Source organism: Falco rusticolus, chromosome 5 (assembly GCF_015220075.1).
Source record: "Falco rusticolus isolate bFalRus1 chromosome 5, bFalRus1.pri, whole genome shotgun sequence".
In the NCBI taxonomy this organism is placed as follows: Eukaryota; Metazoa; Chordata; class Aves; order Falconiformes; family Falconidae; genus Falco; species Falco rusticolus.
Window position 1 is genome coordinate 82645878 of NC_051191.1, and position 65767 is coordinate 82711644.

The window sequence follows — 65767 nt, forward strand, 5'->3', positions numbered from 1 at the left end:
AAACTGGTAGCAAACTAGCACAGCTGCAACAACTGAACAGCTTCCTGCTCGGGTCAGACCCTGGCGCTGGCTCCCTGCCTGAGCTGGGGGCTCTGTCGCTGGTGCAAGCCAGGCGAGCTGGGTGACGCAAGGTAGGGACAGGACTGCCCTGTTAAGTGGCAGTAGTTGTTTGGTCAGGTCAAAGCATACCGCACCCTCAAGTACACTAGCTTAGTCTTTTCACGCTAGGGATAGTGATTTTTAATTGTTTTCCAGCTGTGGATTTCCCAGAGATGGACCTCATCCACAGACACAGATCAGTGCCTAGAGTGCATTAGCCTGTAGTCCCTCCTTGGAATTAGTCCACCAGCACCACAGGTGTCTGTATGTAGAGTGCAATGGCAAGGAGCATCATATACTTTCACATAAACAGTTGTCTTGCTTCTTTTGAAATTACTGCGAGCTCCAGCTGATCAATGAGAAGAAGGGGGAGAAAAAAAAAAACACCCCCAAAAAAACCCCACACACACAAAAAAAACCAAAACCAAACAAAAAAACCCCCACAACAAACCACAACCAAAGTTTAAAATATATTTACCTTACTGCTGGCAAAGAACAGGGAAAAGTCATGTTGGAAGTCCTGTGGTTTATCCTTGGCAACTCCGCTTTGCTAATGCACCAAACTGGAGAAGAAACCATCGTTGGCACCACAGCTTTGGCTCTTCAGCACGCAAAGCTCCTCCTTGGGCATCAAGCACAAAGTCTAAGCCCAGCCCATTCACATCTGCTATGTGAGAAGCAACCAGGCAGGCTTGGGAAGACAAATGGATTAAGCCAGGTAGAATTAGGTCATGGGGAAAACATTTTAGGTACATTAGATCTGTATCTAATCCGACTGTGCTGCACGGACATCTCAATTTACTAAATGCCAGCAAAAATTAGAGAAAGCCTCTCTCTATATAAAAAATTTATAAATGTGTTTTCCACAGTAACCTATGGCATTCATTGGGTTTTCAAAGTATAAAATATGTATCCCCAAAATGAGATGGAGACTTTTCATGGAAAAGTTCATGTACCTGCCGTTTGATTGAAGAGTCATTGGTGTAATCCTATGTGACGGGCAAACTTATGCTACAAAGTACTCATTTTGTATCGGTGCTTACTGAGTAGCCAAACAGTGTATCAGCCAAGATGTTTTTTCAGAAGTATCTGGTAAACAAAAAGTACAGAGCAACTGGCCAGGCTCCTTGGGTAGGGTAAAATCCCATTTTGCTGCTATTTACCAGTTAAACCTCAACCTGCAGGATAGTCCACCCACAGAAAGACAGAATGAAAACTCCGCATTTGGCTCTGAGTCGTTTCCCAGAGGCTGGGTCTTTGGCAGGGTGGCCATAGTGTTGTATTTATATGGGCACCAATTTAATCAAACGTAATCTTGCCTGATAAAAACCTAAATAAAATGAAGTAATGACTTCAAGATTTAACCCATGGTTTAAAGTGTTAACCAACCCTCCCTACACTTAGAATAAACACTCCTACTTTCTTCCAAGGTTTCAAGATGCCTTTGCACGCACACAACTTTGGAGAAAAAAGGAACTAAGGTTTGGCATTAGGAGAGAGCAGGTATGCAAGGACAGAAACACCTGTGCTGGAAAATGAAATCATTTAGAACTTGAGTTGAAGAGAATTAGGAATTTCCACCACTAGGAAAACATCACATTTATCTTCCCCCTGCCTCAGGAGCAATCCATCAAATGCAAGAGTAAAAATATTACATAGAAATTGCAAACCTCTTAATTTTGTCACTCTCTATTGAAACAATTTCAGCATCCCTTGACTGATATGTTTTGATTTGGTCTATTGAACTCATCCTACACATTCCATTTTGAGCTAGCTCAATATTCAGCAGCACTCTTCAGTGGTGCCAGGGTGCTGCCTCCTGGGAAGAAGCAGTGAAGGAGCTGATAACCTTCTGCATTGCTACAGGCCATCCCATCCATGTGCTCTTGCTGCCTGGGGTTCCTTGCTTAAAGGGAAGACTCCATGACATCATTGAGGGACATGGTCTGATCAGAGAGCCCAGCCACGAGACTGCAGCTCCCCTTCCCGGGAAGCAATGCACCACAGTTTAATGTGGTGCGTCTGCCAGTCAAAGCATCTGAGGCCATTTCAACACCAAACTCACCTGAAACAAAATACTGTTGGGAAGCCTGTTAGGAAGATTCGGCTAGTTTTGAAAATCTCAGCAAGATTTAATTTTGTCCTTGGAATAAAAGAATTATTTTGTGGTCACTGAACTGCTCTCAAGTATGCAATGCAAGTAGCTCCATTGGAGCATCAACACACTTGGAGAAAATGCTTAGTACAAAATGCCAGATGCATGATGACCTGGGTTTGTTTTCCATTGTTTTCTCTACCAGATGGTTTTATATCACACCCTTGACCACAATTTGCAAAGCGCTGAAAATTTAGCTTTAAAAAAAATTAAATTATTATTTTCAAACTCTCTTTTTACTGCCTTGGATTGTATTTTGTCCTTAAATTTTATTCTCTCCTTCCATACAGTCTTTTCTGTTCTTGCTACTTGCAGCACTGTACATATTACAGTTACAGTAGACCCTTTTGATTCAAACATTTCTATCTCCATTACTGGCTCACAAGACTGTCCTTCCCCCCCTTTGCAGTGGCTCCTTTCCTTAGAAGCCCTTTTAAATGAAGGATAGTTCAGAGACTGGTCACTCCAACATACCTTTTTCCAATCCTAGCTGTGACATCAAGGGCTTTTTCAAGGTATTTTTAGGTGTAAGACTTTAAATAACATACTGTCAGCCTATCCAACACTGATGGCTGGGTCATTTCAGACCGTAAGTGAGAGACCGAAACGTCCAAAGTGCTGAGCAATTTTATTTGCTTTCCTTTTGACTGATTAAAAGTTGATGCCTACTTTTTTGAAAGCGCCCTTTGGAACACAGACCAAGGATGACACTGTGTGAAAGTACTCCCAGTCACTGCTTATTTGGCAGGGAAATGTTTCATCTGGTGGCACATCCAGTAACACACCCTTCCCGGCGGCACTCCTTCCCAGGACTGACAGCCCAGTTACTGCAGGGTGGCCATGGGACTCCCTCATCCCGTAAGTCCAGCTTCTATCCAAAATACAGTATGGAAACAACTAGGGGAGGGAGGAGGGGGTGATACATCATTAGACAACTCCAGGGTAAGCAAATCGTGAGAAATAGGCCACAAGAGGTTGAGAAGACTGGTTTTTGCCAGATAAATTTGATTAATTTTTGGATGGGTTACACAATCAGTGAGTGAAGGGAATACAAGGGATAAAATGTTTTTGGATTTTAGTAAAATATTTGATCTCATGTCCCATGAAATTAGTGGAGAAATTAGTCCAAATTGGCTTGGAAAAAAGATATCTAACATGTGGCTGCAAACTGGAAGAAGACCAGAAACAAAGGGTAATGATAAACAGCAATGAATCAAATTGGAAGGACTTTGGTTTTTCTTTCCTGAGGTGTTAAAATGATCGGTGTTAGTACCAGTGTTACTGAACTGCATTCATCATGTGATCAAGGATGAATGAATGATCTGTGCATGAATGAAAGCTGCAGGTGATAATAACTCGGGAAGAAATATAAACACAAGGAAGGAATCAAAAAAAAAAATTATAAAAAAAAAGGCAGAGGTGTTAAGCAGTTTCTGATGTAGCCTGGAAAATGAAGGGGTGGGAGAAGAAGAATCAAGTAGGGATCTGGGCTAGGGCAGTGATACCGAGGAGGATAACAGTCTGGAAGTGGTGCGTTAAAAACAGACCTGATCCCAGGAGTCCCCAGTGCTCCGGCTGCAATCCAGCAAAATCCCTAGCAGGTGCTTAACTTCAGGCATGTAGGTAGTTACTGAGTCACTGAGAATGAACCTAAGCCTGCTAAAAGCTTTGCTGAACCGAGACCAAGCTGCTCAGCACCTTGCAGATTGAGCCTTTCGCCACTTTTCCCCCATGACGCATCTTTCATCTGCCCAATATGCATTTAGGCTATGGGCTCTGTGGGCTTGAGGTGGGGGGCAGAGGGGCTGTCTTTTAAGAAGCTGTACCCAGCAGCTGTGGATTCTGCTCACACAAAAGGATTTTGGAAGTCCAAATTCAACACAGCTTCAAGCAGAAAGAAGACTGAAAATTCCACGCTTCTCTGCGGACAAAAGTTTCATCAGCAATGATAAATTGCTTCAGAACAATCCAGAGGATTTGGGTTTGTGCTCAGATTTTCTTTGACAGTGAGATCATACAAACTCAGCATAAAGTTTTGAAAGAGTTGTTTCAAAATGAAAGAGGACACTAAGGTTAGACTGGATCTTTCCCCAAATTTTCCTTTACACAATTTCAGAGAAACTGAAACCAGTTTACAAAAGAACGCAACATTTTACAGAATTGGCATTTTCTAATGAAAACTGTCTGATCTGTCCTTCTCTGCTTGCGTTCACCTAGTGCTTTTTTATCTTTGTCATAAAAAATACTGAAATGCTATTATGGATTTTCTGCATGCTTTGTAAAAGAAATTCTGATTTTTTATTCTCACCAGCAATTCACACGCTACCCAGTTCACACTGTTGCCACTGCTTTCCAGTCCCCAGGACTAGCAAACAGCCTTTCCCTTCCCGCCTCATCAGAAACTTCACCTCCAGCTCTGCTTGGCCCTGAAAAGTCTATAGAGTTTGTCACTTTTTTCAGGACGCTTCTGCTGGGTCAACATTTGTTTTTTTAAGGGGAGACAGGGAAGGAACAGAAAAAAACCAAACCAAACCAAAACAAAAACCAACAAACCCAACCATAAAACAGCATAGAACTTCCTCCACACACTCACAGTATCTAGAATGTTTTATTAGGTCTTGTGGCTTTTTCTTATGACCCCAATTTCTAGAACTAGAGATTATGGAAGAATCTTTGCCATCACAGAAAAGAAAAAAAAAACAAACCACAAAAAAACCCAAAAGCTTGAAAGTGAGACTTCAGTGTCCAAACTTAAAAGTAATTAAATGTACTACTGTTTTTAAGCTCATGTGTTTCAGGGGATCCTTGCTGATGGTATGCTAAGGTTTACGCTGGCAACGTAGCAACCATCGCATCAGGATGCCATCCAACAACTTGCTACATTAGTATTTTACCTCCTTATCAGAAGGCTCCATCTTATCACCTGCCGTCTTGAAGATCCATATCAACCATAGCTCTGCCTCAAACTCCAGCTTAGACTGCACTAACCACTCAAAGAAACCTCCATCACTGGGAAGAGAAAATGCACAGGAAAGTCTCTGACAACTTCTCAGAAGTGCTTTTTCCTTCACACCCAGGTGGTTTTGACTTGATGGTGACTCCAGAGGATTTCTGGGAGGAAAGCTTATGCAAATGAAGCTCTATCACTGATCCCACCCCTTAATCAGCAACAGGTGGGAGCAGACAGCTCCCTCATCAAAGCAGTGCCTCCCAACCTCCCCCTAGCCCCTGCCCTCCTTGCAGAGAGGTCTCTTCCATCCTTCCTAATACTGGCAGGAGAAAAGAAGCTACTGTCAGGCTCACAACCTCACCCATACCCCACTTAAGGTTGTGATCTGTAACTGGGAAGTTACTACTGTGTCACAGGAGGAAAAAGCTTTATCAAAAATGTCACACAATTAAACACCTCAAAAGTGGTTGAAACAAAGCAGGATGGTGCCTACCAACAAAAGGCACTTAGGCTCCCAGAGACTTCAAGGGACACAACAGGCATGCACCTTTTCTTATGGAATACCATGCGCTTTAGCAAGGTTAAATTCCATCTGCCCTTCCAATCCTCTTTCCTTTGCTTTTCCCCAGTGAAGATGAAGCTTCAGAAACCTACTAAGAAGAGATTATAACTAAATGGGAAAACTCCCAGAGGGAGAAAATTATGCCTCTGACTGGAGTCCATTGGCATCAGCATCACGTCCTTAGGAGTCAAAAAGAGGATCGAACTGCTTTTCATTTGCACCAGCTGATGAATACCGTGCTTCCATGAAAACCATGGGGTTTGCCTTTCCCTGGTCAGCCACGGTTTGAAGGCAGATGTGGGTCACCATGCAGAGCTCCTCAGAGCGCTGAAACCTCCAGCACCCCTGGCCAGTGGTCATGCTGACAGTCTCTGAACATGAGCACTCTGCTGACAGACAGAGCCTTTTGAAGCTGTTCAGTGAAGAACCAATTTTTAGGATCAACAGGGAAGTAAAAACCCTGTTAGTGCAGTAGATGACCATCCCAGTGAAGTCATTGATCTACCCCACTCTTCCATGATACGGTCTTCCCATGGCCTTGCTTTGGGCTTTTCCTGTAGGATTTTCTTCTGGAGTGCTAAAAAACCTTCTGAGCTGTGGAGGGGACCTTGGGAATAAATGTTTGATGAACCCCTTTGAGCTCAGCACCTTTGTTCAGTGGCCTGTGATTTGCAGAGGACTTGCCTTGGTGATGAAGGTGATCCCTTCCAATGCCATGCTACTTTTTAGAGCAAAAATTTTATTTCTTTTGTTTACAAAGTACTGTCCCCATTAATAATGTTTTATAGATTATAAGAATTCCTTGGTGCAAAATATTAAGTATATAATATATCACTGTGTAAGCAATCCCCTCAAGATATTTTGTTTGCTTTAAGCTTTAGCTAAAAGCATTTTATAACATTTGGGTTGTTGCTGATACTGTGTTCCTTCACCTCCTTGGTTTGCTCAGATTACTGCCAGATTTCTTAATTCCCCTTCATGCCAACTGAGATGATGCAGTATCTCCAGGCCAGTACCATGTTGCAGCCTGTCAAAATGTGATGGAAGATGGCCCTGAAGCCTTCCTTGACTTAAACTGCAGCTGTCGTTTTCCATCAGTGCCCACTGTTGTAGCTTAGCTCCTGCTGGCACAGCACCCTATGCAGAGTTTAAGCTGTGCTTTTCACTGCAGGTCTCCACTTTTCACACAACTGACACTTTTAACTCTCCCCCTTTCCCACCACCGAAAAGCTTCCTCTTGCTCCTCTGACTTTTCTTCTCTGACCCTGTTCCTTCCATGCCTGAGGTCCCACACTGTTCTCTCCCCTCACTCACACTGCCCCATCCATGCTTTCTCCACAGTATTAAGCCATCATTACTGGGAGCAGAAAACAAAAGCTTTCAGAGGAACATCTTCCTAGGCTCTCAATGTCAAATGAAGAGTATTTGCAATAAGGGACAGGTACCAGCAACGTCTCTCCAATATCAGATCCTGCTCTTAAGATGACAATTCATCCACACTGACTGAAGAGCACCATCCCAAGCAGGGCTGGTAACTATAACCTGGGCTCCCATTATGGTACCGGCCACACATGCAGCAGTACAATGAGAGGCAGCAGGTGGGTCTGAACTGAAGGGCAAGGAGCCCAGGGAAGAAATTAGATGGTACCATTCAGCATGCTGAGCTGCAGTCACAGGACACCAGATGCACTGCGACTGCCAAGTTTCTGCAGGGGTCGAGGAAGAGAAGAGCAGCATGGAAAGGTCTGCGGGATGGTGAAGAGGCTCTGCTACGTTTTATAAGGAGCACTTTCCCCTTGTAAAGACCGGTAGAGGAGAAAGGGCACATTTTTTGGGAAGTGCCAACAGTGGACTAGCGGTGTCCCATATATCGCTTACCCCTTTATGCTTCTTTTCCTCATCCCCTTCAATTACATGTCCTGATCTCACTGATAGGACGAACATGGAAAATAACTTTTCCAGCACAGAAGCTGGCATTATGTCAGGCTACATGAGAGCTAATTCAGCCAGAGCATTACATTTTTTTCAGTTGACTGCAAGATAAATGCCTCTCAAGTCTGCTTCTCCTTCACAAGGCTGTAATGCACGTAGACCTACACCAACAGAGCAATGCGTCTTGGCAGGCTGACATATGCCCAAGGCTGGCTTCACTGTCTTAAGCTGTTAAAAACCACATAATATTTTCACTCTGTCCTTCTATCTGTTGCAAGCATTTTGTATAACAGGTGAACGCCAGAGAAACATTCACATGTTTCTCCTCACAGCTCTTGTCGCTGGGGAAGTGGACCACAGGTCTAAAATGACTGGGCTGCCCTAAGAGAAGATGGAGCTGAACCCAGGTCTCCTTGCCAGCACATGGACATGTGTCCCTGGGTGTCTGAGCCTGCACAAACACAAATCCATGGCACAATCTTTTCCCCAGCAACCTTGCAATGCCGCATGTAAGACAAGAGACAGATGAAGCAAAGCAGGAAAATGGGACACAGTTGAGCCACTTCAGACCAAGGATCCACCTAGCCCTGTAGCTTGTCTCCAGCTATTCCCAAATTTCTTTTATTGCTTTCTTTTCCTGTTCCAGTATCAGGCCTGGGTTTGGTGCTTCCCCCTGTCTCCCACTACGCTCACACCAGAGCCCACCACTGGCAGTGTCCCAAGCAGCTGTGACACAGCACTCTCTCAGGGAGGCTGAGCAGAGCTGGGCATAACCCTTCTACCCTCCCTTGTCCATCTGTCTGCATATCCCTCCCCCCATCCTGAGCCCACACTGCTCTCCTCAGCACACACAAATGTCCATGCTGGCAAAGCCCCTTGGCAGAGGGGGCAAAGGGTGGCCAGCTCTGTGCCAAACCCATCGTTATACACCCTGGCCTTCCCCTTCCCTCATCAAAAAAGCCTCCTACACTTTGCTTGGGTTGAGCTGACCAGAGAATTCCCCATGGTGCCCCCTCCCATGGCACCGGGATCTGCCTCTGTCCTTGTGCTCACTTGTGCAAGAGTGGACAGTGGATGGTGCCAGCTGAATGGGTCAGTTGCTGCTGCTTTGGGTTTTTTTCTCATATGTGTGGAAGGATTACTTCAAGAATGGAAAAAACAGTTAAGGAAACATGAAAAACAAACAAAGCAAGCTGATGTCCCCAGGGTCCACAGGAAAAACCCAGAGCTGTAAGGAAACATGAGAGATGCAGGAACGGGACAAGTGCACACGATACTTCCCCACGTACACTCCCATTTCCATCCTGCTCAGGAGACAATGGCAGCCAGTGTGCCTGGCTGAGCCCACCGTTCCCTGCCTGCTGAACAGCTGGCAAAATTTACTGAATCAAACCTCAAAGCGCGCCAAAGATGGACATACATCGAGATAACTGTATCTGCTTTCCTTGTAGACAGAGGGGAGCTATGTGATTCGCATGTGTCAGAGCTGGAACCACCCAGGAAGCCCTGATCCTCTTGTAAGCCCTGACCATAAAAACAGGGGCTCCCCTTAGAAGGCAACATCCAAGTTAAATGGCAGAAAGAAATGTAAGCATTAGTCTGTGAGACAGCATTTCCCTTTCTGTCACATGAAAGACGAGTTCATTATAGAACATCCTCTCTCAAGCCTGTAGGGAAAAGCTTGGAGGCTCACAGATAAAACAGATTGAGTTATGTCTTCCTTCATTTTCAGTGAGTACAAGTACAAGGATTTTTATTGTCCACAATGTTAGCAACATTGCATCGTCCAAAAGACCTTGTTCATTTATCAGCTTTCTTCAAAATCTTTTGTTCACAAGCCTGCTTGTGTGTGAACACAGAAAAAATCCAGCTCTATCTAGTATCAGCCTGCAGCTGTTCAGTGACAGAAGGATTCAAAAGCTACGGATATGAACATGGGAAAATCCACCCAAAGCAGAAGGAAGACACTGTAAGCAACAGCTGCATGACAAGAATATGCTGTTTCTGTACTGTGAGAAGAAGGAAAAAAAAAAAAAAGCTACAGTTACAGTAAGCATCAGAAAGTTGTCAGCAAACATTACAACTGTGATTCCAGTCAGAAGAGAAGCAAAATTACTTCTCCTTCTAACTTTCTCTAGGTATCTGATGCTCTTCTGGACATATGTTCTGATTCCCAGCAGGGTCTGGAAACTCTGAGCCAGGAGCTGGGTCCTTTGAACCATCTTCTAAGTGCTGGAGTCAGCAGATTTCAATCTGTCCCTGACTTTCACAGGAAAAAGGATAAAAAGAGCAAAAAAATAACCCACAGTCCCCCAGACCTGCTAAATCCTTTCAAACCCCTACACATAATATTCTCATTAATCATAATAAGGCTGTGTTTGGGTCATAGTATGTTGGACACATGCTTTTTATGCTTCCTTAAACCAAACAGATCCCAGGCACAGTAGATTTCTAAGCGTGTTCTCAGTGCACAGGTCTTCCCTCAAGTACTTCTCCCTGAGACCCCACAGCCAGACCCAGAGACTAACAGTGGCTTTCCCAGCTCTCCAGGAGTTTCAGCTTATGTTTCTGCATGCACTCCACTCTTGTAGGTCCTCTACTGTATATTTTACCACCTCAGGGATAAATAGCTATTAAAATACATACCAGATCGACTCTGTCACATTTGCAAAAATTATCACTCTCTCCTTGAGATGCACAAGAAAATACACAGAGATAAATAATGCAACAGAAGACCCCACGTGCACTTCCCTGCACCTGGTTCTTCACTATCCCTTTCCAGGTCCTCTCAGGAGGACCTTCTGTCACTCCTGCACAAGGTGTCACCACATCAAATTGAAACCTTTCTTCTGTAGCTCGCCTTCACAGGTGCTGTCTCATTATAAAGTATTCTGGTTTGCAGAAGTATGTTCCTCTCTTGTTTTTTACCCTCCTAAGCTTTCTTTTAGCCCTTCTTAGCTTCTAAGGGAATGCTTGTCCCTGTATCCCAGCCCACTCCAGAGAATCTGGATAGCCTGACCTTCTCAAGATGGAGCAATTCCTTTGTTATCTGAAGATAATGAGCCCGTTCAGGTGCCAGCAGTCTCTAATAGTCCATCTGTTCACAGACAGAGAAACCAGTTCCCTTCCTTCTTTCCTAGTGCAACGTTTGTGAGATAAAGGCACAGCAGAAGAAAGTGCTACAACGTAAGGGTGGGAACCATCTGTAAAATGAAACAGGGATTCTATACTGCACATAGATTCTTTAAAAATACTACCTATCCCATCCACTTTGATGAGGGAGATACTCAGGTATTACTCTGACATCCGAAAGGCAGTAGTACTCCAAGATATGCTGTGAAGCTCCTGTAGGCTGTAGCTTTACACCACAGAGCCTCAGCTGCCCATTTCTAAAACAGAAATTACACCTCCCTAACCTGCAGGTCATTTTGAAGCATCTGTTCTGAGGATGGTGGTTGCTACCAATGAGCCTTATAAACAAAAATTTGAAACCCAAGAAAGAAATAGTTCATGCCTGGACATCAGAACAGCCACCCAGGCAAAAGGTCCCCTAAGCCAGTGCTCTGACTCTGCCAGCAGACAGTACCTAGGAAAGAACTGAAGAACCCGATGAGGAGCTAGCAACACTGCCCCAGGAACCAGCTCCCTGTTCAAAGAGGCTACTGCTGCATTAAGATGAGGCGGAAAGCCCAGGTGAGAGTTTCAGCATACAGAGAAATGAGACAGTACAAGTTTTGCTAGGGGTACGGATCTGCAGTAATCAGGGATGAAGGAAGAACATAGCTCACTACCAAGAATGGAGCTGAGGGAGGAGACAAGTGGAGGATATCTGGAGATTTCAATGAAGGAGAGCAGTGTGGAACATGTGCTAGTGATTTTCTTAGTTAATAAAGCAGTTTAGTTCAATTTACCAATAAACCCCACATCTACAGATCCTGCACACTACATCCTGAGCTATGTATATGGAGTTATGCCAATGGACAGCAAGCAGCTACCACTGCTTCTTGCTGTTCCTCAAATACTCGGGAAACTTCAAGGTGATAGACAAACACTGCAGCCAGGCAAACTCTGACCAGGCACAAGTGAAAGGTTCTTCCCTGAGACTGATGCAGCACTGAGACAGATTACTCAGAGAGGCTAGGGCATCTCCATCCTTGGATATTTTGGCTGGACAAGGCCCTGAGCCACCCAATCTAGCTTGGAAGGTGGCCCCGCTGTGAGCAGTGGATTGGGCTGGATGACTTCCAACCTAACTTTCTATGAGCAATGTTTCTCCCAGAGTTGTGTATATTTACATCCAGTAAGACAGCTGAAGGGCAGCACCACCCTTTAGGGAGCATCAAACCACACACAGGAAGCTGTGTACACCTGTGAGCACCAACTTCAGAATCAGGGAAAACAGTAATCGAGCAAAAGTGTCTCCTAGCCAAGAGCAAAGCAGAATGCTGTAGAAGTGAGGTAGCAGAGCTGCAGAGAGAAGAGAAGGGCATCTCTTCTGACAGCCCTGGGGAGAGGTAGCTCTTGAGAAATTGCACGCCATTGCTCAGCTGGTGCAGAAGTGTTTTGCTTGTGTGGGGTAATGGAGGAGCTTTGGGAATTCTCCAGGGGCAGCAGCAGTGAATTTTGCAGAAACTGGTGAGAATTTCTTTCCACTTCATCAGGAGAGCAACTATCATTTCAGCTGCCTTCCTGTCTCGGTCCCTGCACAAATGACCTTCTTACCCACATCAGGAGTTTTGCCCGGACCAAACAGGAACCTCTTTAGATTTTGGATGTAACTCAGACAAAGCAGACATGACTTTCACCATGCCTAGTGAGACACCCCAGTCAGCCAGAAGCTACCTGTATGAAAGTGCTAGGAGCTTAGATCTGAAACAGCTGAGGGTAGGGCTTGAAGCAAAGATGTTCATCGCCCCATTGTGCCAAGGCAGAGGGCCAGTCCCTGAGGTCTTTGTTCTCCACTACTAGGGTAAGCACCCAGCAAAACCTCAGCAAGGGCAGCAGTGCTGAGCATGAGGACTTGGGGTAGCAAGGGATGCTAACATGCTCGTACGTGAGAGGGGTTTCACACCACCCACATTTTCTTACTGAAAAAAAGAAAAACATGTCTTCAAAAGCCATGTGGCACTCGGCAAGTGACTGAAGACTCTGGCTGTAATTGCCACTGTGAGAAGGGGCACAGCCTTTCAAAATGCATTAATTTCATGATTAACTTCAAAATGCATACTTCTTCATTTGTAGCACACCGGTGCTGAGACACTCCATTACAGAAATGAAATACCACATTCCCAAAAGAGAATGAGGGAAAAAAGAAGCAAATTATAGTACCACATACAGGTGGTCATTAATATTATATGCAACGTAGTATTTTAGACTATTAATGTGTTTAAAGTAATTCATTTTCCCAGGTGCAGGTGTAATTGACACAGAGAAAAGCAGTAAAATATCTGCACTATTGAACCATGGGAATAGATTTTAATTCAGCAGTTTCAGAAGAGGAAATTAACAAGTAAAACTGTTTACTTCAGTAGAGGACATTTATTTACACTGCTTTATTTTGGTTTACTCTTGTTTTGTTTTTCATGTGCTTGTCAGGCAATAAAACTTTCCATTACATTGGTTTGACCATGTTAAGAAGACCAAAGTCAACAGGTCTAGAGAGCATTTCATAGTCCCTGAAAAGCAAAGAGGACATATAAAATACTGTATTGATGGTTATATAAGCCAGAATACTTGTGAAACTAATATTTCTTTATGAACAGTTTTTGATGCTTTTACAGAGGAAACAAGCCAAGTGCTGAGGGAAAACAATTTTTCTTCCCTTTAAAGATCCCCCTGTTTTCAGAACTCAGTGCTCTGTACATCTGCACAAAATGAGAAGTCCAACTTATCCCCTAAACAAGTTGTCACTTAACACAGTTGTTCACATGGCTTCCGAAACAAAATCTCACACTGATGTAGCTTTGTATAAAATATCTTGCTATTTGCCAGACAATATATGCCTCATATGTTTCAGCAAACTATTCAGCGTGGGAACCTGTATCAGGATAATTCTCTTCCTGCAGATTAACAGAATCATTACCCTTACTTTTAAAATACAGCTGCTTCTGGGATTATTTAGCAGCTCACAGCAATGTTAAGACAAGCAAAGCATGCAGTATCCCTTCCCAACTCCTCATACAGGAGCAATTTGTCCGAAGGTCTTCCTCACCCCTCCCATTTGTATAGACCTGGGCATGTTACACACATATATTGAATGCACAGTCTTTGTCTACATGTAGGCAGAAAGAAAATAAAATGGAATTGAAGCTCCACGTTTGTTTTGGTAAGAGCAGAACCGCATGTGTTGGATCAAGATCAAGAGACCACAGAGAAAAGTCAGAACATTACTTTTGAAGGAAGGTGTGTGTGACAGAAAGACGCTTCAAATGTTGTTGATAAACTGAAGGTCTGGGGACAGACAGTCTTTTAGTAATCTCCCCTAACAGTCCAGAAAGAAAAAAGATTGTGCATTTAACGTCAAAGCCATCTTTGAACTAAGGATTGATACAAACATCCCAGACAGCAGGGAAACCACGGCGGAATGCAAGAGATTAACAGCAAAGTCAATTTTAAGCAGAAAAGCAAGCTGGTTTATAAGCAAAGAAAAAAAAAAGGATTCCTTCAGATCACCTTCAGACACTATTCATGATGAAAGAGATATCAATGTTCATACCTGTAATTTGTCAGAACTGTTCCTGCTCTTTCAAATATCTCCTCCAAAAGCCAATTTTTTTTTCCCAACACCCCTTAGTACAAAAAGAGTAACGGCGTTTATGTACAGTTCTGCATACCGGGGGCCCGATCCTGTAAAAAATCTCAAGAGCTCTCCCTTTCAGTTGACTTCCTGGCTTGTGGGAGGCACCTGTTAAGTGTTCCTGTACCCTGTAAATGAACAGCAGCCTTATCACCCAGCTCACCAAGGACAGGATCGAGTCGGCAGCACTTGCTGCAAAGTACGTGGCACCTCTGCAAGATAAGGCTATGGCACTGGGAGAGTTTAAGCAACACAAAATTTTCCCTGTCTCCCTTATAGCAAGAAAAATGCCAATCCCAGACTTCCAGCTCCAGCAGAAATTTCTCATCCGTTTGAACTCTGTTGCTGCAGAAAAAACTGCAGCATCTCACCTTAATTGTGCACGTGGCTGTGCTACCACAGGTTGTAGGTTCTATACAGATTCACAGATCGCCAGAAGGCAACACAATGATTATGGATCTGGGTTTTTTTGGTGTAACACTGGTCACAGAACCCCATGTAGTAACTCCTCCTTCAACTCTGTGACTGTGATTTGTGGTAGAATATACTTTTCAGGATTTAACCCCACCTAACCTTAAAGACACAGCCCTAAATGAAATACCAAAGGATTAATTAAACTCGTAGTTGAAAAGTTCACATTATTGTTAGGCTCAATGTACCACCATCACCTCTACCATCCTAAATTTCCCTGAATTTATCTAGATTTCTCTAGCTTGCATTCATGTCAAACCTGGGATTGTCTTTGGGCTAACGGTGATGAATTTATGAAGTCTTCCAGCCTAAAACATGAGTCGCGGGTACGTGATCATTCTTGTAGCTCTTTTTTGAGTCCCTTCCCATCCTGCCTAATAAAAAAATCTATGAGTGGAGTTGCATGCTCCTTGCACTGGGCATTGCACAAACACAGTTTCTAATTACTGCCCTGACGAAGTTTAAGTTAAGGAATGAGAAAGGATAAAAAAGAAACTTTGCATGAAACAGAAAGGAGTAAATACTTCAAAACCTGTTAAGCAATCATACAGAATTCATTAGTTAATGCTGTAACTGTTGTGCCTGCATAAAATCACCCTCTAAAGGCAAGTATAATTTTATTACAGGATATATTTCACATGCTCAGTAATTACATTGTTTAAGGTGGCTGTTAATGATAACACTGCCACTGCACAGGTATTTAGAGTCAAAATTTGCCTGTACAATTAAAAATAACTCCTTGAAAATACACAGGCAATGCACAGCAGTTCCTGCAGTATCCAAATCCTTTCCTTGTCTTTAATCAGAAACCAGAGGAAGGAAAAAATAATCTTTATTGTGTTGTTCATGTTGAATGCACAGCATGGAATTACGGAATTTACCTTTGGACAGCTAAAAGTCAGATATTAAAAAAACCCAAACAACCAACCTCCAAGACAGACTGCTTCCAGTGACTGAAGTTGGAATAATTTTATTTCAAATCTATCGCACATTTTATTATTCACGGTGTTTGTTTGCTTTCAGGGATTTCCTCAGCTTGGACAGTGGCAACACATTCATCTGTTTCTTTTTTGGCTTCCAGTCGGTTTCACTTTCAGATTCTCATGTTTCACACTCCAGCCTTCAGGTTTCAAGCACTGCAAGGGAATACTCATTTCATTTAAACAAACAAAAAAACTGCGGCCGGCGGGCGCACAGGCAGCATGTCTGTCGGTCAGCAGTTCAAACGCAAAGCTTAATCCCATGCTGTCCCCCGAAGCATCTTCACGATGGTTCTCTGGGCTTTGCAAAGGAAAGGAGTGAAATAAATCGGAGTGATGACGAATTAAGGATCTATTAAAAAGAAAAACCAAGAGTCACCGCGTTTCGCTGCGCTCTCGGACCAACACCGATAAAATACCATTACACATTACCGATGCCCTGACAACCGCGCGTCGGATTAACGCCGAGGAGCCCCGACACCAGGCTTGATGACCTGAAGAAGAGGGGCTCCCAAGGCACAAGCAGCGACCCCGGCGGCATGGCCCCGCGGGCAGCGGTGGCGGCAGGACAGCCCCCTGCCCGCCGGGCTGCGGGGGGCGGCGGCGGCTCCGCGCAGGGCGCAGCGCGGCTCCGCGGGAGCGCCCGCCGGGGGCTGCGCGCACCGCCGCCCCGAGCCGCCGGGGGAAGCAACGGTGATTTAATCACTTGTGCTTTTAAACGGGCGAAGCGGCTCCGCAGAAGAAGGGGAGCGAGTGCGAAAAGTTTTTTTTTTTTCTTTTCCGGAGGGAGGGTGGTATTTAACATATGGCACTCGGTAATCTCTACACGGAGGCTGTTAAAACATCTGCTGCCTCCAAACGCATGCGGCAGCGCCCGTGGGCACGGGGACAAGGCGAAGGGGCACCTCGGGCACGCTGGCTTCCGCGGCCGCGGGTCCCCGCCGCCCGCCCCGGCTGCCCGCCCGCGGCCGGCGGCTCCCCGTTGGAAACGGGTACCGCGTATGTAAAAGCCGTCGAACCGGGGAAAAACAGAGGTTGTGGTGGTTTTTTTTTTTTTTACGACGTCGCTGCACATCAACGGCACCTCCGCGTGCAGAGCTGGCATCCTTCCATTTATTGATTTTCGTGGGGGTTTTTTCCTAACGGGACACACACCCCCGCCAAGGTGGCGGAGAGGCAACGGCACGCCAGCGGGGGCCACGGCCGCTCCCCCGGCGGCCGCCCCATCGCGGAGCGCAGGGGGCCCCCGCATCCCTCCCCCGGTCCCCGCGGCTCCCCGCCGCCGGCAGCCGCGCCGTGCCCCAGACATCACCCCACTTCGGAAAGTCGGTGCCGGACAATTAGGACACCCGTTGTCCTCCCCCCCGAAACGCACATAAATCACAATCGCTGCATTGTCGGGCTACAAAGCCAGACGGGAGCGCTTATGAATTTAAGTTTGGAGAAGGAAAACGTGCGCTGACACAACACGCTCCCTGTTCACAGGAGTAGCCAGGAAGGGGAAATGAATGGTGGAAGTTAAAGAGCCTTTCATTGCGGAGCACGCCGCGCCGCAGCGGGTACCCGATCGCCGCCCTCGACGTACGGCGGGGGGGTGCCCCCTCCTCGCTCCCTTCCTTCGCCCTCCGCAAACGCGAGCCTCGCCGGCCAAAGCTCTGCCCAAATCCGCCTGCGGCGGGCTCGCCCCCGGTAAGCTTCCGCCTCGGGGGGATGGGGGTGCGAGGGGCCACACACGGTGCCCGACAGCTCCCAGACGACGCTTCGTTTTGGCGGTGGCCGGGAGCTGCTCGCTTCGGGGACGGGACGGGACGAGGCAGGCGCGGAACTGGTTTCGCGGAGACATGCTGCTAGCAAGGCGTGGGGGGCTCGGCTGTCCTGGCCCAGCCCCGCGTTTATCGGGGGTTGGGTGTGGGGGCGCCGGGGCTGGGGGGGAGGCCTGCTGGCGTTTTAGTGGTGCAGTGGCCCTTTGCTCCGACGGGCGGGTTAGGTGCGGGGCCGTCCCAGCCGGTTTTTGCAAGGGAGCCGCTGGACTCCGCAGATATGCAACCCTCGGCAAAGCCGGTCCCATCCCGCCCGTCCGTTTTGATGCAGAGGGGCGAGGGCTGGCGTGGGAGGGGGCGCGTTTGCCCACTCGCGGGCAACGACGGCCGGTCGCCAGCCTTCCCCGATACCGGCAGGGCCCGTGCGGTTCCCGGGACCGGCGGTGCGGCCAGGTGAGGACGCCCCACCTCGCCCCCTTCCCTCCCGGGCTGCTTTCGATGCCGGGCAGCATGCGTCCTTAAAATATAATCTGCCCGGTAACAATCAGCGCGCAGCGGCGAGAGCCCCAGAGCTATTGGCTATGCAAATGGAGGGAGGGGAAGCGGCGCCCCAAACTCCCCACTCAGCCTTTAAGGCGGTATTTTTTTCCCCACCGCCAAGCCCACCTCCGCGGCGCCCCGGCGGGGAGCAGGGGGAGGCAGGACGCCCCCCCCCCTCCCCCCCCCCCCCCCGGCAGCCCTGCTCCTCGCATGCCCCGGGGTGGGCGGCTCATCCCCGGCTGGCCCCGGGCAGCTCCTTCCCCCTCGGGAGCCTCTGCTCTGCAGCGGCAGAGACCTCGCAAAGTTGACACATTTCAGGCGGGGAGCGACTGCGACGCCGGCGAAGTGGAGGGTGGAAGTCACCCGGTGCGGGGCATAACTCCTCTCCCCCCCCCCCCCCCCCCCTTCCTGCGCGGCGTTTCCTAGAAAGTTATATCAGTGTGGCCATGCAGTGCTAAAACGGTTCGCCTGCTAGAAACACGTATATGTGCCGGAGGAAGTAGCGTGGTGATTATTGTTAGATTTCACCCCGAAAAAGCCGAGGAACCCCCACTCGTCACGGGTCATTTTCGGGTTTGCCGTGAGGCTGCAGTTCGCAGGGAGCTCTGTACCCCTCCAGCTGCAGATTAAGGGGGTGCCAGAGGGGAGAGTGGGTCAAGGGCTGGAGGGGTGGGGGTCGGGATGTGGAGCTGGCACCCTGCTAAGCCAGGGCGTTTCATCCTTTACCCCAGTCGTCTCAGTGGGTACCGAAGGGGAGCCCTTAGTTTCCTGCAATAAGAAAAGGAGGGGGAAATACATTCAGATGGGCTCCCAGAGAAGGAAAGCGTGGAGCGGATTTCATTTGGTGGCTGGAAGGAAGAAAAAGAGAAGCTGTCATTTGTGTGCGTGTGTGTCCCTATACGAGGGCCTCCTGGTTCCTTGTTAGCTTATAGAGAGGAGGGGAAAAAAAAAACCCGCGTTTGATGTTACGTCTGACCAGCTGCTGTTCTCCATAATAACAAGAGAGAACTGCCTGCCCTGAGAGTTGCGTCACTTTGCTTCAACTTTAGGCTAGAAATCGAGAGAGGGAGAGACGAGCTTCAAGGGAGGCAGGAGCGAGCTGGAAAGCCCTGCCGTCTTCCTCCCACCCACCTACCCCTCCTCCTTTACCCCTCTCCTTTCCCCACCCCCTTTCCCCCCTCCGAAAAAAAAAAAACTTTTCCATCAGAGAAAGAGGGAGATCTCTTTGGAAACATGGAGCTGCTGTGCTGCGAGGTGGATCCCGTGAGGAGAGCTCTGCCTGACCCAAACTTGCTCTACGATGACCGCGTTTTGCACAACTTACTAACCATAGAGGAGAGGTATCTGCCCCAATGCTCCTACTTCAAGTGCGTCCAGAAGGACATCCAGCCCTTCATGAGGAGGATGGTGGCCACTTGGATGCTGGAGGTTTGTATCCCGGCTCCTTCCCCCGGCCCCTCGGAGCGGTGCCGGCCGGGGGCGGGGGGAGGCAGGGCGGCCGGCTGCGGGCTCCCCGCCGCGGGCAGCACCTCCGCCGCGCCTCGTCCGCGCTCCCCCTGCAGCCCCTCGCCCCTCCGGTCACGGTGGGGTTTCTTCTTGTATCCCCCCCCACCTCCTCCTCCTCCCCCCCACCCTCCTGAGCTCACCCGGTGCGGTGCGGTGGGGGAAGGGGCGCGGGGAGCGTGGACAGCCCGCGGTGGAAATGGCCCCTTCCGGGGGGCTGCTGCAAAGCGGGGTGCAGGAGGGGAGGAAGCAGAGCGGTGGTGGTGGGGAGGGAGAGTTGGAAAAGTCATTTGCAATTAAAAAGCAAAGAAAAGCCGCCTCCGGCTGCGGCCAGCCGGGAGCGCTTGAGATTGAGGGTTTTCTGGGAAAAGGGAGCTGCGCCCGGGGCAGGGCGAGGGACGGGGGGTGCTCGGTGCCCCCCGCGTTTTGCCCAGCCAGGATTTCGTGCCCACGTATGCAGTAGTGAGGACGTGCCTTTTTTTCGCCATGTTGCGTTGCATGCAACTCTGCTCCGAGGCGCCGAGCCCGTCTGCCCCCCTTCCTTTGCAAGAAGGGGCTGGGGACTGCCCCCCGCCGCTGCGGCGCGGCCCCCGGCCTGGCGGGGGGCTGTCGGGAGGCCCGAGCAGGCGGCGGAGCCCCCCTTCGCCCCGATACTTAAGGCGGGGCGGCAGCGGGCCCAGGTCCCCGCAGACTCGCTTGCCTTGCCCTGGCCCCACCACCCATCATTTGCCCCTTCGGATCTCCTTTGGGGGGGACTTTTCGCGGACCAAACCCCTTGGGTTGGAAAGACCAGACTCCCCGCTTGGTTTTCATGTGCGATTTGTGCTTTTTCTCCCCGGCTCCGATTTTTGGTAAATTTTTGAAATAATTTTTTCGCTCGCTCCTGCTAAAAGGATCCGGGCTGCTCGGGCTCTCCCCACCCCACCTCGCCCTCGCTGTGTCTCCCGTCCTTACCCCCCCCCGCCGCCGGATCGGGGGCGCAGGGCTGGGGGACACCCCCCGCGGGAATTTTTGCAATTGTCGGAAACGATAGGGGATCGTCCTGGGATGCCACCGGCACCAAAATCGGGACCCCCGGGGAAGTTGTAATATTTTTATCGATTTTTTGAAAATATGACGAAATAAAAAAAAAAAAAAGAAGAAAAATTGGGTCGCAAAAAAAAAAAAAAAAAAGTCGGAGACTGCTCGCTTGCTGCTGGATGGGGCTTTTCGGCTCTCCCACACAGTGTCTTGAATTCATTTCTTACTGAATGAACTAAAGGAATGTGAAAGCCGATTGACAGCCTTCCCAGCCTCTCCAGAGATCTCCCCCTCCCCCAAAATTTAGCTCCCCGGGAAACAAAAATAGCAGGAGCCATAGCAGGCAGGCAGTGGTCTGTTTCGTGGGATCACTCATTTATTTATTTTTTCCTTCTTGTCTCTTTCTCTCTTCCTCCACCGCCCCCCCCCCCTCCCGCCGTCCCATCCTCCCCTCCCCATGCTCCTCGCTTGCAGGTCTGTGAAGAGCAGAAGTGCGAAGAAGAAGTTTTCCCTCTGGCCATGAATTACTTGGACAGATTCTTAGCTGTGGTGCCCACCCGAAAGTGCCATCTGCAGCTGCTGGGGGCGGTGTGCATGTTCCTGGCCTCCAAGCTGAAAGAGACAATCCCCCTCACAGCCGAGAAGCTGTGCATATATACGGACAATTCCATCAAACCCCAAGAGCTGCTGGTAAGCAGCCCCCTTCCACCTTCCCCCCGCTGGCCCCGCACCGGCCGCCTTCTCCCTGCCTCTCCCTGTCCCCTGTCTCCCCATCACTGTTGCCACCCCCACCCCCCCCCCCGCCTTTTTAAAAAGTCACTCTTCCCACGGGTTCTTGAGCATTCTGTGCATTGTCAGAAAGGGCTAAAGACACCGAGGAGGGTCGACCCGAGCCCGCAGGCACACGGTGCTGGGGGGGATGCTCAGCACCTCCCGGTCGGCTGCTCCGATGCTGTCCCATGCGGTGCGGCGCAGACCCGCCTCCAGCTGCAGTCGCGGGCGCAGCGCTGCCGGCGGGACCCCGCGGGGGCTGGGGTGGCCGCGGGGATCTGCTCCACGCCGCGTGTCCCACCCTCCCCCTCCGTGGGCGCGGGTGTCCCCGCAAGGGACCTCGCCGGGAGGGAGGCGCCGGGCGCACGTGCGCGGGGCGGGCGGCGCGGGGCGGGGGCGCCACCTGGCGGCAGACACGCGGCGCCGGGCGTGACTTCACCCCCCGAGCGGCTGCCAGGCGGCCCCGCGCCCCCGGCCGGGCAGGGGCGGGCGGGGCGGGGCGGGGCCGGGCCGGGGGGCGCCGCCGCGGGCGGTGTGTGGCCGGGGCAGCGGCGGTGGGTGCGCGGCCGCCTCCCCCGGCTGGGTGAGCTCCCCTCCGTGCTGAAACCGGGGGGGACCGCGGCTGTGGGGTGGCGCCCGGGAGGGCTCGTGGCTGCGGTGCCGAGGTGGGAGGCCGCGGCCTCGTCCGGTGGCTCCTGGGGCGTGGTGGCCGCTGGTCAGCGCCGAGGCAGGCGACGGGACAATTCAGCTCGCTTAAACAGCCCCCTGAGCAAAAGTCTGTCTCTGGTACATCTGCGGAGCAAGTCCAACATCAGTTCAGACGTAGCGAAAGCAGAAAGTTAAAAAATATCAGAGTGATTTCAGGGAATAACTTAGTATTTGCAAAGCGCTTCGTGGCGCGGAGCCGCTAGACGAGCACTCGGGCCTCCCGGTGCGGTGTTACTCAGCCGGCCAGCTTTGCTCTCGCAGATCACAGGCAAATCCCAGGAGAATTTCTCCTGTGAATCACTGGGTGATGGCAGTGGGAATTCCCCCGGGAAGGCTGGGAGCTCCGGCTTCTGCGGAGCGAAGAGCTTTGCACTGCAAACGCTGCCATGGCTGTCGCAGCCGTCGGGTGTCCCTTGGTGTACGGACCCTGTCGGGGCAGGCGCCGTGGCCCCGCGAGAAGGTGTGGAAGGCTGTGCCTGCCCTTGTGCGCCATGTGGATTTAAGCGTGTGTTTTAAGCGCTTTCCAGTATTCAGTCCTCTAGATTAAAGTGGTCTTCTATGTCAGTATCTGTCACATTAGCAATGTTGGGAAGATCGGTCCTTAGTTAACATGATTGCCATTATATTCAAACATTTTCCAGGTTTTCTCGAGAAACAGAAAAACCCGATCTGCTTTCCGGGGCCTTTTACATACGTGAATGTGAGATTTTTCAAGCTATAGAGGGCTCTGTCATAATCCAGTAGGAATGTCTGTAGGAAAGTAACTTGCTGTTAAAGTGGGCATCTATTCAGAGAAACGACTGCAGAAATGGCATTGTGGGGTCCATGTTTATGGTTTCTCAGCAACGCTGGTTGACGTCTCCTCGGCTGCAAAATTAAAGGACTTTTTTTTGACTTGCCAGCTCTACAAGCTTAGCTGGGGCTCCCCACCACGCTGGGCTCCATCAGGCGCACGCATCATCGGGACTCAAGAATCAGTGCATGGAATTTAGTTAATAGCTAATACTTGATACAGAAATGAGTTCAAGGCCTGAGCTTTGTCCTCTCTGTGGTGCACTGTAAGGTATTCAGGACTTATTTTAAATGTTGAAGCATGCAGGTCTAGCCCTGCTTGAACACCACGGCTGGGTTTGTGGATGAGGTACCGTTTCTACGTGTAGTCACGTTGCAGGGAATGACCAGTAGTTACATACGTGCCCAAGCCTTCCTTTGATTTCACTGGGAGTTTTGGGCGTTCAAAGAATGTGGGAATGGATCGTACATGATTTATTGGCAGATAATTTACACAGACTACTTGGCTGCATTACGTGCATTTCCTTTCTGCAAAGCCTGTCTTGGAGTAGTTTAAGCACCATCAGATTTATCTGCAGAAGCTTTTGAATACGGTTTTGGGAGAGAATGCCATCAAGCTAACTTCCCCAGTTCTGAAAAAAAGAATGTATATCTAGGTTATTTTTGTGCATGGTTATCCCTAGGGCTTGAAATGGCTATAAAGTAAGGACTATAGCCATTTAAAAGAAGTTACTAGGAAAGGACCACAGTGACCTTGGCAATATCTAATTGCAGGCTAAACTTTCTGGGTGGGCATTCAGCACTGGATACAAAAAAAGTAAAATCTTGGCAGGAGCTGCCAGGTCTCATTATTTTCAGTAGAGCCTGACATTTCCAGTGATTTTTTTTTTTTTTTAAAAAAAAAGAATAAAAAGAACAAAGTCGACAACTTCAAAGCAGTAGGGGCATACAGAAAAAATGTTTGAGCAAAACCAATTTAGCAGTGATATAATTACAATCAGAGAAATAAGAAAGTGGGGTTTTTTTCAGGCTTGCTTATGGCTTTTCTTCTTTTCTCCTCTCCCCGTGCCCCCCTGCAGGAATGGGAGCTGGTGGTGCTGGGGAAGTTGAAGTGGAACCTTGCAGCCATCACCCCGCACGATTTCATTGAACACATCTTAAGGAAGCTGCCTGTACCTAAAGACAAGTTGCTTTTGATCCGGAAGCATGCACAAACGTTCATTGCCCTTTGTGCCACAGGTAGGCCAAGGTGCTCTGGGTGTGTCTGCTGCTTGCCGTGTGGTTGGAAGTGCAGATTAGTCACTGGTGGTGCGAAACCTTTTCACCCCCTCCATCCTTACATGATGCGGGAAGAGTGGCTGAAGGCAATGGGACTGTTTGCAAAGGGCATCGTGAATTAGGTCCAAAATTGCATATAAACAGAATCCTTGCCATTGGGGACTGTAGTGCAGTTGCAATACTGCTCCTAATGCATGCGGTATTTTTGCAGTGAAGTCAGTAAGAGGAGATTAAACCGTACAATTTTCTACTTTGCCCATTCACTAATTTTTTTAAAGGGCCACAGATCATTTGTAAGGGCAGCCAAATTACTGGAAGCTCTTATGGCCCATTAGCCCCAAGTGCATTGAGCTAATTCATTAAATGAATGTAAATTTTTCATTAACTGGACGCTGTCCATATGCAAGGTAAAAATTGTATTTTAATATGTATGTGATACTACCATATTATTGAAGCGTAGGGAACAACAATCGAAAAAGTAATGCCTTTTTTAATAAACATTTGGATACTTTCTCTTCACTCCAAGAAAGCAGTGAAACTGGTCTGTTTCATAGGGAACCGTTACACTCTCCTTTTGTCATATGTTTGGTTGAATACAGTTTCTGAAGATTTAGATGAGAGTAATTGCTTCAGTGGAAGAGAGGCTTTTAATGTATACCTGGCTGAAAACCCCTGTTTTTTGTTTGGCTTTTTTTTTTTTCCCCCCATTGACTTTTAGAAATCAACGTACTCCAATTTTCATCCAAAGGATTATCAGTTAGACCACTTCTTAGAAGCTAGACCTGGAACAGATAAACAGTATGCAGTGTTTTTCCAGGGTTATTACCGAATAGTGTATGGCTCAATGTTTGAATTCACTACAGTTTGACATACATGGTCCTTTGTGATAGGAACTGTTCTGCCTGCCTGTTTGCAGAGGCGGTAGGAAGACAGGGTGCCGCTTTTGGGTATGAATGTCTACTGCTATGCTTACTTCTCAATATTTGAGATGTAGTGACTGCTTTTACAATGTAGGCCAGTTTTTACTGCCTCAGTCGATCAGTTTTAGAGAATTGTACATGGGCTGTGTTAGGATAATTGACTTTTTGGTTACCAAGATGTTCAAGCTTTTCCTTCTTTTCCTACCACTGTGTGATCCTTTTCAGGCAAAAAAACACAGGACTCAGTAGTAAGTACTACACAGTCTGCAGGATAACCCTTGGTAATTCATCAGACATTTCTGGACTAATTAGCTTTTAACTTCAGGATTAATCTGTTACATGAGCTTTGCTTTCTTTCTTTGCCTTCTCCCCTTATCCAGGATTCATTCACACCATCCTTTGTCTTCTGTAAAAGATAGTCTTTCCTGTGGACATTTCTCTGGATCCTCACAACACCATGAGACATCAACCTCCATCATACCTGGATGTTGTCTTCCAAACCAGACCAGTCTTCCTTCTCTTTTGTTGCTTTCATCTCTCACAACACTGTATTGGTTTATTTTTTTTTTATCCAAGGGGACATTTTCTTGAGTGACCTAGGTTTCATTATGATCTAACTTTTCAAATTCTGGTCTGTAATTCTTTGCCGTTGAAGTTTTCCATATAACCAAATCATTGCAGGACTGTGGGCTGCAAAGGAGTTTCCAAAATCCATGGCTTCTTTCCACTCTTTCTCCATGAATTCTTTGACCGTTAGCACCATGTTAGCACTAGTCCATTTACTGAGATCCAAAACAGCAGCCCCTTTCCAATCCTTAGCCCAGTTGTGCACTTCTGTCATGTTTCCCTTGTGTGATCTGCTTTGCATGTCTCCAATGCATCAACCAAAGTCCTTTACGTAGAGTTTAAAGAGGCAACAAGTCAGTTTCTTTTCTTGCAAGTGAAAGACATAATTGACTGTATATGGGGCTTCCCAAGACAGGGCACCACACTGCTGGCTGTAGATTTTGCTTTTTATTTTATTTTCTTCTCACCCCGTTTTCCACAAACCACTCTGTTGGCATTTAGCTTTGGGAAGGACCCATAATCCCTTGCAGTTTTGAAAGCAGAGCTCTTACCCAAGCCCTTGTTCCAAGTTTTCTACCTCACTCCCAGTTTACTAGCAAGTTACTGCCCCCACTGGCATTATAGGAATGTTGTTACTACTGTATTTCACTTTCACTGCCACCCTTCTCGAAGTCATTCTTCCCTCCTCTGTGAAGAAAAGCCCCTTCTCATCAGACTTCCTTCCAGATCCAGTTGTCATTTCCTTTTCTTGTCCTGATTGTTGTAGGGCTGTCATCAGCCGCTGTGTTTCTTCTTTCTCTTTCTCCCTCAAAGCTTCTGCTCTCCACCAGCTTGGGTTAAGCCTGGTGTTTCATTTCCCCATTTGCCACCTTTTGGCAATATGACCTCCTTTGGCATTTGTCTGCCTCTTCCTTTGCTTCTTCCATGGATGTTTTTAGCCCTGTTTTGACTCTCTACTGTTACCAGACCTGACCTCACAGACTGGCTAACAGCTCTGGTCTGGAGCACAGCAATGAATCGCTTTATTTTCTGATTCACCTCAGTGCAGCTTTCTCTGCTTTCAAGTATTTTTTCTTCTTCATTAGTGCAACGTGCAAAATCTGGCATATTTTGCACGTTTTTTCCTCTAGCCTGACTTGTTCTTCACCAACTGCTCCATTTTAATTTCCCAGCAAAAGCGTTATGCCAGAAATTCCCAAGTGTTCCCTGCTTCGACAGAGCCGGCTGTGATCTTGGTCCTGCAATACTTTGTGTCAGCAAATGGAGAGGGAGGTGGCCATTAACAGTTCTGGATGTTGTGCTGGATACGTGGGATCACTTTGATACTCATCTCCATTCTCTCCATTTGAACGTTATGCAAAAGATGATACTTGGCTCTTTTGTATATTCCTTTCAGTCATGTTTTATCATTTTGGCACTCTTATCTGTTTCTCCATCTTTTTTTTGAGCTCAGTTTCTGAAACAAGCTGTGTGGATGTAAATCCACAGCCTCTCCCCAGTCCTTGCGGTGATTAATGATTCACATGAGCATGACTGAAACTGGAATGTATCCCTTTTTGCCCTTGGTCCCATCAGAACATACAGCAGCTGAGCAAGACAGAAGCCTAGTCCGTGAATAAAGTTTTCTCTTTCCCCTGCCCTTCACTGTCAATGCTTTCAGGACCCTCCTTCTCTGCTGGAAGTGGCTGACAGCAGCATCCACCCACAGCCCATCCCTGGCTGTGCTGCCAGTGCTGTAGCCATGCAAACAAGGTACTGTCATTAAGCGAGAGCTGGATCTGTTGGCTGGGAATTGCCCATGCGTAGGACAGCTTTCTTCACGCTGCCTTGCTCACTGCACATAAGAGCATGTAGATTGAGACACACTGGCCTAGCCTAGTTTGTCATGATGTCATTTGTTTTCTCATCCCACTGGTGGCTCCCCATGCAAACTAAAATCCCTTTCAGGAGTCTTCTGAATTTTAAAGGCATGAAGAGGCTGCATCTGGAGCCCTCGTCATTACAATATAGCTTGGCAACATTGATGCTCTACTGCTTTCTTAGCATGGGAGGATCCTGTTTATCCATGAGCCCAATGGGGATCATCCTTTTGCTCTCTGGGATCATGTTGCTCTGACTCCACCTCTGTCTGTTCGTTACTTTGCACCCTTCGTTCCTCCTCTGTCTCGTTGTACAGAGGGAAATATTTTCTCGGGGGTTGCGTGTTTGCTTGTGTGTGCCATGCTCCAAGCCAGGGAATCACTCCTGGAGGAGTGGGAGAAGGCAGCAGTTATAGAGCTGCATGCAGACCGTGCCACACTGCTGATGAAGAGAACTGTGCATTATTTCCTTGACTTCAGCATGCTCTTCATTTCTTCTTTTTCCAGGCTGTTCAGTCACAGATGCTCAGCTGCTTCCTTGCTTTGCGCTCTCTTGTTGGAGGCTGTACATGCCACTGTCTTGGTGCAGGGTACCCCTTTTTATGGCAGAGCCTGTAAGGGAATGGGTTTTGGGGGAGGAAAGGCTGTGCAAATCAGGCTTTCAGGAAGAGGAGCTGTGCGTCTCTGAATGTAAGCTGTAATGGAGAGACTAATCTCAGTGAGGAGGTTTTCAGTGTTTTATTTAAGTGGCAAGCAAAAAGCTTTGCAGACTTGCAGAGACAGAAGACAACTTGTGTAGATCCCTAGACTCAGTCCTTTACGTGGTCTCTTCTGTGCTTCAGCCGGGTCCTGTGGCAGGTGAGATGTTCCCATGACGGATACAATGCAGCATCTCATAGACCGGTAGCTTTGAAAGCCTGTGTCTGCAAAGAGTCTAAGAAAGAGAAGGAAAATTTCAGCTTTAAGTCAGTTTTGTACAGTGTGCCAAACCTCTGCCTGCCCACTGTTTCTGGGACATTAATCATCTACATTTGAAAGCTGAGAAGGCTTTTTTTTTTTTTTTTTAACTTCTGGGCCAAATCCTGGGTCCTTACTCAGACAGAAGTTCTGTGGAAGTCAATGGGAGTGTTGTCTGACCAAAGACTGCAAGATGAGGCCCACAGCCCTAGTAGTGATCTGGAAGGTAACCACACAGAATGCTTAGTAACACCAAGAGACATGTTTGGTCCTCAGGACTCCTGGGCAAGTCTACTATGCATCCTTCCCCTCTCAGCCAATATAAGAGTTACTGGGCTGTGTCCCTGCAGAGGCTAAAAGTGATACGAGCTTTATTGAGGACCTGTTCTTTGCAGAGGGAAAGAAGGACATTCACAGAGGTTTTGTTGTGTGGATTAATCTCTTAGAAATAAAATACATGTTGCAAAGTGGCAGTGGTTGCACGAATACTTCTTGCATGATAGAAAGAAGAATAATGCACGTGAATTTATTGACATACAAAAGAAGGCTCTTGATTGTTCCTGGGAGAGGCAGCTCATATCAGTGTATTGACCTTTGAAGCCACAAGAACCGTAGAAGCTCCATCAACAAGTAAGCAGGGCCTGGGGCATGTATTGTACAAGCAGACTCGCTCCTTAAGTTGTAGGACCCATCAAATCTGGGAAGATGATGTGGAAGGAAATGGAGGAAGAGAGACTTTGCTGATACAGACTGGCATAATTCCAGCACTGCTAGATAAGTTGTCCTCCTTCCTTCCAGCTCAGATCTGACCTCTTGGTGGTTCAAGTGCTAACAGAATCCTGGTCCTTGGTTATGCTTCCTTTTGTGAAGACGTAGAACAAGTGAAAATAATAATAAGTGCAAGCAGTTGTTCAGAAACAGTGTTTATGATCAGCTAATAAGTGTATTGTAGTGAGTGCTCATATGCTCTACATAGACTGTTCAACGTGTTTTTCTGTCTCTACCTCACTTGGGTGGTTATGATGGAGCATTAGCATTTAGGATACTTCAGACCCATTTGCATAAAGGCCAAATAATTTTGCCTTAATTTAGCCCAGGAACAGAATTAGGTGTCTGCTGTCTTGCTTACTCAAAGAACAGAAGCAGGTCTGCATCCTATTTTACTTGAGAGTTTTTTGTTTGGTTGTACTTGGCACTGCCATGCCCTTTTTTGAAGGGCTGAAGAGTCATCTGGTTTTGCCTTTGAAAGCAGAAATAGTTAACATGGGGAAAAAGTTGCAGTGTCTTGTAGAAATAGGAGAGCAAGAGAAAAAAATGGCCAATGCAGTTAAAACCAACTGCCTTTGTAAAAAAAAAAAAAAAAGTAGCACACTGACATGGAGTTGCATTTGGATCAAAACAGACAAGAATTAAATTCACTACTTATATTGCTTTCCTTAGACCTTTCTTTTAAACTTAGGTGGTTAAATATAGATCCATCCTTGTCTTCGTAGTACAGTCAGACATTGGCTGGGTGAAATTTGAGGCTGGGTAAAATTTGGCCATTACCTGTATCATTTTAAACACCAGCACTGATGACTGTCATGATTCTGTTCTGATGAAGGTAATATTCCTTCTTTCCCACCCCCACCCCCAGCCCCCGCCCCCGTGAGAAGCATTACCTTCCTCAAGACAGCAGTTTCCAATTCTACATTCACAACTCTGGAAAGAAACCTCTATCAAATTATAGAGATTAAAACTGCTATTAAAAAAAACCAGCCAGCAGCCAGAGTAGTAACAAGGGTCATGTAAGAAAGTAGAGTTCCCACCTGGCTTTGACACACTGGGCACGTTCAGCCCAGATATTTGTGAGGCTCTTTTCCTTCCGGCAGTTTTTATTTATTGGCTGTGAGTTAGGTCTTCCCCTTGCAGGACCTCTCTGGGTCCCTGCCTCCAGTTCCCTCCTGCTTTAGACTGACTGTCAACCTTGCATTTTCTTGGCTCAGCGGTAGTGAAGTCCACTGGATCAGGAGACAGCCAGCAAAACAGCCTGGCCACGGTGTGCAGGGTCCTAGATCATGGATTACATGTGCCGCACGTGCAGAAAAATGTCCTCGGCACGTGCATGCATTCATGCCCTGACCGTGTGAGCTCCAGTCTGCAAGCAGGGTGCGCGTTCAGGGTACCCTGAATTTGCTTGGTAACTCTGGCTGAGTGGTCCAGAGGTGGCGTGTTTCAAAGGGCAGTGTTTCTTGTATCACCTTTTTTTATTTCCAGCACTGAAAGCAGTGGGGTTGTTCAAGACTGGCCCCTTGTTTTTAAGGTCCTTTATGAAAAAGTTGATGCCAAAACAGGAATGAGATGGTTGCTAGTGTTTATTGCCTGGAAATAGAAGGTAAAACAAGTCCTGCTTTCTGACAGCCCAGTATCTTCCCTTGAAGTGTTCATGTGCTCCCATTTTCATAGACGACATGTTGTTGCACTGCTTCTCTGACAAGAAACAAGACTCTTGTACTTTCTCATGGAATTGCATGAATCACAACAAAGTTAGAGTCAGAGCCATACCTTCTGTGCAGACTCTGTGTGCCAGTTAACCAAGGCTGCACGTACATCCAAAAGAAGGATTTAGCTTTGCTTCAGGTTTCCAGTAAGAAGTACCTTTTATAAGATTCCCTCTGTAATTCAGGGTTCATCAACTCCAACAAGAAATTAAAATAAAAGCTTATGTTTCAGCTTCAAATGTTTAGGTCATCTCTCTCCTCCTTTTATTTTGATTTTTATTTTTTAAAAGCTCAGGGCAAGCTTTTGACTTAATTCTGGGGGCAGTTTTACCTGGGTTAAAACTGAGTCAGGATGGTGGGACTTGGTTTGTTGTCATGGAGGGAGCAGGGATAGAAGGTTATAATTGAAAACAACATGTAAAAAGCTTGGTTTGAATTTCTTGATGGAATGTAAGAGACTCGGGGGGTTCTGCATCCCCTCAGATACGGTACTTAATATTTATGCTTTCGTTGCACCTTGACAAACATTTCACGTAGTTATTGCTTTGCTTGAATATGGAAATATGTTAATTACGGCCTTTATTCCACTGCCTGCTCTTTTCCTCAGCCTTTTCTATTCAACCCTCTAGGTGGCCCAGCACAATGTGGCTTCTTTTCTTTCAATGAGCTCTTTCCACACTAATAGGGTCCAGGGTGATGTGGAGAACCATGTGCACAAAATTGGTGCACCACCCCCCATCCCTTTGTGGGCATGTCAGGTTAAATTCATATCAGCAGGAGGGTCACTGCCATGATTTTCAATAGTGCGAGATGAGGTGATGACTTCAGACAATGGCGCCACACTCTCCAGTTGGAGACACTTGCCTCACCAGTTGCAGTAGTTAATTAATATGCTAAAAATAGAAGCCAGTGATACAAATCGCTGCCTGTTGTACAACAAAGACTGGGCATGTGTAGCTTTGATAGCCAAGTTTATGGTGCTTGTTATGGAGGGAAGTTAGTTTAGAGCTAGAGGCAACGTAAGACTTTCTGGATGCTGAGCTTTAGTCACTCCGGGCCTCTGGCCATTTGCTCGCTGTCTCATTTGCATTATGAATGACATTAAGGGAACTAACAAGGTTATTGGGCATAGAAATGTTCGCATGTGACCCCACGTGGAAGCAGACCTACAGCAGTGCTAGTTGGCAGGGGCACTGTGGCTCTTTATTCGGCTTCCTAGGAAGACGGCTTCTGGGAGTAGATACAAAATCAACCACGAGAAAACTGGTGTTCGGATAATGTGAAGGTCTTGATGCAAGCCCCTCAGAGGCAAGGAAGTTCAGAGGGCAGGCTGGATCTGTGTCCTTCACTCAGCCTGCTGTGCCTGGCCGGTGCTGAGTGTTGGGCGCAAGACGTGGGAGCTCCAGGTTGCTTGGGTCTCCCCACCAGCCGCTCAGGGCTGGGTGAAGCTGCTCCGTGGGGGCTCAGTGGCTGTGCATGAGGGTGTGGGTCCATCTGGGCCTCTGCGTGGGTCCGTTTCCCCCTGCTGCTGGCTCAAGTGACGTGTGGGAGGGGATGGACTTTGGTTCTTGCCCACTGCATCATAGCTTCCATAGGGACTGTCCAAACACCAGCAGAGATTGAGAGGTGTCACGTCATCTGTTTATTACATCTTCCCAAAATCGAGACAAGGAGGGGTAAATGATAGGAAGTTCATTGCCACCTTGTAGTTCCCATGCGTAACTAGGAGACAGGTTGTCAGGTCCAAAGGTTAAACGTGGGAGTCACTTCCCAACTTAGGGCCATGTTGGCCCAAGCGCAGCCTCGTTCACACTAATGCAAGCACATGGCATTCACAGACCCAAGCAAAATGCAGTGTGCACAAGAGGAGAAACTGACTCACGGAGACGTAGTCTGCTTTAATTTATCCCTTTTCTAAAGAGATTAGTGGGATTGCTGATGAATCACTGTATGTAGATGAGAGCAAATTTCACATTTGAACATTCTTAAATCTTATAGATGTTTGTTATTTGCCTGGCGGACCAGGAGGAGACTGGACGGTCACACAAGCCCATAAACATTTACAGTCTTTATAAAAACCTCTCATTATTGGAGTCCTTTAACCATTCCTGCTCTTCGTATTGGACTTTGTAAACTGGTAGCCCAGCGATCATGCTGGCTACCAGATCAACCCACAGGAACGAGCTACTGCAGCAGTCACCAAGGGCTGAGTCCTGGCCCCCCCGTCAATAGCAATGAATGAGAATCACAGAATGGTCGGGGTTGGAAGGGGCCTCTGGAGATCATCTAGTCCAACCCCCTGCTAAAGCAGGTTGCACACAATCGTGTGCAGGCAGGTTTTGAATGTCTCCAGAGAAGGAAACACCAAAACCTATCTGGGCAAAAAGAAGAGAGGCAAAACGGCATAAAATGAGGGTAGTTTTGAGGGCTTAAAATCCCACTGTATTTATGGCCTTGTCTTGATGTCTGGCCCGATGATAAGTGCAACCACAGGCTGAGGCACTGGGGATAGGGCAGGCTCTGTGGGGAGTGCATGTGCTGTGTGCAGGTAACTTTATCTGTTTTCCCTGTTCATCCATTTACAGGCTGGATGGGGCTACACCTTGTGTGCGTGTGTATGAATCCATGTGAGGTAAATGTGAAAGTGATTCTGATCATGAAAGTGCAGTTCACGTTACCTTGACGTGCTGAGATCAGCATCCTCAGGGCTGGTCCTGCACTGATGCGTAGGAGTCAAGGCTTTCCTGTTGACTCATTCATTAGTGGGGGCAGTATAACTTAATTTTCAAAGTCATCAGCTTTCCTATCTACAGTGGGTTCTTACTATTACAATAGTGCATAATTACTATTTTTTAATAATGGCAGTCCATATTTGTTGCTTCAGTCACTGGGAATTTGCTCCTTCAGAAGTGTTTTTCAGAAAGAGTATGATGTCTGCTGAGGTTCCCTGGTAGGAAGCAGCCTGTAACAGTGGGCTTACAGATGGTCACCTGCTGGTGGCTTTGTGAGACAGATAAGTCCATGTCAGGGTCTCAGCTCCTTCTTTTCTCTTCCCCCATCTGACATCCCCCCTTCAGTTCATCTGGATGAACGTTATGACCCAAGTTCCATTCTTACCTGGCTACTTCTTTCCTTGCGGGTCCCAGTGACGTATTCCAGTCTGGGGAGGAACATGCCATCTCCACAGCTATTGCAGTATCTGCCAGCTCAGAGTCTGGGTGGCTGATAACAGCTCTGTGTGTCTAAACTTGAACGGTTATGCAGACGTCAGCAGGGTTACAGAATTTGTGCTGGGTGAACAGAGAGGATTTGGGATCTGCCCTTAACAGAAGGGCAGTTTTCTGTAACAATCTGTTTCTATAAATAGACTGAATGTATTGATTATGGTTTATTTCATGTTAAATATTACTTGGGTTTCCTCTTCCTTCTCCTCCAGTCCCCCCAAATGAAAACTGGTAGGGAAGGATTTGTTAATGAGTTGTTGTTGAAACAAAGAACTTGCAAACCAAGTTTCATTTTAGGAAGATATTAGTAACCTAGAAAATCTCCTGAAAATGGTATTTAGTAAGACATGCCTGGTAAACCGGTGGCTGTGGCAGTATCATAAACCGTAAGATTGCCTTATAAAGGTAACAAGAACATTTAATTTTATTTCCATTTCTCTCCTCATCTCCACAGATGTGTGAGTGGAAGTTTTGAAATGTATTTTCAACTTGTTTAGTAAGAAATAGTAATGACAAATGCGATCTTTGTTTTTTCTTTGATTACGTAGCTATGGGCTGTAAGTGTTCTCACTTCCTAATTGCAAAGGTGGTAAAGATGAACTGTTAATTAAAATCTCTTTCTCGGACAGGTCTTTAAATGCTCCAGTTAATTAAGTCTTTAAAAACTGACGTGACTAAAAATCTCAGTTTGGTCCTTTGTGATACCTTATTCCAGTTAGTTTTCCAGTTAGAGAGCTCTAATGTGACCAAGACCCAAATTTCTGACACAAATTACAGAAGGCCTCCTTCTTCTCTTTCATTTTCTTTAAAACTAAGGAGAGACTATTAAAAATTGTCCAGGTTTATTTTATGCATCAGTGAGAATAAAAGACCAAACCGCATTTCCATTTTAATTTGCAGATCTGTTACCCCTCCTTTGACTGCTTGTGATGAGCAGTGTGACTAATGAGCTCCGCTGGACCCAAAAGAGTGGCACTTTTCCCTTTCTTCTACTTCCCTGTTTTTTATTCTTGGGTGTGGTTTTTTATGTTGCTTGCCTCTGATGTTTTGCAGCTTTTCTGGTCTGGGCTTGGACTAATTCCCAGATCTATTCTTGCAGATTTTAACTTCGCCATGTACCCACCGTCAATGATAGCAACTGGAAGTGTGGGAGCAGCCATCTGTGGCCTTCAGCTTGATGATGGGGACAGCCTCACGGACCTCCTGGCCAAGATCACGAACACAGATGTGGTGAGTGTCCTGCATTCCTCTTCTCCTTTCACTTCTGAGGGCGTGGTGGAGAACTGGGCCATCAAACCCGGCCTGTTCCTGAAAGCCCAGCGGAGTGAAGGAGGGGCATGCTCCCAGAGTGAGTGGGTTGCAGGTGTGCACCCAGCACCTTGGTTGCGGCGCTTTGAATGTCTAAAGTGCCTTGGCCTCCTGGGATCGATTTTCATTCATGCTTTATCCAGCAGCTTGGTGGGGAGAGTGTGCTCTTCCTGCCCTGGCTGATGGTCAGGCATGCTACAGGGGTGAGCTGCCTTGGGTACCACCTTGGGCGATGGAGCGAGCAGGCAGACAGCATCCCCCAGGGCATAAGGTAAACCGGTATGTGTGCTGGTCCCTTGTTCACAACCTTGAAACTGCTCTTCTGGCCCTTGTTGAGGTATCATCTAAAAATCCTTGACTTTAAGGAAGTGAATAATGAGCTAATCCTCTGGCACTGGCACAGTGTGAGGCAGGTGCAACCCAGGCTGCCTGTGTTTTTGTCTGTAACTTCACTAAGCTCGCCCCATGAAAGGCGTTTCTTGGCTTGTCAGAAAGTCCTGTCATCAGTAAGACAGGTGAATCTGATGTCGTTTCAGTGGTGTTCAAACTCACTCAGAAGCGATTTTTTTCGTCTGGGGTCAGCTTCTATTGGGGACATCAGAAAAACCCAAACCTGACAGCTCTGTGTGGCAGTCTCAGCAGGAAGCTGGGAGGACCGAAAGGAGCGCTGGGAGTGCCTTCCCCAAGGGGTAGTGCCTCTTCTGCCTGCTCCTGTGTTGGGGGGACACGGGAGAGCTTACACTCCTGCGGGTCCAAACCACTTGGTCTGTGGATAAACAGGTTTCATCTCTTGCAAAGCTGACATGTTTTGCCGTGATGAAATTCACTCAAAAGGAAGGAAGATGAGTGAGGCTTTCTGAAGTGCAGGCCACTAGTAAGATAATGCTTTTTTTTTACCATAAAAATGCCAGTATCCAATGTGTAATGTGCTAACCATAAAACTTTTAATTGTTTTTACTTCGCAAATACCCTGTGCAGTTATTATTTCCTGCAAATATTCAGCATTTTTGTTAAATAGGAATAATCTAGTTTAACCAAAAAGGGAAGAACTCCACTATTTCTTTTTTTCTTTCAATCAAATTGATCCTGATTTTCAAGTGCAGTTCCAGGGCTTCCCGTTTCTTTTGCTTGGAACTGGGTTTTGCACAGAAAAATGAATATTTCCGGTTCTGAATGATTATAATGTAAATCAAGTAGCTACTGAAATTTAGCATATTTATTTCAGTGTAAATGAAAATTTTATACAGATAGTTGCTCATTTGTGTCTGTTTGGTAAGTGTGGAGAAACAGAGTGGTGATACATTACAGTAAGCAGCAGGAGCGTGCAAGAAGAAAAATCCTATGTAACAATTCAGACAGCATGGCCTGGTGCAAGTATTGCACAAAGCTTATTTGAACAGTTGTTACATTTAGACTGCATAAATACATTAAGTTTACTTCATTTATGTCGATAACAATCACTATCTGTTGCTGGTACCGATACTGGCATTATTGACTGAATGAAATTTTCTCCCTGGATGTTTGTCTCACTGGATATAACATGATGAGTTCTGGATGCTGCATCTAGCAAATGACTCTTGAGTGGGCAGATGTGAGAAGGGCATTAGAAACCAGTCAGAGGAAGATGAGGATTTTGAATGAGACTTAACATCCTGTTAGCAAAGGTGCTGTCTTCAGCCAAGGTGGTGAATATCCACAGAGTAAAGAAAACAGTGCTAACCACTAGGAGCTTCTTGTGTAATTCTATGTCTTAACTCCATGGAATGGGTGTCCCACTGCTGTGATTTTCCCTGTTACATGCTGATGCCAGGTGAAGTTGTTCCTGCTCGGCTGCTGCTCATTTTCAGGCATGTTTTTGCTCATGTATGCTCATACAACTGTTCATATCCTTGTGTTTCAAGCCCATCCTGGAATTGAGCCAGCTTAAAGAAGGGGGGAAGAACCACTTGTTGGTTTGGATTTAGGGGGTATGGGGGGCTTGTTTGCTTTCTCAGCCAATCAGTTCACTGATAGATTTCCAAGAACAGCCTCACAAACAGCTGGGAGAGCTGAGCACTAGCACAGGGCAGGAGATGGGGATGAGAAGAATTTCTGTAACCACTGTTGGCAGTTCTTGGGCTGCAGCTTTACAAATTGCAGCCTGACAGACCAACTTGGTAGTCAGCAGGACAAGGATAATGATGAGAGCAAAAGAATGCCAGTGTGAGGTGAGGAACAGGAACACAAATAGCCCTTACTGTGGCAGGGGAGGGACAGGGAGGCTTGCAGAGTGCAGGGGGAGTGAATAACTGGAAAGTTCAGAGGGAGCTTTCAGAAGGTTGATGCCTGCTTCCACAGCTGTGAAGCACATCACTGCCCACAGAAGTCCATGGGTAGTCATTTGGAAGGTCCTTTTTGAGGACAGAAGCAAGGGATGCTGAGGCACCACCAAACCCCAGACCTAGAACAGCTACCCTCAGCAGAGCTTATTGCTTTGTTCCTGTGCCATCTGATTAGCCATGCAGTCTTTCCATCACTGGACCGTGTTCCCCATATTGGTAAGCTCCAGATAAAACTTCCGATACTGTTTCCACAGTCTTTTAGTACTTTTTAGAAGGGAGATGCTAAGGTAGCCCTTGCTGGTATATCTGTATTTTAGATGTTTGGCGAGTTGTGATCAACTGTTGAGTAGCTGGGTTCTGTCTTTGTGGAGATTCCAGGGAGTTGTTCAGGGTGGTTCTTCCATCTCCTCTAAAGAGCTTCCCTGTGCAGTCACAAGGTTCTTGTCCCTTCTAGCTCTTCTTCAGCATGGGCAGGAGGTTTGGTAGCAGTGACAGCGTGGTGCTGACAATACTCAGCATTTAGGTGAGGGCAAGCAAGCTCAACACACGGGCCAGAAAGGCTACATCATTGGGATCCTGCAAGGTACTTAGCTGTGCCTAGATTCTCTGGTCACAGGGGAGAGCATTTCCCTCCCTCACCTGTCATTTTTGCAAAGGGATTTTGAGTATCCCTTCTTGATGCAGCCCTTGCTGCAGTAATCTGTTCCTTAGTCACTGTTCAGTTGGGTTAGTGCAGTTCGTGCTGCATGGGGATGATGATGCTCAGAAGGTCCCACAAGGCAAGGTGCAGCTGTTCGCTCATACAGCCGCTCCTTACAGTAGGGATTACACCCACGGGTTTTCCTGCTGCGCTTTTCTGCGTGTTTCTGGTTGCTGGCTGCTGCCTCGCTGCTCTACCGGTGAAGCCCTGCTTGAATCGGGATCCCATCTGATCTTCCCATGCCCAGTCTGTGTACTGGGGATGTTTGTGAAGGCTTGTAGGGGCAGAAGAAAAGTCACAGTAGGGTGGCTTTTCTGGTGGAATTATTTCTCCTTGGTGTGGTAGAGCCATGTTAATTGACCCCCCAAGCATATACTACACACAGTGACACTTGGGAAGGGAATACATGGCTCTTTTTGCTGTCGGGAGTTTTTCTGGATTCTCTTCATTTAGTACTTACAGATACACACTTAAAGCTCATGTTCTTTATTATAGGTGATACTGAGGCTTTCTTAGGCATCCCAGTGCTTCTTAATGTAAGGCCTTTATGCAGCATCTCGCAGACTGGACAAACTTTGTGTCTCAGGCTGAATTTTTCTATGCTGATTGTTTCAGTCTGAAAGAAAATACCTTCCAAAACAGCTTAGTAGTTCTTAAGTGGTTAGAAGAAAAAAAAAAGATACTGATTTTTGCATTGAAAATTTCTTCACACCTTTTCTTTGAAATTTAACAGATGGGGTTTTGTCAGAAATGTGCTTTTTGCCATCCTGGTGAAAATCTTCCCAGATCTGACTGAGCTTATATGCCTTTGGGGGAAGGGAAAAAAAATCACTCTTCCCAAATAACAAAGAACTCTTTGCATTTCACTGGTCACATCTCTGCTCCAGGAGTCTGTCAGCGCTGGGTAGAGACAAGCTTTCTTCCCTTTGCTCCTGGTCTCAGCCCACAGCAGCACAGACTGTGGAGGAGAGTCTTACTTGGCCCCCAGGTCAGAGCACGCTCAGGACAAAAGGAGCTTCTGGATAATTTAATTGCTGAAAAATTTAAGTCTTTGCAGAAGTTACAGGTGCTGTCATTTTTTCGAAGACATTTCTGTTCTTGTGGTAGTGGTAGCCTTAACTCAAAATCCATCACCTGCAAGCTGTGAAGTCTCAGCCCAACCATAGGTGGCCAGAACTTCTAACTTGGGCAAAATAGTGTATTTTTCATTAGCCAGCTATTTGGAAATGGGAGAAATATTTTGGTAGAAACTAACTTTCATCCCACATGTTAAAGCTTAAGAGATAAGCAACTGAAGACAGGGTCTCAGAGAAGTATGGAGCAGTCTTAGCAATAGGTAGTAATACCAGCTTCATCTGTAAAATGTAGATTAGTAAAAGATTGTGTACAAGTTATCCCAGGGCTGCGTTAATGAAGAGTAAAGACTATCGTAATACATTTTATGCTGATATTTAATTAAAGTTGAATGAACAGCTTCAGTTCTCTCACTTCCTAATTTCAGATGCCTGAGAGCTGTTCCTGCAGTGACACAATTAATTCATCATTGTTGCAGCACTCTCCAAACTATTAAGCTGCAACAAGGTCTTTTTACCATCTCATACCAACATACTCTTCATGCCAGTCCCTCTGCTGCCTTCTCCTTGTCCTTCCTCACCCAGGGCACCCTCTTCCTTGGCCCCTCTCTCTTCATTGGCTGCCCAACGTCGTAACTTCACCAGCCACACCTGCTCCTTATCTACACCAGCCAACCCACCACCCCTGAAGCCAGCCCACAGTTATCTATTATCAATGCTAATTAACCCAGCTTCATTCCTCTACACATCATCACTGTATGAATGCTTTTGTTTTCAAAGAGGAGGTTAGGGAAGAGGAAGAAATGAGAGTTCCTAGGCTTCAGGAGTATCATGCAGCGGAAAAGCGAGGGAATTCACAGAAATAGCAGTTCTGCAGAAGAAAAACTTGCTCCCACCGTGCCTTCTGGTAGCCCATAGGAAACCGCAGAGCTGGGGGAGAGTCCTTCCCAACCAGAGGGTCCCAGGGGCTTCTGCTGCTTTTTCTTTTGGTGTGTGTGATTGCTTAGCATGGAAACAAGATGATGGGACTTGCTTATTGGCTTTCCAAAATAATGTCACTGTCTGATGTGAAGCATGAAAAATTTCAGCTTCAAAGTTGCAAGCATATAAAAATAGAGAATGATAATGAAATCCTGATGCAACTTAATGGCAATGAGATTTTTCTGAGCTTTTACTGTTTTATAATGATAATTTGAGGGTGCTATCTGTTTGCTAGGAAATAGCAGCATAAACCAGGAGGCCAGAATCAATGGAGTTATTTTAGATTTACAGTGGTGTAACTGAGACTGGAGTTTGGCATTTAGCGCTATAATGTTTTTAATGGAAGTTTCATTAAAACTAGACCAAAAATATGTTATTAATAAACAGCATTTAATTTAGAACCCAGCTGTTGGATAAGCAAACAACCAACACACGAGTGTATCTTTCAAAAACACATTGGTGTTGGCTATCCCTGTATGAATCCAAAGCAGTGCTCCAGACTTTAGACAAGATAGTACAAGGCATTCTGCCAGTGTCATTCTAGCGATAACAGTTATTTCTGATAAATAGCTGCGCTGGGCCATTTGATGAAGGTTGAATCACAGTTTGAAGAGATGGTGACGAGGCCATGCAAACCTCAGTTTCATTACTCCTTCCACCTACCAAAATAGCAAGGAGCTACTCTTGGAGAAGTTGAGCAGCCTTAGGGGTAGTGAAAATAGCTCTGCATGGTATAGCTGAATTGCCTTTTCTGGTCATTATTGTCCCAAAGAGTCATTAAGTGCTAGTCCCACACACCTTCACACAGCTCTACAGGATGGCACTGCGTGTTCTGATCTGTTTCGCTGCCGCAGGCTGCCACACATTTCCTTCGCTGTTGCTTGGAGAGGAGAGGAGAGGCTGGTGGGCAAAGAGTTAAGGAGACCTACTTACAGGAGGCGGTGAGCTCCCTATGCATCTCTTGGTGGGTTATTGCAATGGAAAAATAAACAACTCAGGAAGTCAGGAATTTCCATACCACCCCAGACCTGCATCCACTGCACTCAGTATCCTGTCCCTGGTGGAGCCACATTCTTCAGAAAAGGATATGAGCATCCCCGCTGAGTACAATTACGGGATGTGAGGAAGGGTAGCTGAATAGGTAGGGCACATTATTGCAATCGATACTCTGCTTTTGCCACAGAACCTGTCTGGGGCGAATCTATCTCCTCACCTCCTGGAAGAGCAGCCATCAGTGTGTCAGCTCACTAGCCATGGGTCTGGAAACGGCCATGCCTGGGAGCATTTTCATAAATCATGTGCAGGGCATGCACGCGCTGGCCTGGCTACTGGTTGTACCTCCCTTTAGTCTGTACTAGGTCCTTACATTCTCTGGTAGCCCAGATCTCCTCACAGAGGACAAATACATTAAGGTTTCTTGAGGACCTCAAAAAACTATGGCAGGAGTAGGTAGATGAGGTCTTTACCTGTTACAGAGCACCTTGGACCAGTATTTTGTAGGTAAACTCAGGGAGAATTAGGCACACAACTAAGTTTTAAAGCAGAAGTTTGAGCAGAAGGTTGTGTTAGGTGACCTCCAGAGGTTCCTTTCAACCTCTTTCTGTGAGGCCGAGTGCACTGAAATGTAGAAATTATCTTGTACTAAAAATGTTCAGACTTACACCACTGGCAAAAGCTGGCAAGGTTAGATACCAGATTAAGCTGGTTAGTAGCTGTTTCTGTAATAAACTCTGTAGCACCATAGCTGCCAGAAGGGCTAGCCTGGTTCACTCTGTGGTAGAGAGGGTTGTATTTTCACGTAAGGAGCATCTTCTTCCTAGAGCCCAGCTCTCAAGGTTGCCTCCCCAGCGTCAGCAGCTGGGGAAAGGTTTTCAGGCAGAGCCAATGTGTAGGCTTGTACATGGGCACAAGTTGTTTTTAAAAGTTTGTTCCCAGATGGGAACTAGTGTGTATTGAGTGGTTTTGAAAATCCAAAGCATATTTAAGGGCCTGAGGTAGAAAGAGGAAAGGAACTGAGCTTTTCTTAAAAATCTTGTCGAAACAGCTGGCTGTGAGCCCTTGAAAATATGGAGTCAGGCTGTTTTTGAAGACTGGATCCATAATAAATGGCATTGAAAATATCTCCACTTAAATGTGCTACATCTGTCAGTGCTGGGATTTTTTTTTCCTCCCAAGGTCTGCGAAGTTCCTTCAAAAAGATCTCTGTAAATTCTGCACAGAAACAACATTCAGAACCATCACACTCAAGAATTCAGTTTCTGTTGAGCCACAGTATAAAATCATGGAAATCTATCTTGAATGGATAGCATTTGAACATTGTCCCTACAGCACATAAACCATTTATTCCCTGCTTTGTAGTGTTTAGGGCCTGTGGTTTTGGAACCAAGTAACAGGACTTGCTGTATCTTATCCTGCCTTATTTGTTGCAGACCACATTTTGTATGCAAGGAAACAACAGACAAAATAGCCTCCAAAAGAAAGGAAGAATGAGATAGTTTCCTAAGTTGTCTTTGCCTGAGTTGGCAGCTGCTCCGCTTCATTCAGCTTTTTGTTCCCCAGTGAGTGCTGTGCGTGTGTAGCAACAATGGGGTGATGCAGTTACACCGCGGGCTCATGGCGGAGTTCCGTCAGATCCATTCATAAATACAGCCTCGGCCGGCGCGCTGAGGAAGCCAGGCCCCCCGAGGAACCGGCTCCACAGCCCAAGCATTGCCGCCGGCAGAGCTCACGGGCCGCCAATGGACAGTCTGGTCAGAGACTTGCCCCCGACCTCCGGTGGGCAATCTTTGCTCGGCTCATACGGCTTTGTATAATGCAGGCAGGTTGTCACAGTTTTTTTAAAATCCCATTTTTCAATAAATGCTCGCGGCACTTATACAGCAGGGTAAATTTGTTTCTCACAGTTGCAAAATATACCTGTTAGAGATTATCAGCTTGAAATCCCAAGTCACATTAAGCAGGAAGTATAATTTCAGGCATGGCATGTGCCCCTGGATCACCCTGCCAGTGTTTTGGCTTTACTCTCACTTTTTCCAGTTCTGAAAACATTGTTCTGGCCTGTTGCTATGAGAAATACCCACATGAGCAACAGGAAACCAACAAACTGACTGTTGAAGCAAACAGTGGAACTGAATCTAGAAAGTACACTGTTGAAAGTACTGAAAAGACAGAAATTGCAGAGAAAATTGTGCCTGTTAGTCATTTTATATATTGCATTATTACAATAATGTAGCAATAGTAAGTGGAGAAATTCTGGCATAGATGATAATTTTTTGGGTTGTTTTTTTTTTTCGTTAGTCTGCATGAAATGCCCTTTGGAACGGCAAATCACTATTTTTTGCACTTGCAGATGGAAAAATAGAGACGTATCTGTAATTGATGCTCTTTGTTATAGTAGCAAAAATAGACACATTTAGGAGGGAAAATATTTCTGTTTTTAAACAGCCTCCATTAGATATGAGATCACTGAGATACAGTAAATGTAGTAAATGGGCATGATATTCCCACAGCAGCTTTTCAGACGCTTGTTTTGGAGAACATCAGCGAGCTAAAGGCCAGCACTCGGCACACGAAGGCCCCGCTCTGGGAAGGAATCCCTGTTTATGTCAACAATGAAGCATGTGCTTTGGAGAGGTTTGAATTGGGGCTTAAAAGTGAACCAGCGGAGGAATCCAGACATCTTTTGTATTTAGGAGTACAGATGACACGTTCCATGCTGGAATTTATGTAAATCCCAACGCTTTAATGCATGTCTGCTTGCTGCTTTCTTAGATTATCCAAGCAATGCATACATGACCGGAGAACAGTATTGTCACTTCAAATATCTCCAGAATCCTTTCCATTTATCATAACAGGTCCTCCACCTAAAAAAAGTCCCTTTCTGGCTTCCATTTTGCGATTCGTTTTAAGAAAGAGGTAGAGATCAGGGCTGTTAACCATTATTTGTGAACTCATGAATGTGTATGTGGAAAACCAACCACCCTGTAACACAAAAATGGCAGAAGGCTTTTGTAGCATTCCCAGCTTTGAGACTTCGAGCACTCAGGAAAGCACCCAGGGTTTGAATCTAGGCTCCTAAATCTGGTCAGGAAATGCAAGAGCGTCAAGAAGTATCCAGTGGAGTTACAGCTCGGTATTTTGCAGTGTTTGTGTGCATATGTTATATATAACAACAGTTCTACTGTTACTCTTCCGCTGCTGATTGTAGAGGAGAGTAGGGTTGCAGTCTGGCTTTTGAAAGCCCTTAAGAAATGACCCACTCAGTGACTGAGCGGGATTGTCCTCAGCCTCAGCACTGCACAGCAGTTCATGACTCTGCCTTGATGCTGGTCTGAGCGCGGCGCAGCTTGGGCTGTGGTGGTGATGGCGGGCATGCCGATCCCTGCCGACTTCCTTTGGGTTACCAGGCTGAGTTCTTGGCAGCTGGACATCTGTACATCCAAGGTGGGGCTCTCAGGTGTGGTGTCACTTCTCTTCAGTTGTTTCTTTCTGGTCTGATCAAAGGTTTTTCACTCGTTCACGCTTTGGCTGGTGCTGGCCTTACTTATTCTGTGGTTGCAGATGCACGACACCTCACCATAAAGCTAAGATCTTGTGAAGGGTTAAGCGATTTTACATTTAACAGAATTAAAATGGAACCTTGTTAAACAGTAGTTTTGCAGTGTTTGGTTTCTTCACTAAATGCTGCCATAATGCATTTTCTCTGGACATGGTAGTCCTAAATAAGTGCCATCTTGGATGCGCAAAAGCTGGGTGGCTGCAAGACTCAGGCCAGTTTCCACGTACCTGCATGTTTCTCTAAATTTAGTTTTTGATAAACAAACAAACATCAGGAGGCTTGCTGGTGTAAGCTTTCTTATTTCTTCTCCCAGGGAAGACCAAAACTGAGATGCACAAGGGGAATCTAAAAACCACAATACAAAAAAGCACTGTGTCCTGAGGCACTGTGGAAGAGATCAGAGCTAAGTTCATCACTTCTGCACAGCACGCCTCCCTGCCTGCTGGAGTCAATGAGCAGCAACGCTGTGGTGGTTGCTGATACAAGGAGTGCACAGTCTGGTAGACCTGGGTGTTACGTGACCAGTTTGGATCCAGGGGTGCACTATCATTTCTCAGCCCTGCATGGCTGTGAAATTAATCTGGTGTCTTAAACCTGGTTTAGAGTGGTTGTCATCGTGGGAGTAAGTGCAATGAATGCACAGCTGCAGTTTCCTTATGGTCACAGAAGCTCTGCATTGATTAAAAATGGAGAAAGAGATTAAAGATGCATGGCTGAAGTGTTCTACCTTCTTGTGATAGCCCTCTCTATTAGCATTTGATAGGAGTGATCTTTTTTGTTGTGGAGAAGGTGGTGTACTGCTACTCAGTTGCTGCGGGATCTGATGCAGAGCCCATCGTCATCTGGAAGGTACCATCTATCAGCCTCGGTTTGGAAGGGCTGCCAAGAAAAACTTGAAAATGGCTATATAAAGTCTATGGCAGAAACACAACCCAAGTTACTAAAACTGCTATAAAATGTCTTTTCAATACCCTCCTTTTTTTTTTTTCTTCCTCTTTTTTTTTTCCTCCCCCCATTTTTTTTCTCTCCTTTTTTAAAATTTAATTTATTTATCGGTCCAGTCATGATCTTACAGGATGGAGAGGATGTCTTGCACCTGTGTAACTCAGTAAGGCTGGGGTGACAGGCTTCATGGGTCACGGTGAGGTAGTCCTGAAGCTTGGAGCAGTCAGGACTGAAAATCCCAGTAATTACTGGTGCAAAGTTAAGAGCCTGTTGGTTGAGTTGAGTGAGATGCCCCCTTCTAATAGCTTGCCAATGCACTATGAACATCAGTTTAAAACTGGAAGCTGGGATGATGCAGTATAGGGCATATATATTAAAGAGGTGTTGAGAAGTTTGAGAAAATGAATTATGCGTAATACTCTGCAGGATCTTTGCTAGTGTTTGTGCTTTCTTTCAAGATTGCCATGAATGGAAATTGAAATAATCGATTTGTATTACTTAAATAAGTAGATGCTGCCATAGCGCTGCTGATTCCTCCTTCCAGTCATTTTCGCTGCCAGCATTTCCATCGCAGCCATGAGGGTACCTCATCAGACAGAAAAGCATTTCCTTTCCTTCAAATGCATGTTGAGTGTGCTAGTAAAATCATCCAGGGATGAAAAACTTTCAGAAAAAAAAAAAAACAAACAAAAAACCCCCCAAAGTTAATTGCTTTTTTAGTTCTGTACATGCTGAAGTAAAAATAAAACTATGGAATGGAAAGTACCTGAACTATTTTAATCATTAAAACTACTAGACCATATAGAAGAATGGGGAAGTTGATCCATGTGACACACACTTAAAAAACTTTTTTATAAAAACAACAAAGGCAACCCTACAATATTATGAAGGAATGGCTCAGTCCCTGTATTGCAAAATCTAGGGCCGTAACTTCAGTGCATTATAGCGTTCTTTCAAGGAAGATTTGCTGAAAATAGTCCGATTCTTTTTTTTTTTTTCTTTGGTAAGTTTTTTAAAGCTTTAATTCTCTCTTGTCAGTGCTATCTAGAGTCTGCAAAGCTAAAGTCCACCAGTAAAATATGTACACATGCAGCAGATCCACATGAAACTTGGAGGGGTTAAAAACACTGCATCATGGAAGGGCCAACCTGTTTGTCCTGATAGGGTTTTTGTATGTTTTGTATTGTGTCACTTTGGATTGACAGAAAGTTCCAGTGAACCAAACAGAAGTGGTAGTTCCATCTATAAAATAAGCCACTTGCTGTGTCACACTGTGACAACTGGGATGATAAGATACTCATAATAAATTAATTTTTTGTCTTTTCACTCATGAGATTACCCTCCAGATGGTGTATTTCATAACATCTTAAAGCTAGTTGTGACTCTGACCGTGGTTCAGGTGCACAACAAATGTGATTTTAGGACTTCTCATCTAAGAGTACAAACACTTTGCTCATGTGCCACATTGGCCAGGTGTAAACTTCTGCTGCCAAGTCCAGTTTATTAAAAAAGCCATTGACAGGTTTAGTTGGCATCTCATCTGGCATAAAACACATTGCTCAGATCTGTCCGCAGCACTCTGACATTGTGCTGTGCCACGTATCACCTGTTGTCCGGCAGCTTCCACGGTGAGTAAAAACCCATCTGTGACCTGAATACCTGGGCAGAAGCAGCCGTGTGGGCCTGTGTGTGATCTTCAGCAAACCAGGCAGGCGGGCTGATGGGGTAGTGTGCAGAGCCAGGATTAATGATTGCACAGCCAACAGCCACAGGTAGATGAGTTTGTTGTATCTCCATCATCAGTACTGGAGAGTTCGGGCTGCATCTGCTGGTGTGTTCCAGCTCGTTTTGCTGCATGACTGAGGTTCTCTCCTGAATCTGGCACTGGGGTTTTTTTTCCTTGCTAGATTTTGTTTGTAGAATTTGCCAACCTGCAAAATCAAGGTTTCACCGTTTTTAGTTTGTGCTGGCCAGGCAATTTTAAGCTCCTGGATGAATGCTTCATAGACAAGACTAATTAAACAGAATGTATTACTCAAGACTAATAAAAACTTGAGTTTTAATATGCAAATAGCAACTCTTTTTCAGAAAGCTATTTAATGTTGAATGCAACATGCTGGTCGTTTTACCATAGTATTCTTTGTTTTAAAGAATTCAGTGGTACATTATTTTAAGTTCAAAATGTAAGTCTAGACCAGAGCTAACACATGACAGAAGAAATCTATCAGTGGCCTGTGGATCCCTGTACAAAATAAAATCCATGCAAACTGTGACAGTTCTAGTCTGGGCCTCTTCAGAAATGACCCATTTCTCTATAAGATTGCCTAGAGATTTAATTAACCTCTTCATACATTAAATGAAGTGGCATATTGACCATCAGAAGTTTGTATAATATGTAACGGTGTAAATGATCATATTTAAGGGTGTTTAGAAACAAAAAATTGGCTCGAAATGCTGAAGCCTTCTGTTCCGTGTGTCACCACCCTTCCTTCCCCAAGGCTGGCTGCAAGGAAATTGCCTCATTAAGCTCTCCAGTCTGAAGCTGCTTGTAAAAACTCTGGCTTATTTTCAGAGCAACATACTACTTTGAAATTGGGCACCACTGTGCTTTAAAAGAAGAGATTCTTATACCCAAAACTCCCTGCATTACGAGTGTAGTCTGTTACAAGAGTCTCCAAGCTGGTGTCCCTGCGCTTCCTTCCATTTGAAAATGCCTTGACCGTTGACATGACTTGTTGCCCTCTCACAAACAGGTGAATGTTTACAATAGACCTAAAACTTGCCCAGGCTAATAACAGGGAATTTTCTTTATCTGAGTTTCTGATAGCTTTTGCTAGGTAAGTACTTTGGAAAAAAGATGAGGGGTATTTCCAGCTCCCATCATTAAACAAGCAATTTCCAGTATTAGGAAATTACTGAGCCCCTGGTAATACAAGAGCAAGTCCCAGCTGTAAAAAAAATGTTTACCTGGTTAAACAGAAGTACATATTCTTGCCTTAAAAAAATCAGTTTTACCAGCAGCAGCAGGAAAGTGTCAGCAGTCAGGGAAGCCCATCTCCTTAGCTTTTACTAAATAAAGGAAGAACGTAATGAGGTGAGGAAGGTTAAATTTTGCTTATCTGTGCTGGATCTCATCACCAGAAGATCCACTGTGCTCACGTTTTACTGCGTCTTCAAGGCATTTGTCTCAGCCTCTCACTTCTGAGGCTTCCTGCTCTACTCCAGATAAATTAGATACAAAAGTTTCCCTTCTCTCCAGGAGTGGGACTCCAGCAGATGGCAGCCCCCAGCTGATGGGAGTGCAGGCAGGAATGGGCTGCTGCCCAGTGCTCTGCCTGCCAGGCAGCTCCGGGAGGCTGGGTTTAGGTGTGCCCTCCTCCACCAAACTCCAGCTGTAATGGAGCCTGCGCATGAACCATGTGTTTGGTAACGGTGTGGCTTTTTGATGAACCTTCTGCTGGCGTGGTTGCCGCAGGAGGAGCTGTGCAGCAGCTGGGATGCTGGGAAAGGCAGTGGGCACTGGTGTGTGGATGGAGGAAGAGATGCAGCCCAGTGTGGGTCTACCCAGGGCCACAGCCTAGGTGCTGGGATGAGCTGGTGTCCTGTCTCAGGGCAGGGGAAGCAGTGACCTGGCACACCGAGACCAGTGTTTTCCAACACAGCCTTCCTGCCGTTTCTCTCGAGCGGTCATTTCTTTAGTACACCAATAATATCTGCATCCCACTGAGCTGACTTGACGTTTTGGGTGCTCTGTGGTTCCAAGCTCCATGGTTATTCACTGGTTGCAAATGATTGTGATTATGTGGTGGCTGTGACAATGCAGTGGTAGTGCCCATGAGGTACCTCTGCTCTTCCAAGAGCATCATTGCTGCTCACAGAGCATCAGGATGAATTGCAGGAGTGATAGAAATCAGGGCACGACCTAAAGGTGGCTACAAAGAGCTTGGGGTGATCTCTGTAATACGTCTAATGCAGGAGACGTTCCAGTGTACAGGCAAGGACTGGTACAACCAAGAGCAGGGTGCCACACTCTGTTGCTATATTGTGGGCTACACTGGTGCCTGCTGGAGCTCAGGAGCAGAGTGCGGTGCTCCATGAGATGGCCTGCAACCAGTCACCTGAATTCAGTGTTCAGTGCTTCCCAGGCCAACTTCAAAAAACCCTCCACGTCCCAGCTTCCCTTGGCATCATGCTTCATTTGTATTCTGACTGTGCCAGTGGTATGGCACATACGTTCCGTTTTTCCTATAACGAGGAGGGAAACGTGGGTGTCTGCGCTGGCAAGAGAACTCCTGTGCACCCCTACAAGGACACTCCTGTGCTCAGCCAAGCATAGAAGCAAACAGGATGATGGTTGCCTTCCTCCAAAGCACAGGCCTCCTCCACCATAAGGGCTTTGAATGAATGCAACGTGCAATTTTCTGAGGCATGTGTCCTTGTAGAAGAATGAAGCTGAGTTAATTATCCTTGATAATATACAGCTTATATTATCAAAATAATATTATCAAGGATAATTAACCCAGCTTCATTCTTCTATATGTCCTTACTAACCTTGGGCTGCATTTCTTGAGGACACCAAAAAGTATTTGACCCCCCCTTTCATATGCCGTGCCAAATTCTAATTACACTTAATCTCAGAAAAATACAACAGTGGGAAACTGGTTAGGAGCTAGCTGATGTTGGTAAAATCGCCAGCTTTCCTTAACTCTTTCCTTGGATATAGCAGCACTTTCTGTTGTTGTTGTGGTTTCTCCCCTTCCATAAAAAAGCCAGTCTGAGGCAGAGGGCAAAGTGTGGGACAGTTGATCTCCAGTGACTGTTGCTTGGGAGAGGTGCTGGCAGTGAGCAGAATTGCTTACATGCCCTGGGCTGGGTGCGGGATGGCTGCAAGCCACTTAGCGTGACCACAGCTCCTCTCCCAGGGACAACCCCACAGTCCCTGGCTCTTGGGACAAAAGGTGAACGTGCGGAAGGCTTGGTCTGCCTGCCACATGCATACGGTGTTGCAGCAGAGGTTTTTCATGTCGCCGTGCCCCGTACTTTGTTTCGCCATGGCGTCACTCACCATGCTGAGGGAAAAAACTTCTGAGTCAGGTTGTACATGAGTAGTCCAGACACTCAGGAGATTTCAATGACATTTCACTCTGGCTTTAGCTGGTGTCATCCATCACTATGAATACTTTAGTCTCCAATACAGCCAGCATCTTGTCCAACCCCTTTTTCCTGGGTCAGTTTGAGAAACTGTCCCTCACGGCCTCCCTTTGGCTGATGCACCTTCAGAGAAACGTTGTGATACTTCATTATATTAAGCAGGGCAGTTTCATGACAAGGAGAGGACATGGTTTTGCAGCTGGCAGCTGATGGCTAGTAGCCAAGGAAAATGGGTGTTCGTGACCCACTGGAGCTAATTGCGCTCATCACAAACATAAATGTCGTCAGTGGGACATATACTCTGCATTTGACGTGTTTTCCCAGTCGGGCTAGGATGACAAATTAAACCTCTACACATGAATATTTCAAACTCTCCTGAATAACCTGGTATTGTGTAGAGAAAGTGGGCATGTTGGTCAGAGCCCAGCTCCTCAGCATTGCAGTCGCATCCCATACTGGGTTCCAGGGATGACACAAGCGCCTGTGGAACCCCATGGAGGTCAGTGCCCAGCTCTGTTCTTCACCTCCCCTGCCTGAGAGTGGGAATGGGAAAGTGGTCTCATCGCCCCTGCCAGATGCTGCCAGAGCTCTGGTTAAAATACTCTGCTTTAAAACTCCTGCTACCAAAACCTGTGTTTCTCAACTGCCTGAGGTCTTTGGGAGAGACCCAGCTCTTATGCAGGCCAAGGCTTCAGTCAATGTGCAGTATTGGTACCTTTTCCATTATTGTAGAAGGACTCCTCAGGGCTGCATTTAGAAAAAGCCATTTATCCATCATAGCACCACCTGCCCACCTACACAGCGTTGTATTGATATGCTCACATTCCCAGCACACTGCACATAATTGGCATTGTGTTTATACGGTCATGGCTTGGCTTCTATTTTGCAATTTTTGTTACAACCAAGTGTTCATCAATGTTTTCTCACTCTTTGTTTAAATTATCATATTATTAGGTCTTCCAGCGTATTACAAAAATGTGGAACATCCTGTAGTATTTTCATAGTTGTCTTCTTCATCACTGTAACTGGTTTAAGCATGGTGAATCCTTCACATTTATTTGTTTATTCATACTTTATGTTTATCGCAGGACTTCTAATGTGCAGGGCCACAATTCTGTGTTGTTGTACTGTGTCCTGCTCTTTCTCCAACTGTTATGTAGTATAATTCGTAATGTAGTGGTCTCTGAGGCTTGGTTGTGTGTTTTTGACTTGCATCTTTTTCTATTACCTGTCTTTGCTTTAATGTCTTCTCTGAATTACTGCCAGTAGCTATTCCTGGGGCTGTTAAAATCATCATGCTCTCAGAAAGAAGGTGTGGGAGCGTACCCTACACCTCCTCTTCTTCCCTCCTCTGCTGCTGAAATCACTTTTCGTCTCTGGAATGTGCTCAGAGAACAATAATGTGGCTGCATGTTTGGGGCTGCATTGTTCTTTCCCCTTGCATCAATTTCCACAGATAAACAGACTCTTCTTTTGCCTTTGCCTCCAGGACCCAAATGCATGACTGATTAAAACTCAGCTGCAGAGCACTGCGCATTTTCAGGGACCTCAGAACTTCTTCTCTTTGATTTACCATCCATTTGCCTAACAGTAAAACTGAAGTGCCCCTGTCTGTGTGACCTCGGTAGCACACGTTGGTTATTTCAGGAGAAACATGCAGCTTTTCTGTACTGAAGACCCACCCAAGTTACTGAACCCTGCATAGGAGAATGCAAAATTTCATACACCTTGCCCTACGTTTTTTACATCACTTTGGATTCCTGCTCAAGAAAACCACACAAAGGAGCAAGGACAGGTAAAATACTAAGATTTGGAGAGTCTAATAAACGTGGCATTAGCATTGTTTAACCCAGGGAATTTGTACGCAGTGATTACCTGTGAGAGAGAATTCAGGGTCATTTTCTGTCACAGCAGACACTCCTTGGGAATACCAGATCGATGCTTTTCCAGCTTCTGCTAACGCAGTAAGGAAAAAAAGCCTTATCTCCATTAACAGATCAATTTGCTTTTTATCCTCTAGGACTGCCTTAAAGCTTGTCAAGAACAGATCGAAGCGGTGCTAGTAAACAGCCTTAGGCAAGTCCGGCAGCAGCAACAGCAAAGCAATCCTTCTAAGACGGTGGACGAACTGGACCAGGCCAGCACTCCCACAGATGTGAGAGATATCAACCTGTGAGGACATCAGCACAGAAAGTCACGCTTGCTCCCCGAGCCCTTTTATTTTTGTTATTATTTTTAGAATGATTTTTTTTTTAATCTGCTCCCACATAGAACGTATTTAAAGCTCTTTTAGGTAAAAAAAAATATACAAAAACTGAATAATGAAAAAAAAAAAAAAGCATTTGGTGCCTGTGATGTTCTACAGAAGGGAATCCCACAATATATTTGGTAATCGCTATTTGATTATGTATCAGTGATATTAAATGCTTATAAAAGCATACAAACTAGCTAGATAAATGTAAGCCTGCATTTGTGGGAACAAAGTAGAGTGTACTTGTCTGTGTTATTATGACCTAGTGCATACACCCCTTTTTTAGATTCAAGAAAGGAATCGTGTGTGCGATTTTATGGCTTGACTAGATTGCAAAGCAATAGAATAAGGGGTTTAGGGCAAAGTGGGAAAAGATCCCTGAAGCAATTGAACCATTCTGAATGCAGAAGAGATTTGCTGATCTGTCACCTCTGTTATTAGTCAGAAGTGTTTGTTGGATCTCTGTATGTTAGTTTTGTTTACTCTTGCTGTCTGTGGTAGCTGCTACCTAAGAAAGAAGATGCTTTATTTTGCCAGCCAGAAGAGCAGGTGGTTTTTTGTTTTTGTTTGTTTGGTTTTGGTTTTTTTGTTGATTTTTCTTTTTTTTTTTTTTTCAAATTCCCCTCTCCCCTCTTGACTTTTTCTACTTTTACTTCAGAGATGGTTCATTCTAAACACAGCAGCATCTTTGGCATAAGGGCAATTCCATTTACCCAGCTGTGGGCCAAGCCAAAGTTACCGAGTGTTCATGTTAGATGGGGGAAACGCACCAATTAATTCCGACCAGTTGGCTAATCAGACCGCCTTTGGATTGCAAGATGCGGTGGATCATCTGTGAAAAGCATTATATTCCTTTACAGTGCTAATGCTTCACGTCAATGTTAACTTTTGGCAGCTCCTTAGCTCGGCTGTAAAGACATTTAAATGATGCTCTGTCCATCTTCCTTTTTAACATAACCTCACTGTGTTAAAGAAGATGAGATTTGGTTTGATCCCTCTTCTATCTACCCACCTTCCCCCACCACCCCCGCACACTTTTTCAGCATTTCATTAACTTTATTGATCCACAGTGAGTGTTTTTGTAAACCATTTCATTCGAAAAGCACTTTGAAAATTGTTCCTAAGGGATTAAATGAGATGGTTTATGACGATTTTGCTGAGCAAAAAAAAAAAAAAAAAAAAAAAAGGGAAAAAAAGAAAAAAAAAAAAAGAAGTCACAAAAGCAAAGCATATAGCTTTTTATAGTCGATATTTTCCAGTATCTGGTGTACTTGGTTAGTTGTGGTGTTGCTGGAAATACCAACACCTGCTTCAGATGACATTCCTGTCATGACATTCCGGATAAAAGCCTAATGATTTGTATTGTTCAGTGTCACAGAAGGATCTTAATACCACCTGCATGCATATCTATGGACAACGAAAGAAAAGTGCTGGTGCAAAACGACACGAGTGGTAAACATCAAGGTGTGTGACTTGGAGTTTTATTACAAAAGCGTATTCAGTGTACTTGAATTTATTTTTCTGCTCCATCTGTAACGAAGAGGCATTTAGATGGCAAAGGAGTGTTGGAGCAAATTTTTTTTTTTTTTTTTGCACAGTCGTATTAACAGTTTGCAAATATACAGTATGAAGCTGTTGGTTGAAATGTTAATGTTTGCATTTTTAAGACAAAAATCCAGAAAGAACATGCTACTTCAAAGAATATTATATGAATGGACTCAGCCGTATTTGGCTAGATGAGGGTAGAAAATGGAGTAAGATTCTAAGGTTTTGTTGGTTTTTTGGGTTTTGGGGGGTTTTTGGTTTTGGTTTTTTTTTTTTTTTTGCGCTGCTAAGAAGCTATGATTTGTTTCATTCTTATTCACATTAACAGTACTTAGCTGTATTGTTTCACTGAGTGTGCTGCTATTTTATAAACATTTTTATAATATATTATTTTACTGCTTAAATTTCAAATCCTGAAGTAGATGGTTAAGTGGAGATATGATGAGTTCTTTGATTTACTGGAAATGCCCTGTACAGTTGTTTTTTTCCTAATAGCGTGTTCATGATTATTTTTTTTTTAATTTTATTTTATTTTTTCCTTCTTTCTTTTTTTTTTTTTCCTTCCTTCCTGATCACATCCTGCAAAGATGGTATACTTACCTCAGGTTTACTGGACAAAACAGAAATGGTTCCCATTTTCACAATACCTCACAACGTGACAGTTTGGTTTTTGCGGCCAGCGCTCCGGCCGTGCCGGGGAGAGGTTGCAGGCAGCCGGGGCACTGGCTCTCTTTCGGTCTTCGGTATCCTTTTCATAGTGGAAAAAATACACTGACTCTCCACCGGCAGCTTCGCCGGAGCAGGTCCATGTTTTCCAAAACCAGTGGTGGGGACAGACTTGTTACTCTCACCGCTGTCACCTCTCGCCTCGATGTTCCACGTTGGGAGCACCTGAAGTTCAGCAATGGTGTCTCTCCTGGAGGAAAAAAAAACAGTTAATTTTGTGGAAGCAAGACTCTGGAACTACACTCAGCATGTATATGACAGATCAGATCATTCCCTGACAGCCTTCATATGTTAGCAAACGTGGCTTCACGGGGAGGCGTGCCAGAGGGTCCCCAGATGGTGGGGTGACCTCTCTGTGCGCTGGGCTGTCATGCAGCTGCCCACAGCAAGCGTAGGCACCACGTCCATCATGTTTGCTTGGTTTGTTCCCCTCCACGCTGTAGGTCGTAGGTCGAGTGTAGGAGGGGGGAGCACTGATGTTGCGTGCTCCTGCCCCCCATCCCATCTCCTGTGGTGCCCCAGTCCCATGTGGGGATCCCCTCCTGCAGTATTGTCCCCCTAGGGTGCTGCAGCACTGTTGGGGAAGGGGCCCGAGGTCTGCCACCAAGCTCAGCTCCTCACGCGGCAGTCGGAGGGGTGGGCTGTGCTGGAAGGGGCAGCACTGTTCAGCAGCTCTGATGCTTCACAGGGACCCAGCAGGTCTGCGTGTGTCACTGCTGGGGGTAAGAGTGTCCTCGGCTGCAGTGATGTACTCAAAACATGCTAACTCTGGTTACACCCAGCAGAGTACTGTATTTGAAGTCTGGAAAACCTAGAACTTGAGCATTTTCACAGTAGCATTCACAATAAAAATAATGCCTAGTTACTCCTTTTTAACAGATACTAAAAAAAGTATACTATTATTGCAAATGAGGTGTGAGATTTTTTGGCCTGAATTGCAGAAATCATAACCTTTCCTGTTGATCAATTCAAAAAAATACATCGCTGTTTATACCTTCGCAAGTGCCAAAGGATTGGCGCGGTTGCTAAAAGCGTTTCTCTCTCGGCTTCCTATTGATGGTACTTGGGTGACCTTCCCCTCCCTCCCGTTATTGTAGTGAAGGAGCACCTCGTAATCTATTTATTTATATTCCCAACCTGCTTGTGAAAGAGAAAAATACTATTAATCCCATTTCAATGTCAGTGATTTATGCTTGAATAATCGGACAGCTCCTAATTACTCAGCAGACCACCTGGCCACTGGATTTTTTCCACTATGTTTATTACCATGTTCTCATGTACCTCAGAAATCACTCTCGGTTGCACAGTTTCTGTTCTCAAACTTTTTTTTTTTTTTTTTTTTTTCTTTATTGAGTGTGATGCCATATCAAGTCAACGTTATTCTCTCACAATGTGCTCTTTAAGAGGTGTGGATGTTTATATGGTCAGGGGATGCTAGAAAGTGCGGTAGTAGACATGTTCAGTGTAAACAAAAGTATTTAGAAAGTACGGGAGGTTGTTTTTGATGGATAAGACTCTGATACAGTGTAGTCTTGATTACCTTTTTAAAGGTCTTCTTTGTTCAGTGTTGTCATTTTTATTAATAACCTGTTGTTTTGACTAGTTTAAAGATGGTTTTAAGAAAAGTGTTTTGGCAGGATTAGGTATGCTGTATGGACAATAAACTCACCTTGACCTAAATTTGCCTGTCTTGGTTTTATTCATTCAGTGTGAAGATGGTGCCAAAGCAGCCTCTGATCTAGACAGGTGGTGTTAGCAGGCATATAAAACGTGAACAATCAAATGTTGCAGGCACAGAACAAGTTTTCCTCTAAAGCGTAGCTTGTTGCCTGCTGGACAGGCAAATTTTGACATGTTTCTTCAGTGAAACAATCCTGTGAGATTTAAGGAGAACAGTCCTAAAAACAGTAAGTTGCTGGATCAAATAATTTTGTGTAAATTAAATGTAACTAGTGGAAAAGTGCTCATAAGTACACGGGAATGCACATTTTTGCAACTAATTGAAATATTATTTAAATCTGCACTCAGTTATTTGTTACGTTTAAATGCTACTGCAAAAAATTATGTTATTTTTCTTCTATGAGCTTTGGGCAAACTGTAAGTGAAAGGAGATGGCTTTGTGGTGAAGCCGGGGGAAGAGATGAGCCTCCACGTGCCAGTCTCCTTTCTCAGCCTGCAGCCAGAAGGCAGGATGCTCGCCCTCTCCCTCTCCCATATCTTGGGGGTGCTTGCTGTGGAGTGAGCAGTGTAATGTGCTTGGCCCGATCTCGGTGCCTTTCCTTCACTGCCATCCAGTAGCAGTCCTAGATTTCAGTCCTTGGGGCACCCCTGGGGAGAGCAAAGAGGCACCGAGGAATGAAGAAGAGGTATTTGGGCAGAGACATGGAGGAAAAGGTAACACCATCATGAAGGGAATAATACAGCCAAAACAAGAGAAATTAGAAGAAGAAAAAAGAAACCCCAAGGTGTAATGAGCAGGGAGAAGGAAGAATACTCAAAAGGTAAAACATGTTGCTATAATGAGGAAACATACAAGCAAAAATAAATAGATACGAACAAATAGGAAAAAAGTCGTGAATGGGATAGGGAATGTGAACTACATCGTGGGGTTGTGAGTCAGGTGGTACAGATCTTTCTAGCCTGTGGCTAGGGACCTGTGGCTTTAGGCAAATCTTAAGACGTCTTTGCAGTGACCCGTGAGCCTCATACTTCACAGGTTGTCTGCACCAAAGGCAGAGATTTTAAAGCATAGTGAGTACTCGTGTTCCTCTGGCCACCATTTAGCAACATGACCAGCAAGCTGCAGCATTCTGTTGGTGTAACGTAAGAGCCTGTGAGCCTATGAAGAACTGGAACTTGTGAGGGTTGTTCTTCCATTTGTGGTTTAAAGCTCAAAGGGGTGCTCTCCGGCCTAATCTCACGTTTTGGGGGATGAATTCCTTTCTGACTATAATATCACCAGTAGTCCTCCTGGAACTGCAGGGATGTGCTCTGCAGCATTGTGTTTTAAGAGCTTTTACTAAATCTAGATTTAACAAAAAAGAGATTTTCTGTTGTCATTTTAAGTAAGTGTGTGTTTTCAGAATTGGTGGATATAGGGCGCAGACGCTAAAATTGAAATTAATTGGACAACAGCCTGTTCCCTTCTTTCAAAGAAAGCTGGGTGAATGCGGAGAAGCCACACACAATAGGGTTAAGTTCCATTATTATGTGGCCTGTGAAATTGTTTTGTATTGTTGTCTTCTTACCATCTGCAAACAATTTCTGCCCATCATGATCCTATACTTTACATAAGGCCAGCCCAAGGATTTTAAGGAGGGACGACACAGCAAAATAATGCTTTAAAACAGCTGCATGGTGGACTGACTTTTGTGTTTAAGGAAATTTCTGAGGCAAAAGAAAGAAAGCTTTAGCACTGAGATTCAAGCAAAAAAATGCAGCCACACAATTGCTCGGTGTTTCCAGTCTCTGTGTATGAGTTAGATTATATTTCCCCAAATCTTTTTGTAGGGGCTAAAAATGCAGTTTATCTTTTGAAGCAGGGAATCTTCCTTTGTTTCAAAGAAGGGATCCTCAATGCTTGTTTCAGGAGCCTTTTCAAACACTTCTATTGCAACTGCTATATTTTTTAATTAGTCCATGAACTAGGTAGCCACACTTCATTCTGTGCTGTTCTAAAAAAGCAAAATACCCTACAAATCTCATGCAACCAGCACAAGCAGAATTAAATTCTATCCCTGCTGAAGACAGTGGGAGCTCCACTGCTGACTTTTAATAGGTTTAATAATTTTCCCACCAACTCCAGTTCATTCTTGCCATATACTGTAAATTACTAGTCACATCAGTAACTGTAAAGCTGATGTAAAGGCAGGTAGAATTTCTGCTAAGTCTGGCCAAGTTGTCACAGCACTCTCCATCTAGCCGGCTGCAACATCTTTTACCGTCACATACCAACATATTCTTCATGCCAGTCCCTCTGCTGCCTTCTCCTCGTCTCTCCTCATCCAGGGCATGCGCTCTCTCTCTTCTCTCTGCTTCTTCCTAACCTTTTAACAAATAAACTTTTCATACAGTCCTCTATAATTCCTCTACAATTCCCCCCTTTTTTTCTTTTTTCATTTTTCTTTTCCTTTTTAACATTTCATACCTTATGTTTTTAACAATCACCACAACCTTTTTACAAATAAACTTTTCATACAGTCCTCTATAATTCCTCTACACCAAGTCATTTCCCTTTCTTCAGCAGGCAAATCAGAATTTAGCTGCAAAAGGTATGAGAGATGTGGAGTCCATCTTTCTCAATATGGTGTTAACCCTTGAGCATTAATTACATCGGTCTTTCATCCTATTAAAATGGGCACGCAGGACTTGGGTCGTTGAAGCTCACTGTCTCTAGTCACAGCCCATCAGTCACCCATACTCCTAGAAGGGTGCACAGAAAGATGCACAGAAGGATGCATGAATGACGAGCATTTTCAAACATACCGTAACTCCAATGTCCCATGGGTAAACAGTGGGAGAGACAAAGCATGCACTGTCAAGTACATGGACTGCTTAACGGCAATGTAGATAATAAGGTAGAAAAGGTGTATTTTAACCTTATGTTTCACGGGGAAGAAACAGGCCAGGAAAGCATATGGCTTTGTTCATGTAGGCAACCGTTGCTGATGCACTTTTGCACCCTTCTGCAGTCCCTTGCAGGCATAACCGTAAGAGTAGTTGCATTCAGTTTTTAGAGGATTGTTTTAGAGCCTTCTCTGTGCTGTTTGCAAATCGAAGCCAGCCAGCTGGCACGAAGGGAAACAGGCTATGCTCTACTTCTTTGCCCCCCACAGCACACTGAATCGTTTCTCCCAATTAAGGGAAAGTTTATTTTAAAAAGACTTTGGGGATCCCTTTAGATCTTTGGAGAAAGCTAGCTGTACCACATTTACTTTGTACCTCCTTGAAATATTAACAAAAAACCCCCCCACACTTTCATTTTTCTTAATAAAATGGTATCTTTAACAGGGTTCTCAAAGGTGATTTGCATTTCAACTGTGTGCAGCCACAGGGGCACAGGTACCACAATACTTTTAAACCAAAAAGAGCACGTGGCAGCTGATGTTACCGCTGATGCTGCCAGGAGAGAACAGTGAAAATTGTGGGGGTCTTAGTACAGACACTTGTCAGGAAGAACTTCAGGCCAGGGCTCAGCTGGGCTTCAGGTGCACTGTGGGGAAGGGCATCCATGCGCAGCACATACACTAAATCAAGACCTATCAGGCTTACAAATTAAGGTGAGTAAAGCTGAGGTATTTACACTTAGGTATGAGGTCTGTATGCAATATGCCTGGTATGAGGGTCTGCTCTGAGTGTTGCTGCAACCTGCTGAAGAGAGAGAAAGGAGCTGAGGCAAAGAGGGGAAAAAAAGGGTTGGGGTGGGGGGGTGGAATCTCTGTCTCCTTAAATGTCTGTCCTGTGAAAATGGTGCAGTGATAGCTCTGTCTTGGTATTGAGTTTTCTCTAAAAATAAACTGGGATGTTATTTGAGCTCTTCCAAAATGTAACGTGCAGAAACTACAAGAAGAATTAGGGCAGAGCAGTGAAGGAGAGAGAGAAAGGTCAGCAGACTGGCCACGTTTGGGATTGTGGCTGCTCAGATTACTTGGTAATGCTTCTTAGAGCAAAAACCCTGGTTTGTCTGGCAGGAGACTAGCAAGCATCCCTGAAGAGCAATAGACTGACCTTTCTGATGACTAGGGTTTTCAGAACTTTAACAAAACCGTGAGTGGGACATAACCAGCCGGAGGATGAGGAACGAATTCAAGATTGTTACCCAGCACACCCAAACAAAACTTTCTCTCAACTTTTCCCAGCTTCCTCAAGTTAAACGTCTTTACTTCTCCAAGAAGTTTTTTGTTTCAATTTCTTTGGATTTGCTTCTTACAGACGACAAAGTATTGATGTTTCTGGAGTGGTATTACTTAGTTTCCCAAGTTTAGCTATTAAAGCCTGGCCTAACGTTATAGAACTTTGCAACAGAAATGAAATAAAATTTGGATGTGATTCTCCTTGATGGCTAGCAGCACCAGAGCAAAAGACTTACATATGTAATCGAAGAGAAATGCAAAGCTTGTTGAATGGGAACTAGAAGCGGAGTGTAAAACCCGAGGGTGCAGGCTGCAGGAGGGCCGCTAGATGACGGTAACGTAACTCCTACAGCGGCAGCTATTCCCGGAGCCCCTCCAGGAGCTGCCCGGGCTTTCCGAAACCTTCTGAAAAGTAAGATGTTTAACTGAACCTTCTCGCTTCTCTGACAGCTCACCTGAACGCCTTCATCAACCAGAAAGCCTGCAGCCATCACCTGAACTTTTACACTTGGGGGTTTGGGCAATGGGTCTGCAGCGCTGTCGCAGGAGCGTGGAAGGTTTTCTGTTCACCTGGACCGTCACAAGGGGCTGGCTCTGCTCCCCGTTTGCGGCTGGTGTATCATGCTGAAAGCCATCTTAAAAATAATGAAACATTTTCCCAAAGTTACTTTTCCAGTTGATGTAGGTGCCACAAAGGTATCGCACAACTGGTTCTGCAGCCCGTCCAATTCGAGAACTGTCCACAGCACAATATCTGTGCTAAGTTTTGACCAAGTTATGAATTTCTTCATGCCAGCATGTTCTTTAGAGGCATATTACACAGGGAGAGGACTGGGTGAGGAAAAAACCGAAGAAATTCAGCCTAGGTTTCTGCTGGGCTAGCATACTTGTCAGAGCAGGAACCAAGATCGGATCCCAAATGACAAGCGGGGCTGCAGGGAACACAGCCCAGCTGATAGTTTCAGTCTTGTGTTCCTAATTGCCAACTTGGAAGTTTCATGGAGACTAGATAACTTGCCCTGGATTGGTGATACTGTCTGATGTTAGTGATACGCGATCCATATGATAATGACTTTACTAGATAGTCAACATCATTCAAATTTAAAATTTGTATTAGAATTTTCTCATTCAGAAATGTTTAATTTCCAGCTCGACAAAAGCTTTTCTTCCTAAGATGACTTCCTCAAAATATTATTCCTCATCTGATGAGCTTCTGTGCTCATGTGAGTAGTTGTGCTTTATAAACACTTGGTTTCAGCAGGTCAATTTACAAAACAGGCTCATGAACACCGACTGGCATAATGTGCTACAGCAGATCAGGGAAATTACTGAGGAGGAATAAATGAAAAATAAGAATGTTAATGCTCAGGAAAAAACTGTGCACATGCTATGAAGATGAAGACAGGAGCAAAGATAAGAGGCCTAAACAATGGAAAAAGGAAACATGATCTAGTAGGCAAACCACAAGGCTGTAAGTCAGAAGCTGCAAGCCTTTTGAGCCATTTTCCTCACAAACCCAAATTTCAAAGTCTCTTTAAAACTTTTCCTGAAGGGTTACCAGTTTTGCAAAGGGACCTGTATCAAAACAGGCACTTATTGGAATATAGATGCTAACAGTGTTGGCTCATATTTGTTTCTTGTCTTTCTAAAACATGCTTGAAACACAGCTGGGGTCTTTATCATCATAGAAAAACATAGTTGTTTTTAATGGTGATAAAATAGAAATAGGTCAGAGCTGAGTCATTTGGCACTGGCCCGTTTAGAGGCTAGACATGTCACTAGTCTCACCCTTTGAAAATGTCAGTTCTGAAATCTGTGGAGAGGCACTGCAGGTTATGCCACACTGCCAAAGGAAGATAAAAAGGGAATTAATCAGGCCCACTGTGGCATTAAATATCTAATTTTGCATCTGTTTTAAACTGCTATCTAATGAAACAAATTCTGTTTTAGTCTTCATTTAGAATATGTTTGGTGTTAAAGCACAAATCAGTTTCAAAGTTAGGTCTAAGTTGCAGCCTAACCAGATCTCTGGGCAACCCAGAATTTCTCTAATTTTTAGATAGCATTTATTCCACACGGTTGTTAAATCCTAAAGGAAATACATTCAGCTATCGGACCAACTAATATTTTGGTTAAGCAGATTGTCTGTAAGCCATAAAACTTCAGCTTTTTGAGGGCAAAAGGATGATTTGCAGTCACTTCTTCTGTTACTTTGTCCATTTTACCAGCAGTACTTTCACAAAGCTATTATTTAATAATTGCAATTGGGTCATTGCTCTCATTGTCTATTAGAAATCACCATTAGCAAAACAATTAAATTTTTAATTTTAAATGCTACTTTCTCAGTTTCTGTGTGCTATTACAGCTCCTTGGGTGTTTTTGTTCACCCCTAAGTAACGTTCCCATTTCTTTCCTTGCTTTTTGCAACCACAAAATATGTATTACTTATAGTTTTCTACATCAATAACACAGTGATGATTTGACCAAATATTTATGGTTAATTTCCTAAAATATCAACCATTTTGAATCCGTAGTATTTCTGGCCAGCAGGACCTTCCCTGAGGTGAACGTTGTATTATTTTTGCGTTCAGGAAAACATCTTCTATGCTGTATCCTTGCAGTTAGCTGAAATGTACACGTGCTTTTTCATGAGTCTTCAAAAACAGGAAGTGTGGAAGGAACAGCCAAGTAAATTTCTACTTTTGTAAGACTTTTTTTTTTTTTCTTTGCCTTTTCACTCTTACTAGGGAAAGTGAGAGTCTGAATGTCAAATCCTGGCAACTGAAGGAAGAATCCCCTTACTCACCCAGCAAATAATGCATAGGCAACAAGACTGTCAACTAGTAAATGCAGATGTCTTGTATCTTCCCACAGATGCTGTCAGCTGGTCCACAAAGAACACTGCCAGGCAAAAGAGGAGAGCCGACTTACTGTATCTAGCCAAGATGTCAGCTTTACTCCTGAGTTTGAAAACATCACTGTGATACAGAGAGTCTGCAGGTAGTAGGTTTGCTTTTCTCTTGCCCCCCAACTTCCCTAATTCCTCAATTTCCCCAAGTATGATGGTGGCTGTGGAGCAGAAGTAGCCTCTGCCCAACAAATCAATCTGCAACAGCCTTAATACAAAGCTCACCCATATGGATCCCAAAATTGTATTCCACCAATCTCCCATTTAGACCCCAGGAGCTGAAATGATTTTGGTAAATAGGACCTGAAGATGATGACAATCTGTCCCATTTTTCAGAAAATACATGGAGGCTCTGGACTTCTGCAGCACATGACCAGCATGGCCCCAGCGGGCTGTGGATGCCGGCGTTGCGGATGCCTCGTGCACTGCGTGCTTTGCCTGTAAACTGCTGGTCTGAAATGGTTGCTTTGGAAGGGCTCCCATCTTTGCCAACGATTACTCGAGGGATTTGGCTTCCAAGACTTTTAATTGACTTGTAATTAGTGTAATTGATCCAACTAATGATACTACTCTGAACAAAGTCCTGTTAGGAATGCATGTTCTGAATTTAGTTGACATAACAAGACTGAACATCCTCAAATATTACGTCTTCTGCGATGTGGTAAACTTACTCAACTCTGTGCTCCCAGAATCATGAGATGATGAGAAAACTGGAGTTTTAAGGTGAAAGCCATCAGATCACAATGGTAAAGGAAGAACACAGAATCATTTAGGCTTGAAAAGACGTGTAAAATCAAGCCCAACCGTTAGCCTAACGCTGCCCAGTCTCACTAAACCATGTACCCAGGGGCCACGTATCGACACCTCCAGGGATGGTGACTCAACCCCCTCCCTGGGCAGCCTGTCCAGTGCTTGACCACCCTTTCAGTGAAAAAGTATCTCCTGATATCCAACCTAAACCTCCCCTGGCGCAACTTGAGGCCATCTCCTCATGCCCTGTCACTTGTTATGTGGAGGAAGAGACGACATCCCCCCGCCTGCATCCCCCCATTAGGTAAGGGGCACAAGGCCCCCCCTCAGCTCCGCTCCAGGCCCGACAGCCCCGGCCCCTTCGGCTGCTCCCC

General features: G+C 45.5%; 1 protein-coding gene and 1 long non-coding RNA gene across 3 annotated transcripts; one reads left to right on the forward strand and one right to left on the reverse strand.

Moving 5' to 3' along the window:
* Positions 1-17412: 17412 nt before the first annotated feature.
* CCND2 (cyclin D2) lies at positions 17413-57563 on the forward strand. 2 transcript variants are annotated; one of them, XR_005104458.1, is made up of 8 exons: positions 17413-17634; positions 19453-19673; positions 21243-21458; positions 24119-24278; positions 35424-35554; positions 53382-53533; positions 54983-55076; positions 55745-57563. XR_005104458.1 is itself a non-coding variant. In XM_037389172.1 (7 exons), exons 1-7 carry the CDS (start codon positions 17454-17456, stop codon positions 54999-55001), a joined length of 1080 nt encoding a protein of 359 aa, XP_037245069.1. In that variant the 5' UTR covers positions 17413-17453; the 3' UTR covers positions 55002-57563. The 2 variants fall into 2 exon arrangements, 1 of the variants encoding a protein (XP_037245069.1); XM_037389172.1 differs by having other exon boundaries at positions 54983-57563.
* On the reverse strand, positions 18734-19687 carry LOC119148689. The gene is made up of 2 exons (XR_005104459.1): positions 19574-19687; positions 18734-19013 (listed from the first exon to the last, which is right to left on the reverse strand). It is a non-coding gene; the product is annotated as an uncharacterized LOC119148689 (long non-coding RNA).
* Positions 57564-65767: the final 8204 nt, after the last annotated feature.

Excerpts from the sequence above, each read along its gene's own strand:
- CCND2 (XM_037389172.1), top strand. The coding sequence starts at position 17,454 with ATGGTGGAAGTTAAAGAGCCTTTCATTGCGGAGCACGCCGCGCCGCAG. Across the intron at positions 17,635-19,452 it reads CTGCGGCGGGCTCGCCCCCG|AGAAAGAGGGAGATCTCTTT; the intron begins GTAAGCTTCCGC and ends CTTTTCCATCAG. Across the intron at positions 21,459-24,118 it reads TCAAACCCCAAGAGCTGCTG|GAATGGGAGCTGGTGGTGCT; the intron begins GTAAGCAGCCCC and ends GCCCCCCTGCAG.